Source organism: Abramis brama, assembly GCF_963993115.1.
Source record: "Abramis brama genome assembly, chromosome: 17".
Classification (NCBI taxonomy): domain Eukaryota; kingdom Metazoa; phylum Chordata; class Actinopteri; order Cypriniformes; family Leuciscidae; genus Abramis; species Abramis brama.
The window spans coordinates 5,363,665-5,435,753 of record NC_139979.1 but is presented as its reverse complement, the minus strand read 5'-3'; the positions used below and the strand labels follow the sequence as shown (position 1 = coordinate 5,435,753).

The following is a 72,089-nucleotide window of genomic DNA, read 5'->3' as shown; positions in this document are numbered from 1 at the left end:
ATAACTCATCCGTTTAGTTGATTAATATTTAAATTTAAGGGTGTGGCCACTTGAGTGACAGGTGGATTCCCGCTGATGTCAATGCTAGCCGTTTGTCTGCTGTTACTAACCGTCACTTCACCTCAGCAAATGTTAGCTGCTGAACTTGCCTTCTCTGCAGTGTTTGTGCTTTTTTTCGGGATTATTTCATACAATTTAATACTTGGGTACAAAGCCCACGTCTTTGGATTCAGTCGTTGTCGTCGAGTATCGTTTGAGAGAACAACCAGCGCTGTATTTCAGTTGTTTTCCTCTGTGAACAGGCACTAATGGATGTCTGACAATTTCGTTGCTTTTTGGGGTTTTCAAATTTAAAACGTCAATAAAGGCTCGTTCGTTCTGCTCTCACGGAACAGATGGATTATATGCTTATGTACCGTCAGATGAAATCATGCAGGCGTCGGCGCTTTCTCCGTTCATGCAATAAATGCACATCCATGAATGAGCGCGGATTTTCTAGCGCATTTAACGTTACTTGCACTTCAAAGGCAATATATCTATGGTTTAACGGTTTAACCCATTTGAGAGGCGGCCGAAATCAGAATTTAAAATGGACTGAATAAGCTCTCTACGAACTTGAGCGATGCCGCGCTGACGGACCATGAAAGAGTGACTGACATGTATGCACATAAATCACTGTCACACACAAACACTCTCGAAGTAATACACAGTCTCACTTGTAGCCATGTATTTTAACTATTATAATATTTCGAAGGGCAAAAACAGGAACTTTTAATTGGCTTTACATCATCAGCTAACTCGATCACGTCGAGCTAGGTGATTTCAGATAGCCAGGCTCATATCTATGGCCAGGGCCAGGCTCCTCAGCTCCACTCACGCACTGTTTGCCTATTTTCTGTTATCCGGGAGTGACGCAAGGCCAAGATGGCGACGGACGGCTCCGCCCACTTTAGGCTTCAAAAATGCTCTCCAGAAACCTACGGGTGACGTCACGGACACTACGTCCATATTTTTTTACAGTCTATGACCACAACTAATGTGCGAGTTGATGAATGTGAATAAAAATCTTTAAAAAAGATGCTTTAAAATCTTGTCTACATAGGTAGCTCAGATCAGCTCAGTTTTGTACATCTCAGTTTATTTAAAATGAATTTGTGTACAGTTCCTCATGGTGAAAAATAATCTCAGTTTTTCACTTCTACTCAGCTAAAGGGTATGTGGGATCTCAGAGGGACTTTTGGCTCACTGGTTTATTTCTGTGCAGTCTTGCGTCATTATGCAGGCTTAGTAAGGGTGACTTGCTTGTTTTCAGGCTTTATTGGAGTTCCAAACAGTCATAGTGTTTGGCTCCATTGGCAAGGACACAGGGCCTCAATATGACCTCTAGCAACAGAACGGCAGCAGGCAACAATATAAAAAGTTATGTTTAGGTTTTTTTTGTTTGTTTTTTAATCAAGCAAGTCGTAATATGGAGTAATTTTTTAATGAAAATTGACCCATTAGCAAAGTTCTTTCCTCTAGAAATGTGCCCAACCAATCACAAAGAAAGTGTCTGACTGCAGTCTGCTCAACCTCTGGAGGATCATGAACTTAGTCTCCTAGTAAATAGCTTAAGAGATTCTTTTAATCAGAACAAAATGACTTTTCCATGAATATGATTTGGCCACAGTGCCTCACATTGAGTCCGGCCCCATCAGGTGACCTCAGGAACGCAGAAAAACATCACGTGCGTCAGGACGGATTCGCGTGAGATGCAAAAATACATTGTGCAGCCATTTATCGTCTCAATGTTACCTTAGTTCTTCCTTAATGCGGTCTCCATTGAAATAATTTCATTTTGGACCAATTTCACCCTGAAAAAGATCCAATAAATGTTTATTAGTGAAGTGGCTCCAATAGCACACAAGCTCACCCAACAGGATTGGATGCAGATGTGGAAAATCCTCAAGATGCTGAGATTCTTCCTTGTCTAATAAACTGAATATAGAAAGGATAAATGTCTATAGAGAATAAACTAGTGAGGAGCCAATGGCTCTTGTTCAGAGATGTTCAGTGATATAGCATGTGCTTGAAAATAAGCAATCAGATTTGGCATTTCATTGAAAAATGTCAATAGTGACTTATTAATTTTACACTGGAATATCAATTGAATAATATTGTTCAATAAGTCAGTAGACCCACAGTAAAAAACACAGTTCACCCAAAATGAAAATGCTGGCATTATTTACACATTCTCATGTTGTTCCAAACAGAAAATGTATTAGGTGTGTCATGCATCAAAAATACAGAGACAAATAAAAAGGCGCTGAGCACCAAAACACCCATTTAGAAGAAATCATGAACCTCATTGTGCAATTTAAAAAGTGCAACATGTAAAATCAAATTTATATTTATACTATCTGAAAGTCCTCGTACCTTTGAAACTCACTGTACACACACTATTCTGTGTCTATCATTGCTGTCTTTCCAAGTACTGATGTTTGGCACCAACGACAGAAGCTGATTCTGATTAACCGAAAGGAAGCTGGCCTATAAAATAAGCAAAGAAAAACAAATAGTTTCTTGATTCAAGCGTTCAACAGCTTAAAATCCATCTGGACTATAAATAACAAGATCACAGCGCACACAGACAGTGTAAATCATCACATCATTACTAAAATGTAGAAGTACCAGACAGCTGTAAATGAACTGTTCATGGAAACCATGTCACAGCAAGGAAAAGTGCATTTGTATGCACATGAAATCACTATATTCTAAGACGGTTTCAGCTGTTTTGAATTAGTGAATCTTCTGCAAGGAACAAAAGTGTGAGCCAGTGATTCAGCACCACTGTAATCCACAGACATACCTGTGGAAGGAGATCTAAAAACAGATGCCTTGATTCCTTTGTTTGTTCCTGGTCAAGACAGCTGTCATCCCAGTGACGTAAACTAATGTAAGCGAGAGGAAGCACATGTAACTGATTACTACAACAGGGCTAATTATATGCCTCTTATTTCATTTCAGTCTTCTCACAAAAATAATTTCAACTTCAAGTTCAATATTCTTTTCTTTTTCATCTTTATTTAGTGACAGACAATTATTATAGCAAAAGAAATGTGTACACAAAAAAAAATAGTGCAATATATAATAAAGTGTGCATGATAAGTAGGTGCTGAAATTATAAGACAAGAACTGATTTGCTTACAAGAATTGATTTGCTTTTAGCATATTAATCTTGTCAATGACAAAATAACAAGTAAAAGTGGTAGTAAATGTAGTAAAATGTAAGCCCAGCCTTTAAGGAATGCTTACATTTACACACCATAAAATAGATCCTTTATGTTTATAGCTTTTCAATTTTGATATTTAGGGTTTCGAGCTCTTATGGGGGAAGTGTTCATGGTGAAAGTTCTTCCCACTTTTGATAACATTTAGCTTGAGGTTCTTTACATTAGCCTTGGCACAGCTACGTACCCTCTCTTAACGGAAATGATTTGCACAACACTTGAGCATATTGACACCACCTGCTGGCGGAATAAGCAAATAGCCAAAGATATACTGATAAATCAGGTCAAGTCATTGCTGTTCTGAATGTTTTGTATCTTTGCACAACTAAAAGGGTCTAGATTTCAAGATCCTCAAGAAAAAGAAAAAAAAGAGAATTGATGGAAACTTGTAATTATTTTAAACTTAAAAGGAACAAATATATATATAAAAAGCGGTGATGCCAAAGTTCTCAAGTCATTTATTTCAAAAAGCATACCTTATTTTCTAGAAGAAATAAGGAAAACAGTATAAGAATAAACATGCATCAATGTATAATCTGCTTAAAGTCATCCGAGTACTATATTGAGAGGCGGTGCATATGCTGTATATATTTGTGGCTTTGTATGTTCTCTCTCTCTAACTTGCAGGAGCGACAGCGGCGTCTTCCAGGAGCGGCTTGTAAAGTTCTGGATCCTCCACCGACTACAAAACCACAAACAAACATGAACACACACATCAGCTCTCAGAATCGCTCATGATCACAGTGGATTTGACTGATTGTGGTGATGATGATACAGTACCTTTGCATCTTCATCCTTCTTGCACAAAGCTTTCCCAGTCAAAACACAGAAACTGATGGTCACACAGAGCTGAAGAACCGACAACACTATCATCATGATATCTAGTCCTCCGACGATCATCTAGAGGTGGAGAAAGATCAGTGTCACTTGAGGAAAGAAATACAGTAGAAACACAAGCTTTAATCTAATTTGAAATATAATTCAACAACCCTCACCCTAAATTGTAAATATAATCCCAGTTGTATATTTTCAAATATATTACCTCTTTACCCACTTGAAGTATAGATAATTACTTTGTCAAAAGATTAATTCAACGACTTTACCTATCAACCTTTTTGATTTTACACCATTTAATAAATAAAACAAATATAATAATTACCTGAACTTGATATTTGTAGTGCATGCACATCTCCGTTCTCTTAATCTTTTCAGGGGAAGGCGTTGCAGGGGTACCGTGAGAAGAATAATAATCATCGGTATCGCAGTATAGACCATTTCCCTTAGCCAGGTTCACTGAATACAGCACAACAGCTGTGATAGCCAGTGCACCACTGACAATGTTCAGAATCATTGCAATAACCAGCTGTAAAACACAAACAATACACACGCTCAAAATAATTTTTCTAAACCAGAACAGTCCTAAAACATGGATAAAATTTATGATATGGCTTTGATAGACACTTACCAGACAAGGACTGGGAAACTTAGCTCCAAGAATAGTCACGATTCCAGCTACAAGGACCTTAAAAGCAAACAAATAAAAAGTGCAGTTTCAGGTTTAGTGACCCACTGGATATTCATGTTATCCTAAACAAAATCATTAAAATGCATCAGAATTAGGGACAATACAACACAAGCAATTAAACTACACAACTATTTTACTACACATGGAAAGATTTAGAAACATAACAATGAGTAAAATAATTCTTACCACACCACCGATCCAAAAAGCAGCTTGACTGTCTGTAATGATGTTCCATATCCAAACGCTTTGAAGCAAAATCCCAAACACAATATTGATGACTCCAACTATTATCTGCATAGTCTACGGAATAAAAAATAAACAATTTTGTTTGCACGTCTCGAATTTAAAAAACAACAACTTTACATGCAAAAGTCTTCAAATGAAAAATATGTAAAAGATGTTTAATTGTTTAATTCACCCCAAGAGCTGTGTGGACGTTTGTCAGCTTTCCTTTCATCTTCTGAGATACGAAACACACTGGACTGCAGCACAGAGAAGCCAGAATCTGACACAGTACGGGCCATTTGCTCTTTGGGTTTGAGGAGACGGTGATGACCGTCAAACCTTCACCCTTAGACACTGTCAGAGACATGGTGCAGACGGAGGTGATGGACTTCGAACTTCCCACAGGTGATAAAGGCCAAACTTCCTGTGTAAAGACACATAATAAGCAAATAATCATACTAGTATCTACTTTTGTGTTCAACAGAAAGAAATTCATACAGGTTTGGAACTTGAGGGTGAGTAGGCCTAAATTATGAAATTTTAATTTTTTGGGTGAACTGTCCCTTTAAAATTTAAACTGGAAAACAATTATGATAAACAAAATTCCCCAAATGGAACGGATAAGCACAACTTGTCCAACATAATTTTCAACTAATACACTGTATTCAGTTATAAAACAGAGAGAACCTGCAAGAGAAGAGTTAGTGTAACTGACTTTTGAATCCAAATGTGTCAACTTGGCCTAATCCTAATAGAATTCATAGTTAAGGACATTTTTTTCCCCACTTTGGTTCTCCTTCCCAGACAAATTCTAAAATACATTGGATTATTGGCACAGCTGTAGTCTGTGAGTCTGTTGTGTTTATCGACCAGAAATGGAACTGCGTACGAACATCTACCTCCAGCGTGACGCAGAATTGACACTTTTCCTATTTCATTTCAGAGAGCTCTTAAGAAACAACTCAGACTTACCCTGTGACTAACAGTCCAAAGTGCAGGAACTAGATTTTAGGGAAATGTCGACACTTTGGGAAAATTTCAGCATAAATGAACTCTACAGAACTGGCCCAAAAACATAACAGCGATGTCGGTGAATCGTTCATTTGATTCGGATATTTTAAATGAATCTTCTGAACCGGTTCAGCCAAAGATTCATTCACGAATCAGACTGAACCGTCGACACTCTTCCAAATAAGTAAAGAGTCGTTTATTGCATTTTATTTTAACACAAGAAAAAATGATTTTCATCCAAGAGATGTACATTAATTTTAGCATTGTTTAATGTGAATAAAAATTATATTTAGGTTGTATGTGGGACGTCATAGATCACGTGCTGACGTAGAATGAATCACTGAATCAATTTTGTGAGCCGGTTTTTTTTAAATGAACTGTTCGAAAGGAACAACTTCCCATCATTACCTTCCAGCCTAGTTTTTCCCGATATGGGCGGAGCTGTTTTCCTGACAGTGTTCTTGCTTATATAGAACTTAGGATGGCATACGCATCAATGTAATAACAAACACTATGCCTAACTGCTGCAGGAAAAATAAATAATAATAATAATAATAATAAAAAATATAGCTACATAAAGGTCGTGACTCGTAAATGATTTGAAAAGGACGTTTAGAGACTTTGAACATTTTAGCTCAAGGTTCTGTGAGGCAGTCTAGGCCCTACCATTATTTATCAAGCATTTATCAGGCTCTGTTCTGCCTTCACACTTTCTACAGCGACTGACTTGTTTGTGATACAAGTCACCGGGTGGTGAAATCATGCAAACCTCTTCAGAGAGATGTTGTTTTTTTGTTGTTTTTAGTCTCTAACTTTTTTTATTGGCCCCTATTTTAATATAATTTAAAGATTTAAAGACGTTTCTTCATTTCCATGTCCTTGACAACAATTGAAACACTGGAAGGCTTTCTAGTTTATTCAAAGTCTAGAAGACTATGGCCTAAAAAATGATGCTAGTCATTTATTTAAAAAAAAAAAAACAGCCAAAGTTAACATTTAGAAAACATCTTTAAATACAATTTGTTTTAAAGGAAAGAATAAAGATGTTAAGACTGAATAAGGTAAGATTGAATAAGGTAAGAATAAAGATGTATTTTGATGGTATTACAGTAGGCTATTAAGATGGTAGATTTCACCATTAAAACGAGACACATAATGCCATTCGATTTCAAGAAAAAAAAGAATAGCTATGTATAGGCTATATGTTGTGTTTCGCTGTCATTTATTTTAAGTATGAACTTACTTTTGCATTACATTAGCTGATTTAGCAAATAAAATTTTTAAATTGAGCAGAATGAGAAAGTCTTACAACACCACCGAGCCAAAAAGCAGCACTGAAAATGAGGATCAAGTCAAAAGAACACAATGCAATGTTTATGACACCAATAATCATCTGTACAATCTATAAAATAAAATAACAATATTTAACAGTTAGATTGAGTTTTATTGTCAGGAATCTCAAATGTAACATCCAAAATTAAAAACACTGCTGAAAAAAACTATGAACTGACATCAAAGAAAACATAAGTCAAGTCAAATAATTTTTATTTATATAGCGCTTTATACAATACAGATTGTTTCAAAGCAGCTTTACAGAGATAACACGAAATTAATGCAAAAAAGTTTGTTTCCAGAAGAAAATAGCGTCACAGTCCAGCTTAAGCAAGTTCAGTGATGTCTCATTTTTGTTTTAAAAAAGTTATTAATTTAGTTCATTTATATATGTGTGTCTGATTCAGTCCAAGTGCTGTGTGAACATCCACCACCCTCCCTTTCATATCCTGAGATACAGTGCAGAACACACTGGACTGCAGCACAGAGGGCCCAGAATCTGACACAGCACGGGCCACTTGCTCTTTGGGTCTGAGGAGACGGTGATGACGTCAAACCCTCACCCTGAGACACTGTCAGAGACATGTGTCAGCTCTGATCTACAATATGAAACTGAAGACTGCAACATATGCATGTGGAGGAGTTCAACCTTCTTACAGATAATGGCCAAACCTCCTGTGTGTTTATTGCATGAAAATATGGCAAATGTTTAAAAAATTATCTGCAACAATACACATGATTCCAGCTACAAGCCCCTAAAACATGAAGAAAATAATTTAAGTAAATAATAAAAGTAAAAAATATATATGCAAACCACGCATGGGTTTCTGTGTTTTTTTGGGGACTTTCCATAGACATCATTTCATATTGTACAAACTGTATTCTACCCATCACATTTTCAAAAAACATCATTAATATGATGTCAAAAACGTCTGGTATTACTGTAGAAAATTAAAAGGAATTTTAGGCTGACTTGGCTGCAGAGGTGGACAGTAACAAAGTACATTTACTTGAGTACTGTACTTAAGTACACTTTTTGAGTATCTGTACTTTACTTGAGTATTATCTTTTCTGGAAACTTTTTACTTTAACTTCACTACAATTGAAAGACAAATATCATACTTTTTACTCCACTACATTTCTGTCAAGGTCCTTGAGTAGAAAGTAGTAACGTCAGTCAGGGGATGATTTTGGTTTGGAAATGAAAGTCGGGTTGACGTCAAAACCCGACATCAGATTTACGTCAAAACCCAACGTCAGATTTACGCCAGAAAATCTTTTTTGGTTGGAAATGAAAGTCGGGTTGACGTCAAAGCCAAAAAACTAAGCCAAGGGCACTATTTGAGGGAACAGCCATTTGTGTGTCCGAAACCATTGTAGACGTTATTGAGTGACTTATTCAATCTCATATTCAATCCCACTACTGGAACTGTGTTCTAGAAATAAATGTGATATTGATATGAGGGTAGGCAGGCATAGATTCAGAAGCATACGGTACTGTAAGTATTACATTCAACAATGCAACAATAATAAAACAATGCATTGACATTTACTTTTGATACTTAAGTACTTTTAAAAACGAGTACTTCTGTACTTTTACTTAAGTAAGAATCGGTCTTTACAACTTTTACTTGTAATGGAGTAATATTTGACCAGTAGTATCTGTACTTTCACTCAAGTAAGGAAGTTGTGTACTTTGTCCACCTCTGCTTGGCTGTAGTGGTGTGGTGGGTATATTAAAACTCATTCAGTCATCTGTCTCTTTTCTCAGTTTAACATGTAGGAGTTCACATTTCCCATTGATGACAAGTGCTTTTAATTGTTGTTTTCTAATTAAACCATAAACAAATAGAAACAATTCATGTAAACACATTAGCACAGTGTGAACTGAAGAAAACTGAATATTTCCATATTTCATATTGTCAATTTTTAATCAGATAAGTTGCTCTCGTTATTTCTTTGCCATGATGTTGGCTTGATGTTTTAATGTTAAAGTACAATTGAGATTTGATATCTATGGCAGAGGGGATGTTTTTCAGTGAATAATTATTTGGGCTGCTAGTCACACAAAGCTATCAAATGGGTTTAGAAGAGTGCACATACTGTATGGACTATTTGATGGTAAATTATGGCCATTTACATATTTGGGTGAGCAATATAATAATACAATATATACAGTATATCCTGATTCCTACAATCTGCAAAGAACGATGCCATTGTAATTGTTAGGTTTAATGAGAAACAATATTCCAACTGTAAATAAATGTAAATTGTAAATGTTCTATGAAGAGCAGGAAGGTTTGATCTAAATATATATATATATATATATATATATATATATATATATATATATATATAAAAAGGGATGTGTGATCTACAAAAGAAAGAAAAAAGTAATTGATGTAATTATGCTCAAATGTCACAGAAAGTAATTTATTTCAAAAAGCAGCCCTTTTCTTTCTAAAAGTACCAAATATATTTGTGAAAAAAATATGTAACTTCACGTCTATGGTGCAGATGGCAACATGAATCATTTCACTTTCAATTACAAAAACAAAGAAAATGTGTTCAAATAAAAATATGTGTTTGTGTTCATGTTGTCATGCAGGAGCGACAGCGGCGTCTTCCGAGAGCGGCTTGTGAAGTTCTGGATCCTCCACCGACTACAAAACCACAAACAAACATGAACACACACAGCAGCTCTCAGAATCGCTCATGATCACAGTGGATTTGACTGATTGTGGTGATGATGATACAGTACCTTTGCATCTTCATCCTTCTTGCACAAAGCTTTCCCAGTCAAAACACAGAAACTGATGGTCACAAAGAGCTGAAGGACTGACAACACTATCATCATGATATGTAGTCCTCCGACGATCATCTAGAAATGGACATCAGTGTATTATTAAAAAATAAAATAAAAATACACACAAATATTTTTTACAACAATTTTTACACTATCTGAAAAAGATAAATAAGTCAAATCATTACCTTATTGAGATCCCTGTAGTACAAACAGGTCTCAAAGCTACGCTCTTCTTTGCCACGCTGAATAGAATATAAAGACCAATGATAATAATAAGGTTTAACACAGTCTGAACTGTTTTCCATTGACAGGTCCATTGAATACAGCACAACAGCTGTGATAGCCAATGCAGCGCTGATGATGTTCAGAATCACTAGAAATACAAGCTGTAAAACACAAACAATAGAAATTACTGATGCTCGGTAAAAAACAAAAACAAAAAACTCTTGATCCACACTTACCAGCCTTGGACTAGGAAACTTGACTGCAAGAATACACATGATTCCAACAACAAGGAACTAAAAGGCAAAGAAATACAAATAAAACATTGGTCCATCCAAACATACTTGATTTGACATTATTCTAGGGAATTATCAAAATGTGAATTACAACTTCCTTCTAGCATCATATGAAAATAAATGCAAAAATAAAGAAATAAATGTAGGGCATTATGAAAGCCACATGTCCTTAACCAAGATCAATGTCATATATAATTGACTTTTTGAATGAGCTCACTCATTGTACTACATGAACTCATTTAGAAACATAAAAAATGATCAGAATGAGAAATAAGTCTCACCACACCACCGATCCAAAAAGAAGAAACAAAGCCAAAACAGCCCATTGTGATATTCATGACACCGACTATTATCTGTGGAATCTATGGAATAAGAGAACAATGTTTGTCCCAGACAAAACACCTAGTATGAACTGTTTTGTAAATCTGATAATATCAGCAAAAAAATATCGAAGTGTCTAACTCACTCCAAGTGCTGTGTGGGTGTTTGCCAGCTTCTCTTTAATATCCTGAAATACAGAATTCATTGGACTGTAGCATAAGGTAGAAAAAATCTGACACAGTATGGGCCATTTGCTCTTTGGGTTTAAGGTAATGGCGTCAGCCGCTCACCTGAGACACTGTAAGAGTCATGTTACAGCTGTGAACAAATGGATATGGGCATATTCCACTTCTGGTTTCTGAAGTTTTGTTCTCCACCAACTGTAAAACCATAAACAAACATGAACACACAAGCAGCTCTCTGAAACTGTCATGATCACAGTGGAGAAATGATCGCTATAAGGATATAACGATAACCATACAGAGTCCACACCAACAGACTATAACGTTCTGTTTATTATAAGCGTGTGCTGTTGTGTGTCTTCTGCTGCTTTAAATTCTCAAGCTCTTTAAAGATTACATTTTTATCTTTATGTAGTGTGTAATGTTGCTGTTTGAGCATGAAAAAACTCTGCAAAGCACAAAGTCCCTCTAAGTGGAGTTATACTCTACATTAGTGTCACTGTTTGTGAACTCCCTGAAACGCCTCGATTGGCCACCTAAGGCATGCGCAAAAAAGGGAAGACGTTAGTATAGTGTTGTCGCCATGTCCAAGGCTGCATTTAAGTCTCGTTCACTCAGATGTATGTCCTTGCTTACGTTGCATGAGTGCTCACTACTAGTGGAACCCTTGTAATGGGTTTAAATCGAACGCCCTAAGCACTTGATCACTTGAATTAAGTGCGAGCACTGCAAGTTGCTGTTGTGACATCACAATCGTGTTGCATTGTGGTCTGTGGATCTACCTGATGAGTAAACTAGCTCCCTCGGTCAAAAATGGGTTAGGGTTAGTGTTAGGCCACTTGGTGAAGTTGAATGCCATTCAAAGTGTGTCTAAAAGTGGAGTTAAACACAGAGCAAGAGACGCTGTTTTTATCCAGATCTAATGCAGTTATGGTTAGGGGAATCACATTTCCGAAACACGCTCAAAGCGGTTGACCAATCACAACACACTGGTCCAGCCGACCAATCAGAGCACATTGCGCTTTTCGGAAGGAGGGGCTTCATAGAGACAGGAACTAAACAGAGCCTTACTGACAGACTGGGAAGAGAGGACCTGCAACAATAACAAATATGTGAAAAATAATGTGTTTTTAGAGCCTATTCTAGTAGAGTTCAAAAATCAATTGTAAAAGGGCATAATATGGCCTCTTTAAAGTCGGGTTGATTCCGATTGGCAGTCAATGTTTTTATCATTCATCAGCTGGAAAAAAAATTGTTCTGAAAGTGATTCCAACAATATTGTTCCTCTGTGTTGCTATTGTTACAGCTGTGGTTTTAGACTTTCCCATTCTCATAGATTTAGAATGATCAATACATAGTTATCGTCATAGTTATTGTGCTTGGTGTGAACAAGCCTTAATTGTGGTGATGATACGGTACCTTTGCACTCCCACCCCTCTTGCACAAAGATTTTAAAGTCAAAACCAAGAAACTGACAGCCACGCAGAGCTGAAGAACCGCCAACACCATCACTGTCATATTTAGTCCTCCGTAGGACTCCTAGAGAAAAAGATCAGTGTGTAAAGTCATTAAAAGAAAACCAATTAAAATACAGTATGAACACTAGCTCTAATCAAGGGCAAAAATGTGAATTTAAACAATAACATAGTCATTACAAACACCTGTGACTATTTCTTTCAGTGTGGATTACGAAGAATTTTAATTTTTTACAATTAAGGAAAGTAAAGGAGATGGGTGCTGTCAAAATCCGAAATTTAGAAGAAGAAAAAAGTACCATAAAATACAACTAACAGACCAAAAATTAGGTTGTTATTCAGTAATGAATAATGACATTACAACTAGTGGTTCAACAGATGACAAAACTCACGGTTCGGATCATATTACGGTTTTTGAGTCATGGATCATTTTTCAGATCAGCAAATAAACTAATTATAAGCATTGATAAATACAATATAACAAAGTTACAAATAAAGTAAGGTAGCTCGCACATCACGTCCAGATCGTACGCACACAGAAACATTCAGTAGAGCAGAAACTTACTGTCAACACTGTTCAGTGATTTATCAATAAAATAGCTTAGAAACTGAAAAGTTCTTGCATCACTTTCTTAGTAACTAAAACCCACAGCTTCATTAGTAGAGAGACGCTGCCAAGTAGAATTAATTTACACGCATTTGCTCTCACACTAATGCATTCATATTAATGTAATCTTTACTATGCTACTTTATCTGTATATGATTTAGAACAAGCTGAAATCTGTGAGAAATATAAAAACCCAAAGACAAAAGCACTTATGTAGGAGTAATAGCCTTGTGGCAGCGCTGAATCATATGCCATAACTGTGTACAAGACACTTCAGAGTCTCAGCTCGAGGTTCAGGTTTATTTGTTCATTAATGACGTCATCAGCGACTAGTTGTCGACGACTCGACTTTTATCACATAAATGTCGACTTAAAAATATCCGAAGTTGTTCAACCCCTAGTGTGCGGCTGTGCGCAGAGAAAACAGTGCACGAACACTGAATTTAGTTATTTTTCCTTCTTTCTTGCGCTGGAATCGTTTACATGTGTAAATTGCCGAGACAAAACACATGCAAATTATAAATGTTCACTTTATGTTGATTAAACTTTGCAATTAATCAGTGAATCAACCGCAAGCTGCAATTTAAATTGTATATTGTATCCCCTAACCCTAAACCTACACATCACAGAAAACTTTATGCTTTTTTTACATTTTCAAAAACAAAAAACATAATTTAGTATGATTTATAAGCTGTTTTCCTCATGGGGACCAAAAAATGTCTCCACAAGGACAAGGATTTCTGATATTCCCATCTTTGTGGGGATATTTTGTCCCCATAATGTAGGGTATACCTGAACCACACACACACACGCACCGCACATCCATTCATTCATTTTACAGCATGAACTGATTTAGAAAGAAACATAAAAATCTTACCATCCTGCTGGCCCACGCAGATGTCATAAAAAAGAAGATGAGGCCAAAACAGCCCAACACAAAATTCATGACTGCAACTACTATCTGTACAATCTATGAAACAAGAGAACAATATTTGTGCCAGTTGACGGACCTCCAGCTTTTAAACATATGCCAAATCAAGAGTACATACATAACATACTTAAGCAACTTAAATCTTTTTTATGAAATAAAGATTTCAGTCAGTGCTAGTTTCTCACTCACCCCAAAAGTTTTCTGGGTGTCTGTCAGCTTTTCTTTCATATCCTCAGATACAAAATACAGTGGACTGCAGAACAGAGAAACCAGAATCTGACACAGTCCGGGACATTTGCTCTTTGGGTTTGAGGTGATAGTGATGACCGTCATTCCCTCAACCTGAGACACTGTCAGAGGCATGCTGCAGACGGAAGTGATTCTTCTACCTGCCCACAACAAGGTAAAGACAAGAGAAACAAGTAGGCTCATGCACCAGAAATTCACAATCACCCAAATGAAAATTTTCTTATGATAGTTATGTGAATTCATAACATTTAATTTCACCTTCTCAAACAAGTTCTGGAATAATCATAATTATTCAAAAGCACTGTTGACTGTCGGTTTCTCGTCGACTGCATCAACGTGTTTTTTTTGTTTTGTTTTTTTTAACAAGGAAGTGAACATCCACCTGCGAATGTTGGCTATAAAAGCAAGCTGTTCAGATTCAAGTCACTGTTAACTTTTTTTTACATTTCACATTGTAGCCTACTTTTTTTAATTAGCACGTGAATTTCACAGATTTTAAGAAACGCAAAAAAAACTCACCTTATGAATAACCTTTGTAACTTCCAGACTGAGAGTTGACTTTCCTGATCTGATAAAGGTTGGGCTGTTTTGTCTGTCAGTGTTTCTCATGAGTTTTACATTTCCTTGTTCCACTTGAAATTTAAATAATAGTCATGGCGTCAAAGACAACTAAAAGAAACACTGTTGACATTAACGAATATTAAGACACGTGCTGCCCTTTAAAGTAGTTATGAAACGTAGCCTATAACTCAGAGGCTCCACTGCATGTAGGCAACATAGGTAGGCAATGCATTGAGGCTGGCTTGTGCTGTTTTCAGAAATCACATGATCGATGCATCTTTCTGTTCAATCACTAGCGGTTTCTCTGTGGGTGTCGGAATTTCCATCACATTGGAACAGTGTGGTTGGTTAAATTGTGAAGAGTAGCCTATACTTGCACTTTTTTTTTTATTTGCACAACGTTTTTTAAGAAATATATTATAATCTATCTACTTTGTGGGTCATTTTTGGACTGTTGATTGGGATTGTACAGAGCCCCTTAAGGGGATATTATGACGGGGGAAAAATATAGGGTACTGTACGGTAAGATGGGTGGAAAAATCATTGAAAAATGATGATTCGTTCGCAAAGTCTATCGGGGTAATGTAATAGTTTTTGCGTGAGAAAGCACTCAAATATATATTTCCTTTCATCTGCCAGAAAAGAATTTGCTCCGTTTAGAAACATTTTAGGTAATTATCTGCATTAACTTTCTATAGGCTCCCTGGCGATTGTAAATTTTAAAGTCCCCCGTGTATCTTTGATCATCAAAATCAACGTTTCTTCTTGTGAAAAAAAAAAATTCTTCCTGACTTAAATTAGCCTGAAAACTACACCCTTGTGTAACCCGCACAAGGTTACTGGAGCGCAACCCTCTATTCCGCCAGAGGGTGGCGCGTACACACCCAACGAATCTTTTAATAAAAAACAATACACCTTTCCTCCGGTGAAGACACTGCTAGAAAGCAACAAGGACTGGTATGAAAAATATCATCTGAAGGAAACAAATTCAGAGAAAAAAATCCAAATATTACCAAATATTTAAATAGTGTGTGTCCATTAGGTTGAAAGTTATGAGAGAGAATTAAGCCGCATGTCTTTGCGAGCTCCTCGAGAAATCTCCGGTAAGGATGATAATACTAATTTGAGTTGCCGCGTGCTAATCGCGTGCAATTCAAATGTGAATGTGTTTTGATTTTAGCTCTGCTGCTAGCTCAGCTAGACTAGTCACCACTGTAGCAGATCTTTGATGGTATTCACACCACTAAAGGTGACTTTATACTCTGTTTTGTTGACTTACAAGTCATTTAATTGAGGAGTATTTATCCTCTTGTTTGTCATATGTCATATAAGGGCGATTTAGTTCATTTAATTGCCAATATACATGTTTGATATGTATATGAGGAGCAGAAGTTCATCTTAACTTTTAAAAAGAATAAATATATTAAAATCTGATGTTTAAAATGTTATTAAGATGCATAAATAGATTTAAAAGGTTAAAAAACCTAAATATCCGGTTTCAGAAATCTCATGATTTTATTTCTATACTGTGAGATGGAAGTACATGATTGATTGTTGTTCATTGGAACTGACTTATGTTATGTGGTGTGATGTGTACCTATTCATTTACATAATGATTAGAGTATTTATATCCTTTACAATTGGTTATATTCGATTTGACACTTGAATGGATAAGAGTTGATTAGATTTGAACTGAAATGAGGAAATAGTAACTAATGCATTCTGTACTGTATGTATAGATTTGTTTTAAAAAAGGGATAGACCATCTGAATTTGAACTATGACAAATTAGCCCAGCCCAGCCCAGCAATCACAAGAGCTTAAAAGAATACCTGATCAACTCGCTCAACTTTTGTAGTAACGCTGAATGAAGGCAAGTGGGAATACTGGCGTAATTCAGCCATTATGTTTGAACCAGAAACTGATTCAGAAGAACAGAGGTGGACGAAGTACACAACTTCCTTACTTGAGTGAAAGTATAGATACTACTGGTCAAATATTACTCCCTTACAACTAAAAGTTGTCAAGACCTATTTTTACTTAAGTAAAAGTACAGAAGTACTCGTTTTTAAATGTACTTAAGTATCAAAAGTAAAAAGTAAATGTCAATGCATTGTTTTATTATTGTTGCATTGTTGTATGTAATACTTAAATTACCGTATGCCTCTGAATCTATGCCTGCCCTCATGTCAATATCAAATTTATTTCTAGAACACAGTTCCAGTAGTGGGATTGAATGTGAGATTGAATAAGTGCACTCAATAACGTCCACAATTGTTTCCGACACCCAAATGGCTGTTCCCTCAAATAGTGCCCTATTTAAAGTTTTTTTGGCTTTTAGTATGAATATGTTAGCCTTACTGTTATCTATAAGCTAGTGTGCTCCAAAAAAGTGACAAAATTTGCATTTAGAAAACCAAACCCAGCGTTGAAAATGAAAATCAGGTGTATGTCAGAATCCAATGTCAAATTGACGTTGATCTCCAACGTTGGACAGATGTTGTATTGTGGTTGAAAATGAAAATTGGGTTGACGTCAGAAACCAACATCAGTCGAGTTCTGACATTAACCCGTCTTTTATTTTCAAACAATATCCAACGTCAATCTGACGTCGGGTTCTGATGTCAATCAGATGCAGGGTTCTGACGTCAACCCGACTTTCATTTCCAACCAAAATGCAACCTCTGCAACCAAAATCATCCACTGACTGATGTTACTTTCCACTCAAGGACCTTGACAGAAATGTAGTGGAGTAAAACGTAAGATATTTGTCTTTCAAATGTAGTGAAGTTAAAGTAAAAAGTTTCCAGAAAAAATAATACTCAAGTAAAGTACAGATACTCAAAAAGTGTACTCAAGTACAGTACTCAAGTAAATGTACTTTGTTACTGTCCACCTCTGCAGAAGAAGAAGTGGAAGAGTGAATTATACAGGCTTGTCTACAAGTCAATGTATCCATAGACTGTAAAAAATCTCTTTTTGTTAAATTTCACTTTTATCAATATTAGCCATTACAAAAGTATAAGTAAAAGGTACAAGAAGCTATACAAATAAAGCAAACAATTCAGTCAAACATACAAAGTCAGCGCTCTAGTCTAACCATACAACTGTAAAGTTAGCTTATAAAGTTATGAAACTTCCCCTCAGCCAAAACGATTGCCCAGGGAACAAATTATAGTTTCACGAGACCAAAAATCGCCCATTAGATATAGACAAGACGAATTATATCTCATGTTTAACCACTACAGAGACGCCAGAGTCCGCGGCAAACGTCAGAACGAACGTACATGAACGCCGAGCGCCCGGTCATCGCTGGATCTCAAACTGGATAAAACTGCATAAATCTTTAAATAAACCACAGATTTGAGCTTTAAACAACTACATTCTCGCCTGAAAAACTAACTATTTCATGATACAGCAACAGTAGTATTATATTTCAACTGTGTTAAAAAATGGCGCTTCTTATGTTGTCATTCTCCTTGGCGCAGTCTAAGCTGTCAATTAAGCTGTCAATCAAAGTTAACCATGCCCTTATTTGTCATACATTTTATATCTAAACACGATCTAAACTAACGAGTCAGAAAAAAATTCACCCCCCTCACAGTTGTCAGGCACTCGGAAGCTATCGAAAAATACAATAAAAGTCCATGGGACCAACCTGTAAAAACATGAATTTATGCTGTGAAAACGGACATTTTAACATGGGGTCTATGGACATTTGCTCCCTTTTGGGACCTCCCTCTAGCGGATTTTCGATGTATTGCAGTTTTTCGCACTTCCGGGTATAGGCTTCATTTTTCAGATTAGAATGTTGCCGCTTGAATGTATCAGAATGGTAATGTGTTTCATGTATCACTCTCTACAATGTAACTTGGGACACATAATGGTAATTAATATGATTAGCATTTTGCTTTACTATGTTATCAAACCGCTAATGTTTTGCTAATGTTACACAAACCATGTTCCCATTCACCATCTCAGAGTCAGACAGCTACCAATCAGCAACTTAGAAACGCTTTAAACAACTCAGAATGTTAGTGGAGAAAGGCATATAGTTCATCATAGCATCGTATACGTCAAATACTATAATTCACTCACTATATTGCTAAATGTAGACTACATGATTAGCAAATGTAGGTTAATGATATGCTAAAGCCCGGCCCCCTCGTGACGTGATTGGTTACAAGGTAGTTTGTGACGTAAGAAACACTGGCGATTTCAAACTGTGATTTCAAAGTCTTATTTTCAAGGACAACATACTCAGCAATGGTGTTGACTTATGAAATTAGCACAAGGTTTGTCTTAAAGCATATAAACACCACATAGACATATAAACGTTAAAAACTTGACTTTCACCACAAATGGCACTGTTGTCGATGTTCAGGTCAGGATAAGATATTTAGAAGAATGTTTTTATCCATACACTGTTAGTGGAGTCCAAAACAACATTCTACTGTATAAAGGGTTGACTTTCATTGTATGGGCAAAAAAAAAAAATATATTAAAATAACGTTTTGAACTACATGAGGGTAGATAAATAATGACAGACTTTTTTGGGTGAACTATCCTTTTAATTTTGCGCTCAAGGGTTGTACTTGGTTGATTTGGTTTGATTAAAGGAGGTACAACAGACTTTAGATATCCTTGCAAGGGACTTTGGTGGTACTTGGTCTGAAAATTTGCAAAACTACTGCAAAAGCATATGTGAAATAAATACATATAGGTTTTTTAATAGTTCTACAAAGTGAAAGATATAGGGAAGTTATAAAAAGATTGATGCCAAAGTGTTCCAATCATTTATTTAAAAAAGCCCCAAAGATCACAACAAAACTGAAAATGGCAATAAAAGGTGAGTAATCCATTAATCTATAGAGAGATCAACTTTTTGAAAGGGAAAAAATAAGTCTAATTAAACATGTCAGTTAATGAGTAGCGTTGTAGATGGAGGGCATCTGCTTTAAATCATTTTACTACAATATTGAGACATGAAATGCCAATCCATTCCATTACAAAAAGAAAAAAGAATAACTGTTTATTATGTGTGTGTTATTGTCTCTCTAACATGCAGGAGCGACAGCGACGTCTTCCAGGAGCGGCTTGTGAAGTTCTGGATCCTCCACCGACTACAAAACCACAAACAAACATGAACACACACATCAGCTCTCAGAATCGCTCATGATCACAGTGGATTTGACTGATTGTGTTGATGATGATGATACAGTACCTTTGCATCTTCATCCTTCTTGCACAAAGCTTTCCCAGTCAAAACACAGAAACTGATGTTCACACAGAGCTGAAGGACCGACAACACTATCATCATGATATCTACTCCTCTGAAGGCCATCTAGAGGTGGGTAAATATAATGAGGTTAGGGTAGGTTAGATATACAAAGACAGTGCACTCATATCATTTATGAATGGAAGAAAGTGCAACATGCAACGAGTCAATTGCCAACTGTCCCAAATGACACACTATACACTATGCACTTATACACTATGTACTCAGCCGTGTAATGTATGAATTTTATAAGGTTATTATTTACCTCCGCCACATAATTAAAGCCAACATTCCACACTTTGTTTTTTCAGTTAATTAAGAGCATCATCCGGGTATTTAAAGTGGACTTTTGGAATTTTCAGTGAACACACTTGCACTATTTATACAACAAAACAGCATACTGTATAATAGTGCACAAGTATGTGAATTGGGATGCACCTAGTGTTCTGAGACGAGCGCTTAAGACTGCACGTGTGCATTGGCTGGTCTAGCTTGAAAAAATAAGCTTTTTTAACACTATTTGAGCACAAGAAACAACATTTGTGGGACAGTTAATGTTGGATTTTGTTGCTAATTTGAAATACATTTTTTAAATGTGAGTGTTGCGAGTAGTTTTTAGAGATTTCAGTAGATTTATGTAAAGAGGACTTGGTCTTGGATTCAGAAAGTAAAAAAAAAAAAAAAAAAAGTATGAATAAAAATGATGTTAATTCAGCCAGCGCTCATACCTGTATTTACATCCTGTTTTCGGTCGAAGGCCATAGTAATCGATTGTCGAGTTCACGCGCGTGATCATTCGTAACTAAACCTATGCGCGTGAACTCGACAATCGATTACTATGGCCTTCGACCGAAAACAGGATGTAAATACAGGTATGAGCGCTGGCTGAATTAACATCATTTTTATTCATATCTTTCACATCTACTGCAGTCAGATTCACCGTGTTCACTCTGAAGGAATCACTCACATGGCTGTGCACTTGTAATGACACATCAAGGATGTTAAGAGGCTAAAAGCAGGTTTAAAACTTGCCCTATTGAAGTCAACAGGGTGCAAATTTTAAAAAGAGGATAACATGATGTAGGCAACACCGATTTTTGTCGTTGTTCTCTGTATTGACAGCACTCCAAATTTACAAAAAAATTAGCTCAATGTTAAAATTGACCGGAGTTCTCCTTTAAAGTTACGCCTAGTGTGAGCTACAAGGTTGTTAATCGATGGTATTTGCTTCTGTTGGAGCCGTCAGCCCACATTATTGCAACTTATTTTGAAAGTAATCATTTTTGATGAATCCGTGGTGAAAAACTACATTACCTTTGATGACTAATCAGAGAGCTGAAACGGACAAAACCCTCCAAAACAGCTCTTTAGCTCCGCCCACTCCCATGAAGCTCTGCGAATGACTAAACCGAGTCGGGTCTCCCAACGCTCTAAAAATACTTTTAAATTTGTATATATCAGCATATTTTGCAATAAACTTAAAATATATTATTTTTATTTTATATAATCTTAAATGAGTAGTTTAATTTGATTATACTGTTCACAATGCTTCAAAGAATTGTAGTTCTTTCCCTCATTAAAGATGTTAAGAACACAGTCTCGTACCTTTGTCTGCTTTTCAAATACTTTTTTGCTTCAAATCAAAGTTTGTGTTATGTTATGATTCACCTCATAGCTGTCTGACTTGGTTCATGGCTTTATAGCTCTTTAACAAAGACTTCAACCTTGGACAGGCTTTGTTGTTGCACTCTATAGTTGCCCGGAGACATTGGAAAAATGGCCGGCTGAGTAAACAGACTTTCCTTAAAAGGGACTTAGAACTTGGTTCATATATGAACCACTATTATGGTGCTTTTTTTTTTTCATTTTGGAGCTTGGCATTACATGGAAAGAAGTGACCAAGAAATTCCTTTTTGCATTTTTGGAAAAGTACTAAACCTTAAACTGAGTATGTTTGGAAGAAGATTTGATGAACAGTAGCTTGTCTTACCACCATCTAAAGAATCATTACCTCAATGAGATTCTTGTAGTAGAGACAGGCCTCTGTTATACGTCTCTCTTCAGGGGTAGGCGTATGGTAACGATCATAACTATTATAGTCTGAATAGCCTGAATAAGAATTGTAGCGTTCGGGACAAGAATTGTAGTAGTATCCAGCATGACCAGACGCAAGGTCCAATGAATACAGCACAACACCCGTGATAGCCAGTGCAGCACAGACTACATTCAGAATCATTCCGATGACCAGCTGTAAAACACAAACAATATATATATATTTATTTAAACTTGCAAAAATGGAACTGTCAAAAGCACAGATTCCTTTGATAAAAACTTACCAGACAAGAAGAGGGAAACTTAGCTGCAAGAATACACACGATTCCAGCTACAAAGAACTAATAGACAAAAGCAAACAAACAAAAACATCTGTGCATTTTTTATTTCTTTCAAATTTGCTTTAGATTTTGGAAAAATCAAAAGAATGATACAAAATGAGGCCCAAGTCTTACCATACTGCCGAGCCAAAAGGGTCCCATGGCCATTATATACATGCTCCAGTATAAGCCAAGGCATATAAACATGATCCCCACCACAATATTAAGGACACCAACTATCATCTGCACAATCTATGGAACAAGAGAACAATATTTTTTATGCCACCAGCTATCAAGAATCTTAAAATAAGAATATACCTAGTTGGCACAATGACATTGTAAGCCACCCAATAAAATTTTTGCCTTCGCTATGGACAGGCGAAATACTTCACGACTTTTCCAAAATGTCGTAGGCTATATTGTTTGAATAAATTGAATTAGCTTGCATAAATATATTTGCAGCTAAAATTTAACTTTTCTAAAAGTTGTAGCTTGGCACTAATATAATTTTGACTACTCCAAAAACTGCATGTCATATTTTTGTTTGATTTAGGTGTTTTAAAAATGTTTCTAATACATTGTACTGACAAAACCAATAGCAACCAATTCGTGGAATGCTGTAAAACATTTTTAAGCATCTTAAATCTTAGGTATCTTTCCTACCCCCGGTTTCACAGGCAAGGCTTAAATCTAGTCCCAGACTAAAAGGCATGTTTGAGGCTGAGCTGTCTTAACTGAAAGCAAATTGCACTGACAAATCTTAAAATATACAGTATTAGTGCCATTGTTTTGTCTCAAGGTGCACACCAGTAATGTTTTTTTTTCTAAGGCATGTTTTTAAAAGCTACTTAAATGCCCTAATTGAACTAAGGCTTAATCCTAGCTTAATCTAAACCCTGTCTGTGAAACCGAGCCATAGTGTTTAAATTAAATCTATCCAAAGTAGCCTAAAATGACAAGGCCTGAAAATCAAAAAGGGTGTTTTGCAATTACTGTAAGTGTTTGACTCACCCCAAGAGCTGTGTGGATGTTTGTCAGCTTTCCTTTCATATTCTGAGATACGAAACACACTGGACTGCAGCACAGAAGTCTCAGAATCTGACACAGAACGGGCCATTTGCTCTTTGGGTTTGAGGAGACGGTGATGACCATCAAACCCTCACCCTGAGACACTGTCATAGACATGCTTTCCACAGGTAACAATGGCTGATCCTCTTGTTTGTTTACTGCATGAAACAATAAGGACAACAAATGATTACTGGTCATCATTTTTGTATATACATAAATTCATTATATCAGGTTTGGAGGATACAAAGCGACATTTAACACTTTAAATAGACTTTTAATTATAATGATGATAGTATGTAAATACAAAAGATTAATATGTTTATTTATCGAAACAAATTTAGACCTGAATCAAAGTTAGAAGGAGGAAACGGCAAAAATCCAACAACTTGTGTTATCTATAAGGAAGTTGTGGTGCAGCAGGCTGTTTAACCATTCACAGTTTGTTCATTAATATTACAATTATTGTCTTTTTGTTTTTTTAAGTTTATTATATTATTGTTCATTATCTTAAGAAACACAGTGTTATCTCAAACTCACCTTGTATGGCACGTCTAAGAATAGTCTCAGTCCACAATAAAGATGCCACGACTCTCTGCTGGGGTTTTTTTTAAGGCGGAGTTTTGTTTTTTCCAGTAAGTGACTTCCTCATAGCGTTCAAACAAGTATAACAGGAATGTTGTTGTTCTTGTTCATGATGACTTGAATTACTGTTTAATATGGGAGATGTAAGCAATATTGTTATTTTTAATAATAACCAATGTTACCATCAATGTTTAATCATATAAAAGAAAGATTTAATGGTTTTAGGGCGAATTTGAAATGCACTGTAAATAATTGATTATTGTATACATTCAAACAGCGCCATCTATCTGCTGTTTATTGCTATTACGGTAGGTAGTAGAGCGAGACTGGGGGTCCACGCACTTGCGAACTTCCCTAAGCACTTTCATAGACAGTAAAAGTGACGTTTCCAAGTGGTTAAAATCACTCTAAAAAATGCTGGGGTTTTTTTTAAACCCAAATGCTGGGTTGAGCATTTTGAATATGTTGGTGGGTTATTTTCTCCGTAATCAGCTGACAATGACCCAGCATTTGGGTTTGTTTTGGAAATTTTGACCCAGCGCTTAGCGCTTACCTCCTCGCGAGTCGCGCGCTTTTGTCCACACTGTTCTAATCACTACGTCAGGAGGACGAGAGGTTCAAGCATTAGCGAGCGTAAAGGTGAGCAACCCTGTTTTATTACACTTTCCTAATGTTAAGTAACGTTAGTCAAAGAAGTCAGAAAGTCAACAAGAAGTTATGTTGAAATGAACTATGAATTATTGACGACGTCGACGTCTGTCGAACTATCCCAGATAGCAAAAATCATCTGGACCAGATCTGGCCCACACACTTCGTAAGTTCTGGGCCAGATCCGCACAACGGACTCGGGCCGGTGTCTTTTGGCACAACGGGCCAATACCGGCACGGATCCGTTTTTTCCTCATCTGGATCAGAACTGGGCCAGCTCCGTATTCCTTTATGGCGATTTGGCCCAAGTGTGGGCCAGATCTGGTCCAGCTCTGTTCTGGATCTGGTCCAGAATCATGCCGGATCAGGGCCAGCTCATTTTGTTGACAGTACACAAACACACTCGCTTGCTCTATCCAAGTAGTATACTTATCTAGAATTTCATGAATCTTCTCATTTACATGATCTAATATCTTATGCCACTGATATTTTTTTCTGTTTTTAACACAAAATGCTTAGGCAATAAAAAGGTTAAATTACTGTACTTTTTTACACTAAAATACCACCTGATAATCTAGTGTCAGCACTAACTCACAGCCACTACTTCACAGTAAACATGCATTCAAAGAAAAATTATTTGGACAGTAAATTTGACATATTCAAGGGCTTTATCTTTTGATCCATTTTTTATTTATTAAGCATATTAAAACAAATTCACAAAACAATGCAAAACAGTGCCACTGTGCATCTTTTCTTTTTATTTTGATAATTTTTGCACAAGTACTCAAAGTTTACATAAAACACTTAAGTCTCTACTTGCCATTAACGGGATAGTTCACACAAAAATGTAAATTCTGTCATTAATTACTCACTTTCATGTCGTTCCAAACCCGTAAGACTTTCATTCATCTTCTGAACACAAATTGAGATCTTTTTAATGAAATCTGAGATTTCTTACCCTCCATTGACAGCTACGCAACTACAAGTTGAACAGTAAAGAAGATTTTTAGCTGAAAATGTGGTCCTTGATGATTCGTATAATGCAAGTCAATAGCTACAGTCAGTTTGAGAGTTAAAAAAACATTACAGACAAAACAAAATTAATACCTGTGGCTCCTGACGATTCATTGAGGTCGTATAAAGCAAAACAATTGGTCTGTCAAAGAAACTGAACATTATTTACAACATTATTACCTGTAATCCACAGCCTCTGCAAACAGTCCTGTGTCACGGCAGTCTTGTTTTGCATGTAATATGTTTTTTTTTTTTACTCTCATAGTGACAGCAGCCATTGAGTTGCATTATATGAATCACCAAAGACCACAGTTTCAGCTAAAAATCTTCTTTACTGTTTAACTGAAAAACAGTCACCTATATCTTGGATGGCTTGAGGGTGAATAAATTAAGAGCAAATTTTCATTTTTCAGTGAACTTTCCCTTTAAAACAGTGACACAATCTCAGAACTTTTCTCAATGTATATTTGAAAGAATGTTTTTGAATGGGTATTCATGTTGTGTAGTGACATAAGCCTCATGAATGTATTATTTATCCCAAAAAATGTGGCATTGATCAAAGAGGCAGTGAAAAGCTGCAAAGAAAAAACATACAAAAAATAATGGCAACACTTTACAATAAGTTTCATTAGTTAATGTATTAACTAACATGAACTAACAATGAGCCAAACATTTGTTACAGTATTTATTCATGTTTGTTAATGTTAGTTAATAAAAATCCAGCTGTTCATTGTTTTGTTCATGTTAGTTCACAGCGCATTAACTAATGCTAACAAATCACCTTTGATTTTAATGTATTCGTAAATGTTGAAATTAATATTAACTAAGATTAATAAATGCTGAAGAAGTGCAGTTCATTCTTAGTTCATGTTAACTAAGGTAGTTAACTAATGTTAACCAATGAACCTTATTGTAAAGTGTTACCAAAATAATTTTATAGAATGTAAACACATCAAAAAACAATCAGGACAGGTCAGACAAACCACTTCATATGTGCCGTTTAATTCCCATGAGGCATCTGAAAAAGAAAAAAAAAAAGACCAAGAAGAAAGATTTTAGATATTCATGTAATTGTCACACTAAATAAAGAATCTGACGGCTGTTCTGTACTGTGCTGTGCTTCTTATATCTGAAATTTACCTCAGTTTAAGGCCTCTTTGGCTCTTGAACGTTCCTTCCAGCGTCAAAGGTTAAAGGTTAGGATCGTTAGATTAATCGATTATCAAAATAATCGTTTGTTGCAGCCCTATTTGGAACAACGTGAGGGTGAGTAAATGAGGCGAGTAAATTTGACATGAGGGTGAGTAAATTTGCATGTTAAGGTGAACTATACCTTTAATAACACTAAATGTTTTCAGATTACCAGAGTACATATTTAACTGTTATATATTTAAGCTAATTTCACTCATTCTAAGTTGACCTTAGTTAGAAATGCACTTTGTTTAATTTAAAAGCTGATGAACGAACAAGTTCTAATTTGCCATTTTTCTATTCTTAGATTCCAAAGGCATACTAGCACTTACAATCCTGCCTGTCATTCTTCCCCCGCCTGTGTACAAGATTGGCCACAAAACCTTTCGGCCAACTATTCAAGAGGCAAGAACCTCATTCATTGATGTACAACCGGTAAGTAAAACAACAGGGGACAAAAAGAGCAGGCTCATTTCTTTACACCTGTTTGTAGGGCTGCACGATAAATCGTTTTATTGCTGCTTGAATCTGACACGCATTTCATTTTCTCACAACTCTTTAAAGGATTAGTTCACCCCAAAATGAAAATTTCCTAATAATTTACTCACCCCAATGTCTTCCAAGATATCCATGTCTTTCTTTCTTCAGTGGAAGAGAAATTAAGTTTTTTGAGGAAAACATTTCAGGATTGTTCTACACAGAATGGACTTTAATGACAACCAACTATCCCAACGTTCAAAGAAGGTTCAAATGTCCGTCTCAATGCAGCTTCAGAGTCTCTACACAATCCCAGTCGAGAAATAAGGGTGTTATCTAGCGAAACCATCAGCCATTTGTGGTTTAATAGTATATAAATATTTTTTTTTGTTTTTTGTTTTTAAATGACCGATCGTTTCGCTAGATAAGTCCCTTATTTATCGACTGGGATTGTGTAGAGACTCTGAAGCTGCATTGAGACGGACATTTGAACCTTCTTTGAACATTGGGATAGTTGGTTGCCATTTAAGTCTATTTTGTGTAGAAACATACTGAAATGTTTTCCTCAAAAAAACTTAATTTCTTTTCCACTGAAGAAAGAAAGACATGGATATCTTGGATGGCACTGGGGTGAGTAAATGATTAGGAAATTTATATTTTGGGGTGAACTAATTCTTTAAGTTAATTTAAGATGGTATTTAACTAATTTAAGACTGCTCTTATGAAAACCTAAGACACACTTTTAAATAATTATCTGTGTCTGATACTGTCTTTCCCTCATTTAGTCTGGAACCAACATGGTGCTTTACCTGGAAAGGCAGAGAGAAGCAAAACCCTTCCCCTTTGTCTTGGAGCTTGGAATGGCTGGACAGTTTTTTGGTGAATGGGGAAACTCTGGAAAAGTTGACTTTTTTTTTTTTATCATTTTGTGAAGATAATTTTTAGCTAGGCTATTTTACAGTTTATAGGTATAGAGTTTCATGTTTTTATTTTGCTACACAGGACTAAATGATTGCTTATTTAAAATGAATTGCAATGTATGTACTTACTGTTTATACGCAGAGATGTGCCTCCCATTTTTGCTGCACAGGACTAAATGATTGCTTATTTAAGTGAATTACAATGTATGTACTTACAGTATGTGTTTTTTATTGTATTCTTTGTGAATAGAATCTTAAGCTGTAGGCTATTTTACAGTTTATAAGTGTAGAGTTTTGAATTTTGAGAATCTTACCATTTTATAATATTTTAACATACCAACATTTTAGCACAAATGATTTTTGTGGGCCTCCGTTTATGTTGCAGATGTCTAACTGTTTTTTTTAAACATGAATGTATTTATGATTATATTAATTTCCTGGAATAAACACTTTAATTGAATCAATAAACAGTAGTGTTATTATTGTTATTAATATTTTTGTATTTTTTTTATTCGTTTTTTTATTATTATTATTATCTAAAATGAATAACCTGTAGCATGGGGGTTGTTTGACCCAGCACTGATTAAAAACAACCCAGCAGATGGGTTAATGTATAAAAACCCAACCTGCTGGGTCAAAATTACCCTTGTTGAGCACAGCACGGTTCTGACACTCCTATAGTTCTGCATAAAGGACTTATAAGAACTTTAAAATTTTATGCAAACATTTGGGACATACAATTGGCTGTTTTCTTGATATGTTTGACATTTGCATATTTTATATTGCTTAATAATCCATGCGTTCAATCCATTCTAGCTTAACAAAGTCAACATTTAAACTTTTTAGGCTATATTATAGCAACAGTTAAACAGGAGAAAATGGCATATAATTAAATTAATGCAACGTTCTGTTCTCATTTTATACAAGCCAGCCAACTAAATATCAGTAAATATATATGAGGGGTGAGACACATTTGGATGGATTTAATTTTTCACTGACTCTCATGTAACTTAACATTAGCATGAAAGTCACCTCTCCGCCATGTGAGGAGGCTTTCAATGTGCAGATAAATAAATGTATATATTGTAACATGCAGTTCAGTTTTGGTATTGTACAGAATGTTTTATGATGTTCTTTTATCAGGGTTGGTTACCTCAATTCTTGAACTGAATTTAAATTGTCTCCACCATATCAATGAATAAGGCCTGGTAAATGGAAACAGTGCAGTATAGAAACCATGAGCAAATACTATCACTAAAGGTGCTAGCCTATATCGTTCTTGAAGCTGCTTTCCTTTAATTTAAGACTGTGTGTCCTTGTGTAAAACTGCCATTTTCAAAACTGGTTAAAACAACATTTTGAAGGCCCAGACTACACAGCTAAATTTTTAAGCAGAAGCTGTAACACACATAATTGTTGTTACTCTGAAATGAAACAAGTAATACAATGCATACATTTAGAATAATTATTTTTGATGAATCATGACTGAAAATATGTGAACATGCATGGTTACTGAATATGTTTTCTGCTTCTGAATTACAACCAACATTTTGTTTTCATCATGAAAACTGCAACCATCTTGTGAAAAGAAAACCACAAACCATGAAATAGCTATCACTGAGATGACCCCTCATGATTTTATCAAGGTCAAACCTCACATAATTTGAATCTTTCTTGCAGGAGTTACTTCATGTTGAGTTAAAATGGAAATTATTATTATTATTATTATTAGTAGTAGTAGTAGTATTAAAAATACATATTACTTAGGGTATATTTGAAAAGTACATTTGAAACTTGTTTATTTTTTTTTAAATTAAAACATTAAAAAACGATATTTATCTTTGCTTTTACATTTTATTACAGTAACTAAATCAAAACATTTGTTGAAAATAATATGCATGACATCAAACACATGAAACCAACAAAAAAACACAAATTACAAAAAAATTGCCATACTCATGCTAATGTTGTTCCAAACCCATAAGACAACAAAGAATTGTTATTATTGAAATAACATAACACACATGAAATATTTGTTTTTATATCATTTACCAGTTTAAAAATTCTCAATTATCTGATGAAAGCAATGAGAACATTCATTTCTTGATGAACCCATGCATGGAAAAAAAAAGTAAAGACTGAAAAATCTTAGGCAGGCCTATTGAATTTGATGACCTTTTGAATCAAGTCAAAACCTGGAAAGTCCATGGCTATGATCCCAAAACAAGGCTTGGGATTCTTTTCAAATTCCTTTGCCAGGTGACCATACAACCAGGGATTGATTTTCTTTGCCGATGTTTTTGGCAATAAAAAAATAGACATATATGTACCTAAGCTGGTGCCACTCGAGTAACTCAGACTCAGAGCAGAACCAGTTCTACATTGATTAAGATGCTGTTCAATCTTTCTCTCTTTGTTGTTAACTTGAGTTACTTCATAGTCTCCTTTTTTGTCTGTTTCAAACAAAATAATACCCAGCTTAAAGCTGTTTTTCTGAACAAAAACGATCTTTCCTCTTACTTCACCAATCTTTGGAATCGACGGCTTAACCCAGACATCTGTATCATTTCTAATCATGTTTTCAACTAAACTCTGAACTTTTCCCTTCATAGGAGAAACGGGCTTAACTCTGAGAAGCACTACCTCATTTCTGAACTGAGTTAAAAATGTCCTGACTGTGCTGAGAACTTTTGACAATGATGTAAATTGGTAAATCGGTCCATGCATAATTATTAATCCAATGCCAGACACTCTGAGGTCGAAGTAGCGTATCCCGGCCTTTAGCTGGTCCTCTAGTGACCATGCCTGACATTCTGCTGTTGCTCCTCCATAAAGAGCCAAGGCATCATGGGTACCAGGAATAGTGAGGGTAGAAATTAACATTTCAGAATCTAGAGTTTCCATCCAGCCAATTTTATAATTTGCAGGGAGATTGAGTGTTTTCCCATCATTAAACACTTCTTGTTGACTACTCTTGTGCAGTCTGTGGGGGAAAAATCAGAATACCAGGTCAGCAATGTACTTGTCACATGTTCGTCATCACCAATAAAATGTATAGCTTGAATCTGCTGTAATTTGCTTTGGATAAGTGTCTGCCAAGGGCCAAATGAATAAATGCAATGGGAAATAACAGACTTCATCTTAGAGTCAAAAACTAGAGGAATCCAAACAGAAGTTTGTTAGGAAGGCTCTTCGGGCTACTTTTGAATAGAATTCAGAGGAGAATGCGGGTAGAAATTCTGACATCAGTGGTGCACAATAAAATTTGATGTGAAATCCTGTTCCTTTTTTACAACATCTGAATGAACCTCACAGGGGCAGGTAAGGACATCATTACATCATCAACCTGCCCATAATAATGTAATGAAAGCATGGACACGACCTGTAAAAATAGCTTTATATTAAATTCCTTACTGAGCACTTGTGGTGATCAGTATTTAATATAAATATAAAATAACATTCCTTTTTGTATTAACCAAACCCTAACAACCTATACCCAATTTTAGAATATTAAAAATACATGAATTCAACTTTTTAAACTCACAGCAGCATCAGGATACACAGGATTTCCCCATGAACTCCCATCTTCTAATTTGTCTGAGGTTAGCACAGAATAAAACAATACATTAGTACAAAACTGCATTTACAAAGTAATGCGGTACAGAGGTGATATCAGTGTATTTACACAGAAATTATAGTTGGAGGAAACAATGGTCATTTTTTATTATTATTACTTTACTGAAAAACTACTTTAGTTGAAATTTAATGACTAATTTAGCTGACTTTTTAAAACAATTGTTACTATTACAACAACAACAAAAAGATAAAATGATCTTAATGGACATCCAGAAAATAGTGTCGATTGCTGCAGTGTTTTAGTTCTGGTACAAGTAGAGGGCGCAATAAGAACTCACTGATATCATGTGATTGGGCATTGGCCTGATGTAAATTTGCATATAATTGCGCTAAATAGTTGTATAAAGCCACACTTAAAGGTTATGAATGTCCTTGCATTTATAAACAAAATTATTAAACGAAGTATAATTTCCCTTACAAAAATATAAGTATCCATCAAGATAATTTTATTAAGATTTAAAGTAAATTCCTACCAGTGTGGACTAACCTACACAAAAACTCAGATAATCAGAATTAGAAACAGAATAGATCTGTTTTCTATATAAATCATTTTATTTTTTCAAACAATGTAAGTTTATAAGACAGTATGTAAAATTATGTTAAAAAAAAGAGTATTTAATAGGCTGCTCAATCAAGAGTATGTAAGTATATCTCGATCAAAAGATATAGGCCAAATATAGGCCTTACAAATTTCTGTCAAGTATAGTTTCTACTTAAGTGTAATTTTAAGTATATATTTTTAAGTCGGCTATATTTCTGAGAAGTACATGAAGTAGGATATTTCTAAGACATACATAAAAAGTAGACTGAAAGTGTAGGCTATTTTCTTATTTTAAGTTTAAAAGAAGCACAATAATAGCACACTTGAATACACTTATTTTTTCTAAGGGTATACTGTAGTCTTGTATGCTCAGTGTGTAATATGGGGTTATTAAAGAGGCTAGGCATTGAGTTATGAAAGCCAGATTACATGATTTATTGTTTAGGCTAATAATACTACGTAATAACAGTAAACGTTACGCACAAGCGCGGCATATCAAGAAATGTACAAATCAGAATGTATATCGTGTACTCTCACAGTCTCTCTCTCTCTTTCTCTCACACACACACACACACACACACATACACGCACGTCGCACACACACAAGCGCGGCACAGGCACACACCGGTAGTTAATGTCCACTCCAACACCTGCAGAATTTCCTTTCCAAGTTTATTCTCGTAGAGTTTCGACTTTAATCTCGTAATTATATATATATATATATATATATATATATATATATATATATATATATATATATATATATATAGGGATTTTTTATTTTTTTTTACGTTGCGGTTCCGGGCTTCCATACTTTTCTCAGATCACAATTTGAAATTCTCAAAAATTCTTGTTCAACCTCCTTACCATCTAGTCACATGAAAACCAATTTCTCATTCTTTTGAACAATTTACCAAATACTTTAGTACATTCATGAAATTATGTACACTGCTGTTTCCTACATTATCAATTGCTTATGTCAAGTTGATCAAAATATATTATTCTGGTTTTATGTTCAATAGTCTTCTGGGGTCGGGAATTCAACATCATTAATTTTCCTGTGAATTCCATGGACCAGAAAATACAATTACAGATGAAGCTTACCCTTTCCTTCCTCTGTGTGTCTGTAAGAATGTCAGGTGTCTGGTGTTTCAGCACTGGTTTCTTTTTCCTACGGCTCGTCGAGATGCTCGTGTGTGTTCTTCTCTCACATTAAAGGAAGCACCTCTTCTTATAGTCAGTGTAAGTGAGGGGCTGACACACACTTGCACTTGAGGCCAGATCTAGGCATGGGCAGGGGTGGGCTGAGCCTTGCCCACCTTATCGGAATTTAGGTAGCCTATAGATAGTGTTAATCTGTTTTTATATATGATTTGTGCATTGATTAAAAACAATCCGAGGTGGGCTGTGTCCTGTGTGTTGAGAAGTTTGATGAAAGGCTGTAGAATGCCCAACTAGTCAAAAAATAAATATAAAGCGTATAAAATATCCTTGCATGCTATCAAGATGCGAATTACAGAGTGTTTTAAATTACTTGTAAGTATTAATATGCATTTCTATAGCTCTTATTGATTTTAAAGTGTCATTTGGCCACCACTAAAATGGGCCATTGCCCATTGTTTAAGCTTGTGCTTTTCAGTTGTTTTTCTAGTCGTTGTTGAATCGTGTTTGTGTTTTGGATCAGGAGTTCCTAGATGTTCCTGTCTTTTCATGTGGACTTTTTTTTCCAGTTTTCTGGTTTGGATTATTGATGTTTTGCCTTTTGCTATGAAAGTCATATATGCATGTGGATTCTCTCTCTGCCTCGTCTCTCAGCACCTGTCACAGTCTGGCACCAACAACCATGCCACTTTCAAAGTCACTTAAATCACCTTTCTTCCCCATTCTGATTCTCAGTTTGATCTTCAGCGGATCATCTTGACCGTGTCTACATGCCTAAATACATTGAGTTGCAGCCATGTGATTGGCTGATTAGATATTTGCGTTAACAGAAACGGTGTACCTAATAAAGTGGTTGGTGAGTGTATAGACATGTAAAAAACATGTAAGATTATGTAAACAAAATGGTTAATTGTAATAAACTGTATGGAATTATTACTGATGGTCATTGCAGACCCTGTAGATCTGCAAAATGTAAATTTTCTAGCATGCAATCTTTTTTTCTTATCTGGTATGTCTGAGTTTTGGGGGCTACCATTTTAGTGAAATGTAGACCCTGTGGTTAGGTTGAGCCTAATCTGATCAAAACTGTTTGTTGCTGTTATCTGTTATCTATAAACAATGGCTTTGCATAAAATATATCGCTTGCAAACTTAAAGAACAAGTAAGAAATTAAATATCACTGACGTTTTCACAGTTATTGCTTATAAGAGAAAGATTCATCATAGTTTGCACTTGAGTATAGCCTATAACTACAAACACTATCAGCACAATGCTAACCACAAACGGAACATTAAACACTATATTAAAAACATGAAATAGCACCTAATTTCAACATTTAGGGTGAATTCCAAAGGTGTTTTATGTAAACTAAAATATAACGTTTTAACTAACATTTTGAGGATGTTGTTGAGATAACAGATTATACAATGTTCTCAAAAAAACATTAACACAATGTTCCATAATAACAGAGGAGGAACATTATCAAATCAACGTTCGTAAAATGTTTCGAGGATATCACTGAGACCTGAGATGATAGAGTGTTTTTTATAAAACGTTCTTGTAATGTGACGTGTTAACAAAACTAGAACATTTTAACTGTAACATTTTGAGGATGTATTTAGGATGTTGTTGAGATAACAGATTATACAATGTTCTCAAAAACAAAACAAAAAAACATTGGCACAGTGTTTCATAATAACAGAGGAGGAACATTATCAAATCAGTGTTCGTAAAATGTGTTGAGGATATTATTAAGTCCTGAGATAAATGTTTTCATTCCTGTCAATTAACTTTTTAACAAAAGTAGAACATTTTGCATGAAACATTTTGAGGATTTCTTTAGGGATGTTGTTGAGTAGCAGGCTGTAAAAATATATATTTTTTAATGTTTTAAATAAATGTATGAAGCCACTGTAAACTTTAGCATTACATATTATATTGTTATATTATAATGCTATCATATTTTTTGCAGGCATTAGCTTACTGAAACACAAGAATGTTGGGAATAAAACATTGGAACCCATTGTATGGAAAAAAACAAAACAATGAAGGCATTTCTCAAGATATCTTAATTAAGGTTATACAAAAGAAATTCATACAGTTTTGGAACAACATGAGGGTGAGTAAACAATGAGAGAACTCTATTTTTTGGATGAGCTGTTCTTTTTAGGTTCCCAGGGTCCTTTGCTAAATGAACCATGCTTTTTATTATAGTAAAAGTGCAGAAACCATGTTTTTATGGTGGGTTGATTACAATAATTTATTACCATTTGGTTAGTGTAGCAAAACCATGGTTAATGTTAGTAAGGGTTCTCCAGATTTATATAACCCTTAAGGAACACATTAAAACATTGTCCTATGTCACCCAGTTCAATAGTCTGTTAACACACATTAACACTTTTTTTTATTTTTTAGATCAAGCCTCAAGCATTGGAACAATGTTTACGGAGCAGAACAGGCACCAACAGAGAAACAAGTCCATCACTAGTAAGTATCCACTGACTGCAGTATATAAAACCATAGTCAATTTTAAAGGCACAATGCACTCCAAAATAAAAATGATCTCTCTTTTTCTCCCTCGTGCCAACCCAGATGTATATCTGACTTTCTTTCCACAGTTATCATATGAGCTTTACAATGCTCTTGGATTATTGTCAGGATGTGTGTTTAGACTTTTTCGACCTTCAGCATTTTGGTGTCTATTCACTTGCATTATTCGACCATACCTTTCGGACGGCATAAGGGAGAGTAAATGAGGGGAGAATCCCATTTGTAGGGGTGTTCCAACTAAAAGCAAACAACTGAATCCCTTCACAAAGGGCCCTTCCAGAAATGCGTTAGCATAGGCTACATGCAATGGTAAAGTAACTGAAGTCATTTTATCTTATAGTAATTTTATTTTATATTTATGGTAATTTGACCTAGGATGGCAAGTCCCCGTGATTCATTTTAAAACAAGATATGATGGAAGAGTTAAATTTAACATAGAATAATTAAAAAATTTGAAGCTTCTGAAGCAAAGCGATGCATTTGTGTAATATATACATATTTAAAACTTTATCGACTAAAATAACGAGCTTCCGACACACGGCCGTACACATCGATTTACAGCGAAAGAGTAAGTGAGAAAATGACCTGACGCACAACATATTGACGAACGCGGAAGCGCAGAAGATGGAGAAAAACAAAACACCAGTCAAAACGAGATTTTTTAAAGAGAAATGTGGGAGGAGCTTGAAATTATTGCCTAGCCCTGTTTGTTTGAACCGCAAGAGCCGTCAAAGCTTACGCTACTCCTACGTCGTACATCGACAACAGTTACTCTTTGGGCGTAATTCGACTTGCATATGCTGTCTGCCGGAAGCTAGTTATTTTAGTCGATAAAGTTATAAATATGGATATTTTTCTTACACGAACGCATCACTTCGCTTCAGAAGGCCTTTATTAACCCCCCAGAGCCGTGTGGAGCACTTTTATGATGGATAGATGCACTTTTTATGGACTTATCAAAAAAAAATCCCACAGGGAGCTACAGAATAAGAAATCTTTGAAGTCCACTTTATACTGTCTGTTTCCATAAGTAAAATTATATAGTTTTTCTTTTTTTTCCCCAGAATTGTGAGCTGACTTTTTTACTCCCCTCAGAATTCACCCTTTGAGGGGTTTGATTGACAGGTATTTATTTTTTACATTTCTTTTAAAAATTACACATTTTAAACGTTGAGACTTTGTTTCATATCAAAAGTAACCTGTTCTGTTCTGTCTCTGCGCATTGTCTGTTTTTTCTTTGATCTGCAATGTATTTTTCATTGCTTGACAACATGATGTGTGGCGTGAGAGCTCCATGGCTTGTTGGACATAGCAACAGTAACTAAAGGGGGCGGGTCTTTGCAAATGGTCAATTTGACTTGGATATCTCACAATTCTGAGAAAAGTCTGCAAAAAAAATAAATAAGCCAGAATTGCTTCTTTTTTTTCGCAGATTTGCTCATTTATCCTGTGACTCTGACTTTCTAACAGCCAATTGCGAGTTTATATCTCGCACTTCTGAGGAGAAAAAAGCTACACCGGTATGATTAAATCACACTAGAAATTGTTCTATCGCCAATGCATTCAAATGCAGTGCTACTTTATCTGTATCTGATTTAAAACAAGCAGAAATCTGTAAGAAATGTAACGATCCATAGACAATATAACTGATGAAAATGAGCTGTTACGTCAGAGCAAAGGCCTCGTGGGCAGTGCTGTGACATGCTGCAGCTGTGCTCAAGGTGACCTGAGTTCGAGTCTTGGTTCGAGGTTCACACTTCTCAAGCCAACATCAAAGTTTGTTCACATAATTTAGCCTCTAGTTGTGTTATTAACATGTGGATTAAGTAGCCTATATGTTTTAAATTACAGAGACAGATAGATACTCATAAGGTATCATATTTATACTTTCAATAAATTAATCTTTTCATAATTTCTGATTAATAATTAGGCTGGCTAATTTTTTAATAAAGTTTTCAAAGTCAATATTGCTTGTGATATGTGTAATATGTATTTGTATTCTTTCTGTTTACACTGTTGCATGATCTTCTTTTATAGGCTATGAGGAAAAACTCTACCATGCACACAGAGAATAGAGCTCAATTCTGCTAACTGGGAGAGCAGCTGGAAAACTAGAAGAGAAGAACAGTAGAACACCTATTAATGCAGACGACTATTATTTTTCTGCAAGTACCAAGAAAGGCAAAGACTGATGATGAGCGCTCTGAGCAAACAGCAGTCAAGACGTGTGATTGCACAATAGACTTTAATGAGTTCTTCATGTAGTTTTGGGCATCTACTGTAGTTTTTGTTAGATTTTGATGTTTTATTTTTGAGATTAATAAAACTATATGTTTTAACAATGTTATAGATTTTTATGTTTAAGAGAACATTTTGGGAACAAAAATAAAACTTCCCACTAAAAACTTTATAAGGATGTTTAGTATTTTTAAGAGTATTTTTAGAGAATGTTATCCTAACTTTTAGAAGAACATTCTAAGAATAAAAATAAAACTTCCCGCTAAATTTTTTATTAAGGGATAATGTTCTAAAAATGTTATGATTAAACCTTTATAGAAGTTCATCACAAAACATTTTTAGAGTGTTCTTAGAGAATGTTATCCTATCTTTTAAGAGAACATTCTGTGAACAAAAATAAAACTACCTGCTGAAAACATTATTAGAACACTGCATGGTAATGTTCTCAGAACATTTTTAGAACAAAACATTTCTAGCTGGGTTGTAGGGACATTCCAAACAAAAATAAACAATTGAATCTCATCACAAAGGCCTCTTCCACAAGTCTAATGCTTTACTTATAAAGTTAAGAGCAGATCGGGAACACAAACACTCATAAAGCATATTTTAAAAACTTTTGAAACTTTTTGTTTCTTTACTGTCTATGGGCTGTACAAATATATATATATATATATTTTTTTTAAAAACTGAATTTAAGTTAAATATAAATGATCACTTGAGTGACAACTGCGTGATCTGACTGCTGTGATTAGTTTGTATATTAAACTTAATTCAGGTTTTTTAAATGTATTTATTTATTTTTATGTATGTACATCATGGCATGATATAATATATATTAAGATATTCAACCTTGTACTAGGTTCTTTTTTCCTGTGTAAAAAATCTCATATTATGTATGCAAACCCATGATTGAGATATATATATATATATATATATATATATATATATATATACCTCATAACATCAGTAACTCAACAGCCCTACCTAGAACGGTTTTCCTCAGCGTTTGTCATGTCTGCACAAAGGGCAGCTGTGCGAAGATTTGCCTTTGGAGAAAACTGTTGATTTTATACTAAAAAAATGTAAGTATCATTAATATTTAAAATTAATATTACCCCAGAATGAATTGCATTGCTATCCCACCCCAAAACATAAAATAATAACAACAACGATAAATGCTGACCAATACTTAATTATATTACTTTTTACTGAAAATATTCAATTCAATAAAACAAACAAAATGTGATGTATGTCATATGACATAGCTATGCAGGATTGAATACACTCTACATGTGTATATAGTGAACATATCTACATTTGCATTCAAACAATTAAAGCATTAATTAAATTATATTGTATTTACTGACAACGAGAAATATTAATAAATTAGTAAAAGAATGAATTAAAGTCACCATCACACAATAAACAAATGCATATACAAGTCAACACATGAAACAAAGCTTTATTCAAACTACAATCATGTATGTAGGCTGAAGGCGCTGAGGTTGTTGCGTGATGTGTTGTGCTTCACAATCTGAGGCAATAAGGGCAGGTGGAGTGATGGAGGGTCTCGTAAGGGCAGGTGGAGTGATGGAGGGACTCGTAAGGGCAGGTGGAGTGATGGAGGGACTCATCCATGGCACCATCTCCAGGATTCATCTCTGGGCTCTTTGTCCTCAGCGCTCACACCAGCCTGCTGACATTTCAGATCCTACAAAATGCACAAACATAACACAAAAGCAGTCATTTTAACCGCACAATGTCATTTGATTTCAGTATTATTTAGAAGACAAAACCGCTTTTTTTTCCACAAACGCCGCCATCATCTTCCCTTGCAGGTCCTGCTCCACCACAAAAGCTGTGCAGCAAATGCACAGAAATCAAGAATCAGAAAAGTGCTGTAATAGCTCTGTTTGAAATTACAATAATTAAAATAACTACAACTTAAGATTTAAATAGTTGTAGTTATTCATTTCTGTAATATACTCACTCAAAGCCTTTGATGGCAGCATTCAGCTTCATGAGCCACTCTCCACTGGATAAACACACATCTGTTCATCTGTCCCTGTAACATCCAGACAAGATTCACATTACCTCTGATTTATGAGCTTGTTTTAACTTTTTATCCAACATTAATGTTCCTCAATTTATCAACAGTACTAATGGACAAATAAAATAGATAACTTATGTTTAGTTACTTTATAGATTTGTTCTACATAATAGCACACATTCATCACTCAGATATTTCGTGTTGTGATGTGCTCTTCTGCAATACTTACTGAAGATTTTCCTGTCAGATGTAAATGTACATTTAAAATAAGCGTCTTTAGGATGTATATGGTTTATGTAAATCCACTTTAGAGACGTAACTTACGTGTCCTTACTGGAGCTCCCCTGTTAGCTAACGTTATAACGTTAGCTAACAGGGGAGCTCCAGTAAGGACACGGCATAATAAAACGTGTTTTTACAGCAAAATCACAACTATACTATACTGTGTAACGTCTTTACACCTTCAACAATTCAACAGTTTACTCTACAGTAGTTCAACACATGCAATTTTAACACAAGGACCCGTGTTTACTCACATTTGAAAGCACCCGCGTCGCCGATCTCTGCGATGTTTGATAATGACGTATCCTCTCGCGTGGCCTCCTGGGATAGAAGAGTATCCATCGGTCAGAGAATGTCTAATATGGCGAGAAGTTTCACTCTCACTACACTTCCGGCTTCTGAACTGGTTGCAGTTCCACTCTGATTCCATATGAGGGCGCTCACAGGACGAGTGCAGAATGAATGGAGGTCAATGGAGCTATACCAATAAAAATCCACTTTTCTCAGGATATAATTTTTTGTTTAGTAATTTGAATGTTGTATTCGAAAGGAGATGCAAAGAAATTACACATTGCTGGGTGTTAGATTTTTTAGAGTCACTTATTTGCTTTAAAAAGTCTTTCAAAATGTCAATGACGTCAGAATGCTGACGTCATTAGCAGAATGCTAGCGTGTTATGGGCAACAACAACTCAACCTGTAAGAAATCAAAACGACATAAGTACTCGTTCATTCAACTTTCGACCTAAAACCCATGTTGAACTTGCAAAATCTACAATCAGATCTGAGATTTCTCAACGGCAATCGGGTGAAAGAGACAAATTTAGCCGTCTAGCCCCATTGACTCCCATTCATTTTGCACTCATGGCGAGCGCCCCCAGTGGATCTCTGGTGGTACTACAACCAAAATTCGGTACAATAGGGCTTAATAGGGAGTGGGCAGGCTCTCCGTAGACGGGCTCTGCATCGGTCGAGCACTCGAAAATCTGGCCGGAAGCAGTAAACCATCCGGGAACTTCTCGCCTACTCTTTTATGAATACTGATGTTTCGAACGTACTGCTTCCTTCACGTACTGTTTTCGCCTACTATATAGTAGGAAAGTAGGCATATTCGGACGCACTTAAGTCCGAATCTCGCGATAATTAGTACGTCACCCAGGTAATTCTCGCCTACTCTTTTGGATTCGTACATACTTTTTCGCTCGCCTACTATTTTTCCCATACTAAATAGTAGGGAAGTATGCGGTTTCGGACGCAGCCGATGTCTATGGTGCTACAGGCTGCAGCGAGACACGTGACGTAGTGTATCTTGTCTCTGATCTATTACCCACAGTAGATGGCGGTAATGCTCTTTTTAAGAATGCGAACCGCCAAATAAGCACAAAGAAGAAGAAGAAGAAGAGACACGTGACTTCCTTTAGCGTTTCCGTTTCCTCCAGAACTTTCTACGGCTTCTGAAGGAAAGTACTGAGAGCGGACGTTTCTTTGACAATTTCGTAGATGAGGATCCAGAGAGAGCGCTTGAGAAGCAATTGATGATGCCAAGAAAGCCCAGCAGCTGCAGCCAGGTCTTGCACTTGCCTTCTTAAGAACAGGAATTGAGTATCATCTAACGTTACATAACTTCATTACTGCTCTTCAGGCCCTCACAGCTGGAAAAGAGTTTGATTGCTCTATTGAAGGATTTCAAACATGGATTCAGCACTGTGAGAACAAAATGGCGACACACGTTCCAAACAAAACTTCAGATTTGCAGCAATCTTCAACCCTTTCTGTCAAATATGACTGGTACCAGACAGAGTCTCATGTTGCCGTTACCATCATGGTAAAAGACGCCAAGAAGGAGGATGTAACTGTCAGCTTTGGTGAGAGAGAGCTGACAGCTGTGGTAAAGCTTCCATCAGGAGACGATTACTGCCTAAATGTCTATCTTCTGCATCCGATTGTCACACAACAGAGCACATACAGGATCCTTTCAACCAAGATAGAGATTAAGATGAAGAAGACTGCAGCCACACGGTGGGAGAAACTGCAAGGAGAAGGCACAGTTTCTAACGTGAAGCACTTTACTCCCAACCAGTACCCATCATCCTCCCACTACACACGCAACTGGGACAAGTTGGTAGGTGAAATAAAAGAGGAGGAAAAGAGCGAGAAGGTGGAGGGGGATGCTGCTCTCAACAAGCTGTTCCAGCAGATCTACTCAGACGGCTCGGATGAGGTCAAGCGGGCAATGAACAAGTCCTTCATGGAATCAGGAGGCACAGTCCTCAGCACCAATTGGATGGATGTTGGTAAAAAGAAAGTAGAGATGAACCCACCTGAGGATGTAGAGTGGAAGAAGTATTAAAAACAGTGGATGACATCTTGCATCACCAGTTATCCTAATGTCCTTATGCTCTTTCTTTTTTTCTTTTTCTTTTTTTTTGCCTTCACACTTCATGCTTTCTCCTTTGTCGGACCCAGAAGAGTCCTGGACTGTTTCCAAAAAGCATTGCCACCAATGGTCTCATGATCAACTCAGCTCACGATGCGCTTGAGAAACGCAGCTCTGGACTAAAACGTAGTTTAAAATGAGACTTCTTTAAAATAAAACTTCTCAGTCTAAAATTAGCTTTAGTCTGGAACCAAACTATCCCATTACATTTTTTAATAGCATCAGACAATTTTTAAAAATCACACATTTAAAGAAACTGTTGAGTAGCTTTAATAAAAAGCTATATATAGCCACTCTGAATATCTGTGAAACACGTGTGCCTCAATTAATGTTGATCTCTGGTTTAATGTACTTCATGGTTTCCTAAATATGATTTCAGCATGCTGTAAATTAAATTTTCTTGTTCTCTTAATAATAAAAATAATAATAAAAAAAACTTCTTGGGCTCGTTCACCAACCGGACCAAAGCAGATTTTTTTTTTTTTTAACCTCAGTTTCATCTCAGTTGCAGAGCGCCAGATATAGGTAAGTTTTCACCACAATCTTTGAATTAAAAAAAGTAACTGTCAAATTGAATTGATATGGGTGATATAAATAGCAAGTAATACGTATGTGATTTAAATGTCACCGTTTTCATTATTATTATTCAGTGTTTGGATTTTGCCGGCCTCGCGCCATTTCGTTGCGCTTTTGTTTATGTTTTAAGAAATCTTGATAATAGGCTGAATTACTCACGATGCTGTCACGAATTTAAGATTATTGAGTTTATTTCTGCACATAGAAGATTCGCTCATTGTAGGCTACTTCCTGTTTTTACCTCAGTCACTTAAATTCAACTCGGTTGCAGAGCGCCAGATATAGGTACGTTTTGACCACAATCTTTGAATCAATAAATTAAATGTCAAATTGAATCGATTTGGGTGATATAACGTTACAATTAATACGTCTGTGGTTTGGATCTTGCGCCATGTCGTCGCGCTTATGTTCATGTTTTAAGAAATCTTGATAATAGGGTGAATTACTCACGATGTTGTCACGAATTTAAGATTATTGAGTGTATTTCGAATCAGAGTGTTTTGCACATAGAAGATTCGCTCATTGTATTTCCTCGTGTTGACTCACAGGTTCCGTCAAGTTGACTAAAAGCTTGTTCACCAACCGGATTTTTTTTACCTCATTCACTACATCTCAGTTGTTGCAGAGGTCAGATACAGGTGAGTTTTCGCTGCAATCTTTGGGAATTCTTAAAATTAACTATCAATTTGAATTGATGTGGGTAAAATAAGTAACTTATTATATCTGTACTTTTAAATGTGACTGTTTTTATTAATATTGGAAATGGTTGTGATTGACACGCTGCATGTTTCAGTGACGTGTTTGAGTCACTTGTAACAGAGAACACAGTTCAACCATCTTCCGAAATTCTTTTTCTTCTTCGTTGTTGTTTAACGGCGGTTGGCATCCAACATTAATGGTGCATTTCCGCCACCTACTGTACTGGAGTGTGGGCCGGAGATAAATAACTAAACCAGTGGTTCTCAACCTTTTTATGGGCCAGCGCCCCCTATCCAATATCCAGGTCCCTGAACGCCCCCCACCACCAAACTAATGAGCGACCAATAAGAGGTAACAGATGAAATAAGTGCAAAATTGACTTTTATTAATACAATTGAACTATACTCCACAGTGATTCGTCCAAAAAAAAGCTATAAACTGCATTGGCATAACAATACCAGTTTTTCTCACATGATTTTTGGTAAATCTGTGGTGGGTGGCCTAAGAAAATTTTGTGCATTTTAATGTTAAATTCATCAATCTGGTGCACTTTGAGAGTTCAAAATTAAAAGCGCCAACCCATATTCAGTGTGCAAATTAAACAAAGAAAAAATTCAAACCTCTTTTAGTTGTGTCTGTCTACATTACACTACTACATAATAATAGTTATAATATTAATTGCATGACAGTAATAGCCATATATTGTAAAACAAATGCACTGAAAAATAAAGGACGGTCATTAAAGCGGTAATGTTTGCACTTAGGTTTTATTACGCATTTAGGAGAGTATTGCAAGAAGCTGCTTACATTAACCTTACTTTCGAAAAATAAATAAATACAATCATGATTTTTCATTAAAAATTATGTTAGAATTGTAGGCCTAAAATACCTTGGTATCAGCTTGTTTTCATCAATGGTATAATTAATACAATTACAATTAATTTGGTTTGAGTCATGTTCATAATCAGTAAAAAAAAAAAAAATCTTCAAACAAGATTAAACGCATATGAACAATTAAATTATTATTGTATTATTAATTATTTTTATATCTTGAAACTACCCAAGCAGCGTTTCGCGCTCAGATGTTATGGCGGAATGAATACATTACCAAAATGTGATTGCAGAATATATTTAAATTATCCATCAAATTGTCATTTTCTCCTTACTTGCGAGTTAACAATAATGCCTGACCAGTAAATTACTTGGTGAACAAAGAAAACATTTTGGTATTAGGGATTGGAATTAGTTAATGCCTAAAAATGTAAAAGTTTTAGGCCTACCTTATGAATAGAATTTAGTTTAATTCATTTTAAAATTCGTCACCAGAGTGAATGGGAACCTGATTTATTGAAAATATTTGAAAAAAATTAAGTGTTTCTTAAGTCAATACTTTTTAATGGCTTGTCAACTTTCCATTCCTCCGCTGCATGATTCTACCCAGTAAAAAATTACCGTCTTTCAACGTTGAAATATGGTTGAAAATAAGTCGGTCCGCCTTGGACTGGTTTATGACGTGATTTCAACTAAGTAGTTTCGGCCGGACTGTTTGACTACGTGTTTTCAACTGGTCATCTAAGACAGGATAAGTCAGTTATACATGCTAAAATAACGGAAAAAAACAAACTACCAAACCATGTTCATTATTATCTCAAATAAATTTAAAGAGTTTAACATATTCCATCAAGACGTTGAAGATCGACCCGTTTTCAACGTTGAAAAGTCGTAATTAGACGTTGAAGATTTACGTCTATTCAACGTCTAATAGACGACTTTTTGCTAGCTGGGTAGGCACCACCGGATTGTTGTCAGCGCAAAACACATTTCTGAGCGTGTGAATGCTGATTCTTCTCAGCACTGGATTGTAGTCAGTGCTTGAGCGCTGGTCTATGACTGGAAAAATAATAGAGTCGTTGCAAAAGTAACGATAGGCTACATGTCGCATTAAACTGGAAGATTTTAGAATGTTAGGCATTCTAAACTTTTGAATAAGAAATAATATCAAGTCGTCAAAACTCCGCGAATCACAACAAGCGTATCGGTGAGAACACTCACAGCATAGACACACATCCGAACTTGACTACACATCATATTTTTGACATTATTGATACTGCTTTCAATATCATAATGCAATAGAAATGAACACAAAAAAAAAAAAAAACCTGCGTAGTGCCTACCTACAACACTGACGGTGGACTTGCGGTCAGGAGTAGAGCGGGTGCGGACGAATGTTTGTTTGTTTTTTGAGCACTGCTGTTTCACGCGCACCCACAATATGATATCATACTCTGCGCATATGTTTTACAACATAATTTAACAAAAACATAGTCCTAACACTTTTTAAATAGCCCACTTAAAGTGTTTATTACAACTAAATTACTAAATGCTTTAAATGAATAAAAGTAAATGAACAAAAATTTGCGTTATATATTTAAACTTGTGAACGCCCCCCATTAACACCTGAACGCCCCCCTTTCAAAAATGTTGCTTCCAACGCCCCTGTTGTTCTCTGAACGCCCCCTGGGGGGCGGTACCGCCCCCGTTGAGAACCACTAAACTAAACCATCAAAAAAATAAAATAAAATTAATAATAATAATAATAATTATATCCTTTCTGCCAATCTTGTTTCCTTTAAAAATCGAAATAACAGTGTACCCATATAATTTAATGGTTTCCCCAGCAATTCTTTAAGTGTCCCTACCTTTCTTGTCCCCCTAACCTTCTTATGCCCTCTCTCATCTTTGTTCTTTCCTTCTCATATTTCTGACACTCAAAAATCACATGTTCCACAGATTCAATATTATCACAAAATTCACACCTACCTGGTATGAGCTTACCCATAATATGTAAATACTTATTTAACCCACAGTGTCCTATTCTTAATCTAGTGAAGATAATTTCTTCCATTCAATTCCTTCCTGTGACCCTCTCTGTCCCAACCTTTTGTTGAATGTTATATAAATGTCTCCCTTTCTCCTCTCCATCCCAATATACCTGCCATTTTTTATTAATTTCTGACCAGATTTGTTCTTTGGCTTCTGCTTTACTTATTGTAATTGCTATATCCACAGCTTACCGTCTACTGGCTTGTTTTGCCAACCTATCTACTGTTTCATTTCCCTTCACCCCCACATGTGCTGGAACCCATGTACATTTTACCCTTACCCCCATCTGACAAATCCGTGAATGAAGTTCTAGTATTTCATATTTTATGTCCTGTCTTGCTTGTGGCTTAAATGACTGCAAACTCTTCAGAACTGCACTAGAGTCTGAGCATATGACAACTTTTGCTGGTTTAACTTCTTCTATCCACTGCAATGCCAACCAAACAGCCACCAACTCAACGGTGATCTTCCTAAATTCATCATGTGAATCGTTTATAAACCTGTTGTCTGAAGTTTTAGGCATTTGAAAGCAAAAATATTGAAGGGTTAGTTCACCCAAAAATTTAAATTCTGTAATGCATTAATCATTTCTTGTAAAATAATTCTGTATTCACCCTCATGTGGTTCCAACCCTGTAAGACTTTCGTTCATCTTCGGAACACAAATTAAGATATTTTTGATTAAATCTGAGAGCTGTCTCACTCCTCCATAGGCTTCTAGGCAATTTCATTCTGCCGGTCCAGAAAAGTTAGTACAAACATTGTTAAAATAGTCCAAGTGACTACAGTGGCTCAACCTTAAGTTTATCAAGCGACGAGAATACTTTTTGTGCGCAAAATACAAACAAAAATAACGACTTTATTCAACTATTCATTTTCTTCCGTGTGGGCCTCTGATGCGAGTTCACGAGAGCGCAACGACGCATGCACGAGAACTGAGAAGATGACGCAGATGGGTCTCAATGTAGTGTTTAAAATGGTTCTAAAGTGTGCATTTCCTGGATGTCTGAATCGTGAGAAACCAACGAGAAAACGTAAAAGTGCCTTACCAGTGCCGCAAAATGAATGGCTTACCTTTAACACTTTCCCATCAAATGAACGCGAGCATCATCTTCTCAGTTCTCGCACATGCGTCGTGGCGCTCTCATGAACTCATTCAGAGGCCCACACAGCAGAAAATGAATAGTTGAAAAAAGTCTGGGTTTTTTTGCACAAAAAGTATTCTCGTCGCTTGATAAACTTCAGGTTGACCCACTGTAGTCCCTTGGACTATTGTAACGATGTTTTTACTAACTTTTATGGGCTGGCAGATATCGATTACTTAGCAGCCTATGAAGAAGTGAGCCAGCTCTCAGATTTCATCAAAAATATCTTAATTTGTGTTCCGAAGATGAACGAAAGTCTTACGGGGTTGGAACAACACCTTTAATGCTTTTTAGAGTTTCTTTTTGAAAGGAATGTTGTGAACAGGATGTTTCATTTGTTGGTATGTTGTGGGAGTGGCATTTTAGAGTGTTTAGTTTAATTGATGAATTTGTTGAAGCTTGAGAGCATAAATAATTGGTAACTTAGTTGATATTAAAATGGCATTTAAGCCAATTCGTGTTTAACAATTTTTTAACGGTTTATTTTGGAACAAAGGATGTTTCTATATTGAATGCTGTGGGTTGATCTTGTTTAATGTTATGTAACAGATTAACCCACAAGACATGCCAGGGAACTACACTAACCTTTTCCACTGGTGGCACTTGCGCTACTAACTTTTTCAGTTACTGGCGCAAAACATGATTTGGTCGCACAAATTATTTATAGTAAGGATAATAATGAACAATAATTAAACTGTATTGCATACAGATGTGCTTTTTATTTTACTTGCCATCTTTTAAACCACATGCCTTCTTGTTTTCTTTAACATTGGTTGGGATAGATAGAAAATACAGTACACAACTGTCTCTACACTTCGCGTGCTTCATACTAGAGCCCTGCATGACTGCACATGACGTAGGCCTATGTGTTACACTCCCGCCCGCTCCCGCAATATGTATGTCCACTCCCTCCCGCACCCGCAAAACTCTGAGAATTTATTCCCGCACAATAATAGAGATGCATTGATTTTGTGTCTTCTCCCGTCCCGCAGGAAAAAACATGTATTTGTATTGCTATTATTGAATAGATTCATGGGGTTGTTTGTTTCGTTTCCCTGGCCGGCATGTATTCTGGACACATACACACAGGACAATGGAAGAAATCGAGTGTATGCTGTTTTTGGATGGTTTTGTTTTTGTTTTTGCTGTTTTTATTCAGGATACTCCGTCTGGCGCGTGCAATGATGACGCAGTGAATAGTGATGATTCTCTCTGATCAGCAGTCTGCCATGTTTTCACGTCACATTTTAGTATCGCCTCAGCTCGTTTAGAACCTCGCCGGAGGTGGTACGAAAAAAAAGTACCTGGAAGCAGATACAGTTACAACTTTTACACAGTGGAAAACCAAACAAAGGCGGGGCGAGTCGATCCGAGCCGAGCTGGTACTGTGTAGTGGAAAAGTGCCATTATTGACATCTCCATCATGTCGCTAGGCTACCCCCCGATCCCGCAGTGTTTTTTTTTAGCCGCCCATTCCCGCCCGCAGCAAAGTTCAAACCGCCCGCTCCCGCGAGATTTGCGTTGGGTCCCGCAGGACCCGGCGGGACTCAATCCCAATGCAGCCCTCTACTTCATACTGTCATTGTGAAGCTTCAATGATTCGTGTTTGAATTGTTTTGACGCAGTTACAAATTTGGACAGTCCTGCAATTGAAGGCCCACAGAATTTACAGTACACACAGTCCATTGCTCCATCTTGGTTCCTTAACTACTGGTATTCTTCGAGCCATTGGTGTCGAAATTCGGGTCCGTATAGGGGTGTAACGGTTCACAAAATTCATGGTTCGTTTCGATACGATACACTTGTGTCATGGTTCGGTACGTTTTCGATACAGCAAAAAGAAAGAAATGCCAGAGAAATTGAATTGTATTCATAATGTCAAAATAAAACCGACGTAATGTTACTTGAAGGCATTATAGCCTACTATTCCTCCTAAACTTCCATGGTTGCAGTTAGTGTTACTACAGTAAATCCATGGTGAATGTTGCTGATCTGTGGACACGGGATAGTTCATTCATGGCACAATGTTTCTTCCTGGTTTCCACGTCAGCGCTGTTTGATCCGTTAATAACGGAGAAATGTGAATGTTTCTCACTAGATCTCACAGCGATGTTATTACTTCTGTGGCGAATTCAAATGATCTCTTTACTGGATCTGGATTAGCGCTGTGTAGTAAAAGTGTCGCATGATCACGATCGGCTCGCGCTGCACTGGTCCAAACTGATAAACGGTCCTTCAACCACACTATAACGAGCAGTTTCGTTCCGCTTGCATTGCGTTTGCCATTTGATGTTGGGCAATGTTGTGGTCGCGCCGGCGTCTCTTACATTATGAGCGCGCTTACATTTGAAATAACGAAATTTTGGTCAGCAGGAAAAATGGTCCAACGAACCGTTCGGTTTGAAAATGCGTACCGAAAACCGAACCCAACTTGATGTGTTGAATGCTCAGAGCACGTTCTAAAACGTATTCTTAAAATACACATTTCTGTTTAAATAAATTCTCATAGTAAATCATAGCATATTGCCTAAAACATAAGGTAGGTACAAAAATAATCAGTGATACATTTGCGACCCATTAAAAATTAGGGTCTCAATGGCATTTCAAAAGGTCGCATATGCGACCATTTTTTGGTCGCAGTGTAGTTCCCTGCATGCATTGAGACAGGTGTAAAACACCTTTCCATGAGGTTGTTTTCTGCAATTTCATTGCAGTTCATTGCAAAAAAATTAGTATTGTGTATATAACACCTGATGTACTCGTTACATCATAAGAAAAATGGCATCTGCGCTAATGTTAGTCTTTCTGTTTATTCCAAGGTTTACTGAAGTCAGCCGGATCCGGGCCGTATCCAGATCAGGTGGTGGACCTGTGCCTGGACCCATCCACAATGCATCCCTGAAGTGCCAGCCTCATCAGCCCTGTGAAGGCCTCATCGACACGACAGCCATCAGCACTGATCCTCAACAAACTCATCTACATACCAGCGTGACTCCGACTTCCAATCAGATGGAACTAGATAAATATTCTGAATGTTCTGATCCAATCTGACTTCTGATCTGTAATGCTGCCTGAGTCATAATCATACACTGTTCGTTCATTGGCCAGAGGAGAACTGAGCGACTGAGTCTGGGTTCTCCCAAGGTTTTTTTCTCCATTCTGTCACCTGATGGAGTTTTGGTTCCTTGCCACTGTTGCCTTGGCTTTTGGCTTGCTTAGTTGGGGACATTTAATATTCAACAATATTATTGATCTGCCTTACTTAAGGTGGAAGATGACGCAATTTTCTTCTAGAAACAAACTTTGTTGTGTTATTTTCATGCTACCACTGTGAATCTGCTTTGATCCAATCCGTATTGTAAAAAGGTGACTTGACTATTGTAAATTGTATCAGTGATCGTTAATTTTCCATAATTATTATTATTTTTTTTTAAATCAAATGTATTTTACAAATTAATGTTCTATAGTAGTAATTACCTGTGATTACCTGTGTCCATAATAAAAATGCCATGACATGACTCTGCTGGTTTTTTTTTTTTTTTTTTTTAATTTGAAATGCACTGTAAATAATTGATTATTGTATACATTCAAACAGCGCCATCTATCTGCTGTTTGTTGCTATTACGGTAGTAGAGCGAGACTGGGGGTTCACAACACACTTAAATTTAATTAGCACAACTTTGCAAATGATCTATGGACATGTTAAGAAGCTATTTTCATGTAGGGCTATTTTTGAGTTGAATACATCCTGTTTTTAATTTTGCCTATTACTACTATATTATTGCTTTGTTCACACAATGCATTTAGAGTGAATTATTTGTGTTTTGTGTAAGGCTCATTAATATATGCGACAAACAACACCAAGTATTCCATATCGTGCAGCTTTCGTTCATGTTTTAATAGATAAAGTGATGGAAGCTAATACCAAGAGTATGCATAAAAAAAAAAAAAAATTAAAAAAAAAAAAAAAATATATATATATATATATATATATATATATATATATAATGGTTTCATGTTGACTTTGTCGTTTTCAACAAAAATCTAATGAGCCATTGATTGCAATGCTTTATTTAGTTCAACAATGATCATACACCACATCAGACAGTTAAGAATGTTAAAAAGACACACCAATCAGTAATTGACATTGTATGCCATTGTTTTCCAACAAATGTGTGTTAATACGTTTTTTGACGCAGTACTCCTGAAAAGAAGTAGCCTATAATATGTTAGGAAAGAATGCTGATGTGATGGCTTCCGTCGCTGTATTTACTAACAAAATATGCATATTACAGTTCAGCACATTATATTATCAACACATGTATAACTTATTTGCATAATGACTGGCTAAACACGAACAACTTCAAACATTTTCCACATGCAGTATTTACAACTGACAGAGTGACACTCAAATCTCGTATTCTTAGAATAAGATTTCCAGAATGTACACATAAGCACTGAAACATAATAATTTGAAGAAGAAATTGTACAAACATAAACATAACTTTTACTCAAAATATCACATTGACAGCCTAGCTCGTTGCTTTTTTGTTGTTGTTTTGCTTTGTTTTTGTGAAGAAAAAAAGAATCAAATTTAACATCATTCGTTAAAAAAATATTAAAACATTTATTGCCAATATCAAGATACATTGCTGAAAATAAAAATGAATTAGCAATTAATCAAAATGGAAACTTCTAGCTGTTGAGCCATATAGATGTTTTTGCCCATGCCTATTTTTTAAATTATTATTTCTTCATAATTTACTCATGCTAATGTTGTTCCAAAACCCATAGGACAACAAATAATTGTTATTATTGAAATAAGATAACACACTTGAAATATTTGTTTTATATCATTGCCAGTTTAAAAATTCTCAATTATCTGATGAAAGCAATTAATGAGAACATTAATTGCTTGATGAAGCCATTGGAAAAAGTAAATCTTAGGTAGGCCTATTGAATTTGATGACCTTTTGAATCAAGTCAAAAACTGGAAAGTCCATGGCTATGATCCCAAAACAAGGCCTGGGATTCTTTTTAAATTCCTTTGCAAGATGACGATACAACCAGGGATTGATTTCCTTTGCCAATGTTTTTGGCAATAAAGAAAACCACTTGTGTACCTTACGTGTACCTAAGCTTGTGCCACTCGAGTAGCTCAGACTCAGAGCAGAACCAGTTCTACATTGATTCAGACAAAATAATCCCCAGCTTAAAGCTGTTTTTCTGAACAAAAACAATCTTTCCTCTTACTTCACCAATCTTTGGAATTGACGGCTTAACCCAGACGTCTCAACCTGGTCTCACAGGATTCCGTGAAATGTCCACGGGCCCTTAACTCAAAATCCGTGGAGCCATCACGGAATCGCCCCAAATTCCGTGATGCGGCCACGGATATAACTCCAACGCAAGTCAATGACACTGACCTTCCGTGGTCCACACACGGATACCCGTTTCATTGACGGAATACAGAACTCACTCAACGGACGTGCTTTCTCATTTGGAAACGCAACATTTGAAGTATTTGTTTCTTTTCCAACATCAAATGCCATAATGACGTTAACCTGCCTGTTATTGTAGCTATTGCATTGTCCTGTCATCATAAAATTTCAGTTAGCCTAACCAAAGTCCCGTGATGGCACCACGGACCGCAACAACCTGACCTCACTCATGGACGTTGTAAAGTTTCTGGCTTGTTTAGGGACTTATAAGCTTTAGGTCAACTGTGTTGCAATGGCATGTAATTAACTTGACATTTTGTCTCGTCCTGTCATCATAAAATCCAGTTTGATGGCATTTTACACCTATTGCTCGCTTGGCTATAGTTAGAACTAAAATCTGTGATAGGAGCACGGAGTGAGTCTGTGGTGAGACCACGGATAACTCCAACGCAAGTCAATGACACTCATCTTCCGTGGTCCACACACGGATATCCGTTTCAATGACAGAGAACAGATCTCACTCAATGGACGTGCTTTCTCATTTGGAAACACAACATTTTAAGTATTTATTTATTTTCCAACACCAAATACCATAAAGACATTAACCTCTCTGTTATTGTAGCTATTGCATTGTCCTACCATCATAAAAATTCAGTTTGTTTCAGTTAGCCTAACTGAAGTCCCGTGATGGCACCACGGACCTCAACAACCTGACCTCACTCACTGGATGTTGTAATGTTGCTCACTTGTTTAGACACTTAAAAGCTTTATGTCGACTGTGTTGCAATGGCATGTAATTAAGTTGACATTTTGTCTTGTCCTGTCATCATAAAATCCAGTTTGATGGCGTTTTACACCTATTGCTTGCTTGGCTATAGTCAGATCTAAAGTCTACTGGATTTTATGATGACAGGACGAGACAAAATGTCAAGTTAATTGGGTCAATGACGTGGCGTGTCAATTCTGGTGTCCAAAGCATATTCATAATATTAAAAATGTATACATTTGACTCAACTTCCCCCTCTTTAATTACTCATGTTAGAATTTATTATAAATAATTAATCTTTAAGGAACTATTGAGCTCAAAAGTCCTAAAATGTCATTCCGGGTAACTGTCCCGGCTTAAAATCTGAATACAAAAATACAACAAAAATGTATAAAATATAAATAAAAGTATTTAAAATCTACTTGGGCATAATTGTATTGATGTATTCAACAATACCTACAAATATAGTGGTAATACTAAGCTTATTTAAATTTTTATGACAGAAAGACTTTTGTCTCCAAATTGTGATTTCGCTAATGTCAGTCCTGGATAACAGACATCAATGACCATTTTATACCATAATGCATTTTGGTATGTCATGTGACATAATATTGTATCAAAAAGAAGACCCTGAAGAAGCACCAGAACATGTGCAAAGGTCAGGAAGCGTCTCTTAAAATGTTGATATTTTGACCTTTTCAGTCACTGGTGCACTTTGTAGCAATATCATGTGTCCTTTTGGATAACACTAATAAAACATTCATAATGTTTTTAAATTAAAAAACTATCTATTTGATCTAAAAGATTACCTTAAGCGATGATAGCTAAATTGTAGTTTTCCATAGGTGGTTAAGTTAGTGCCTGATTATAAAGAAAAATATTTGTTTTGTCATTCCTGGATAACAACATATCATTCTTGGATAACAAAAAAACTCTGTTAGCCAGGACATGTCATCCGTTATCCAGAATGACATATGCATAAAAATCTAGTTTTTAATTAACATTTGTAAACTTTTAGGCAAGGTTATTATAGTTATATTATTAAAATTAACATTATTTACATAATTGTATGTTTTTTGCCATATTTTTGCTGTCATTCAACTTGATTTCATATGATTCAATGAGTCACCATGGGTCTTTATCATTAAATTGAATTTTGTAATGTTAATGGTCAAATCATGAATAATGTAATCAAATTTATTAATTATCAACATTTTCTTAAAGCTTTAGTATAGCTTCTGGTGTTTTAAGGTCAATTCTGTCCTGCCAGATGCCTCTGTCTAATAAAGAGAGGCAGAGACGGTTCAGAGCCAGGATAAACGCAGATGCAGAAGCTAGGGCTGAGTATCTTGGACAAAAGAGAGCAAGGTATTATAGTGATGACTCAGTGGAGTGATAATGTATCAGTAACAAGCAAACTTGAAATATTAATTGAAATAGGTTCACACTCCTATAAACATTCCTATAATCTAAACGCGTAGCATGTGCACGCCATCAGCGTTCTCACAGGTTTGCGTTTTTAAAGTTTGCGCAGAAAGAACTTAACGGTTTTCTGTTAGAATGGTGTCGTGTTAGCGGCCCTTAAGTTAATAACTAATGATCGTTGCGACGGAAGTGAATCAATCAAAACTAACTTTAGCTGGACAATAACTTTATTCTAGAGCTGCTGTAAAGCCAAAACAATCTCTGTTACTTTAATTTCCTATTATCACTGTAAAGCTGCTTTGGAACAATCTACATTGTTAATGCGCTGTATAAATGAAGATGACTTGACTTGACTCATTTGCAATAAGCCTAAGGGCTGTATCTTGCACCTAGCGCAATTGACTTTGTACAGCGACGCATGCATCATTCCTATTTCTCACCCGCGCACAGCGGACTTTTCCCTCCACAGACGCACATCGGTAAATTAGGGAATGAACTTGCGCTCCCGGGGGCGGTTCAGCGAAAAGAGGAGGCGTGTTCCGGTGCAAACGTTCCCTGGTGCTATTTTGCAGTTTCAGAAAACAATTCCGCCACAGACCAGGAAAAACCGGGTCTAAATTCAGTGGCGCGTTATTCAGATGCTATTTTAAGGGCGCATGCTTGACCATAATGTAGCGTGAGCACAACGCACACACACTTTGATTCTCTCATCTACACACAGACGCTAGCAGTTCACATTTTTGCAAACCATACATTATTACAAGCAAAAATATTCCATACGAGACTGAGAGAAATCATTGTTGTGTTCATAGATGTGAAAAAATAGGCATAGCGTCGGTCTCCTCGGCTGTGAACCGCTCCTGGCGTGCATCTGGCAAATCCGCCGTTATAATAGCAATTCGCCATGGAACAAGCGCGCCTGCTCTTAAAGTGAATGTAAGATGACGCTCTGATTGGTTTATTTCACGTTACGCCCAAACCACACCTATGAATAATGAAGCTACTTCAGACCAACACATTTTAGATTTGCGTCGGGATCCGCAAGATCCGCCCACAAAGTTACTACGCGTTTAAAATAGGGCCCTAAATGTTTTAGCTGTATAATGTGTTGGACTATAGCCTTGGCCATTGTTTATTTAGCATTATAATTTTACAGATTTACTATAATTTTACAGATTTTTAAATCATTAAAAATTTGTCAGTGTCTCTTACTTTGTTTCAAGTTTGAGTGTTGGAAAGAAAAATGATACTGAGGATGGTTTTTATGGTAATCCTGAAAAATATTGCAGAATGTCCTTCCGGCTAACAGTATGTCATTCTGGCTAACAATGACACGGGCAATTATTTTAACCCATATTTGTGTGTTAGATTACACAACTCAGTTTTTTGTTGAGTTAATGATAAAACAAGTTTTATTTACTTTATTGGAAAACATTTTTAAACATTTTCCAGGTTTTTTTATTTATTTGGTTCTGAATTTTGAGTTATCAGCAGCCAAATATGAGCCCGTGTCTATATGAAATTCCAAATTGATTATATTAATTGTGATTAAAATGTAGTTTTGCAAGCACTAATTGTTTGTTGAGCTCCAAATATGGAGATCAGTACATTTGTATATGCCAACAATGGTAGAAATATAGTTAATTTAAAAATTCATTACGTTACCCAGGAATGACATTTTCATGGGGAAAAATATCTGATTCACCAAAAAAATTATTAATTACATTCTTGAAAAGTGTAAATATCATTGCATTACATACACAACACTCTAATAAGTATAGAAAGTCCTACAATTTTTTTTTTTTTGCCAATTTTTTTTTCTTCACATTTTAAATCCTTATCCGTCATTCACCCAATTACATGCCATTGCAACACGGTTGACCTAAAGCTTATAAGTCCCTAAACAAGCCAGAAACTTTACAACGTCCATGAGTGAGGTCAGGTTGTTGCGGTCCGTGGTGCCATCACGCGACTTTGGTTAGACTAACTGAAATTTTATGATGACAGGACAATGCAATAGCTACAATAACAGACAGGTTAATGTCATTATGGCATTTGATGTTGGAAAAGAAACAAATACTTCAAATGTTGCGTTTCCAAATGAGAAAGCACGTCCGTTGAGTGAGTTCTGTATTCCGTCAATGAAACGGGTATCCGTGTGTGGACCACGGAAGGTCAGTGTCATTGACTTGCGTTGGAGTTATATCCGTGGCCGCATCACGGAATTTGGGGCGATTCCGTGATGGCTCCACGGATTTTGAGTTAAGGGCCCGTGGACATTTCATGGAATCCTGTGAGACCAGGTTGAATTATCAAGATGGTTATGCTACACTTTACATTCTAAGCAGCAGCCAAGCATGGTAGTCTAAGAAGGGTCTAATTTATGCTTTCTGCAAGATACAAGACATTATGTGAACCACACCTATAATCAGCAGGTAGATTTCCAGTTCACTTGAAAGGAGGTTTACCTCAAATGTGCAACTTGGCTGGCATTTTTTGCATGTATTTTTTTCTACTGAGGGATCAAGCAAACAAACAAATTTAAAGGCTGTTGTGCATGATGGGTTCCAGAAAGTGTTCCTGTGTGTTTTTTATTTATTTATATATTCTGATTTGTAACCAGTAAGAGAATAAAGTTGCCCTTAACAAATCATTGAAAGCATTATTTAAATAAATCCATGTGTGTCAAGCTTATGCTTATATTTTATTATTCTGTGCTGAAAGCAAAAAAAGCTATTTAAGTGCCCCTCGTAAATATTAATGCAGTAAGACAAAATGGATCAGTGAAACTGCATTAACCGATGCAAAATCTCTAAATAAAGGTATAACGGTACTGTTTTTGTTTTCACATGTTATGTACTGGTAAGGGGAATAAATGCAACAATGGTTTTAATGCTTGTCAAATTGTATGCTGATCAACTATGAACAATGAGCCATCAATGTATGTATTTGATATAATCATATATATATATATATATATATATATATATATATATATATATATATATATATATTTCCATGTTTACACTGGATGTGTGTGACGCAATGGGACGCCACAAAACGAATTCACATATAGGCCTATCTATAAAAAAATAAAAATAAAAACATGTATTATATCTGTGAATTAAAGCGACAACAGCTTAATGTACAGTAGGCTACCTGCTGCTGTCTATTCTGTTAATGAGAATAAAAGCAGAAAATCACTCTTGCCTGAATAACTTTAGTAGCTTTGAAAAAAATAACCAATTTCTTAGCCGAATATGCACTAGCGAGGAGATAAACATGGCGGACTATGTACATGTTTCAGTGACGTCACAATACAGCGCGCTCAGGAGAGGAGCTAATGGTTTCTGTCGTCAGAGGCGAAATGTTTCAGTGACGTCACAGTAGAAAACATGAGAATGTCTCGATCTTCACTTTCGAAGTGGTCTCTTGCAGTGGTCTGAAGTAACGAATTACAAACTCACAGTTAAGTCGTTTTTTTTCAGAAATTGTACTTTTTTGAGTAGTTTAAAAATTGTTTAATTTTACTTTACTTGAGTACATTTTAAGTGATGTATTGGTAGCTTACTTTTACTCCTATTTCATTCTGTTTGTGGTCGTTAATCGTTACATGCTTTGTTTTAAATTTTTATTTTTATCCATCGCGATTGGATGAAGTATCAGTCTCCTGACTGTCGTCAAATCAAATTCTGCACAGAAAACTTGAACCGCCTGCTGTTACTCGTGGCTGCTGTGAAAGTGCATTCTTCAAGGATAAGGATCAGTTCAATCGAGATATCAGCGTCTTCCTCTAAGGTACATTTCACATGTCTGCTTACAATGATATTTATATAGGCTGGCCTATCTATAGGGCCTGACATTTGGTGTGAGGTTGGGGGTATTGCGTACAGTGTTAACTCCCAAGTGCCGCGTTCATAATAATGCGGTGAATTCGCGTTCCCATTTATATCGAGAGACGCGCGTAGCGATCTGTGCATTGCTTGTCTGTCCCTCGCGCTCGACATGCAGTGTATGGAAGCAAAATAATGCCAAATGTTTTTGAAACAAAAAAACCTGTTGAATTGCACTACTTGAAAAAAATAGGCATTGCTAACCATGCTTTGTTCACCATTGTTACTTTCCCTGTGCAGCCTACTACATGTCATCAGCTTTCTCTACCATGAACAGGATTATAATCGGTTTCCCTCAATACCTCATACTCAAGGATTCCTCTTCTGTCGGGACAAAACGCTTAATGTAGCTTAATGGACTAATACAGTGATATAAAAGACCAAACTCGCACCTTATTGAGAATGTAGGCTGTAGGCTACTATATAGGCCACAGGCAAGCAGATGGACTAAGAATATGAACTTAACGCGCAAGTTTCATGCTGAGCGTTTCGTGATACTGGCACAAAATCAACACTTGATCAATTAATACTAACACTTTCTTTTCTCTTCTGTTCTCTCTCTCTTTCTCTTTTTCTTTCTTTATATATATATAGTATAGTAGGCTATGCCTACGTGTACTGCATTAGCTTAAACTGGGAAGAGTCATAGCACTTGCATATTGTTGTCCTCCTATTGTTAGTTTAACTGTAAATCGCATTGGATAAAAGCGTCTGCTAAATGTAGCCTAATAAATGTAAAATTGGCTTGACATTGGATATTCGCACATTTAGGGACCGTCTCCAAAGTTGCATACAACATTGCAGGGGCGATTCTAGGATTTTCATTTTAGGGGGGCTCAGCCCCCAATGAGGGAAAAAAAAGTTAGTTTTATGGTCTAATGCTCATTATTAACTAGTTTCATTCATTCATCCAGTAACATGCATATGGCAGGGTTTTAGAATCACTGAGGTCCCAAACGTGAGGTATTTAGGGGGGTTCGAGGGCATGCTCCCCCGAGAAAATTTTGATTTCTCTGATCTACATATGTGCATTTTAAGATGTTTTGAAGGCCAAAAAAATTGGATAACAATAGCTTTAAAACCATGTGCGGGCAGCTGTTTATTTTTCACACCTCATCAGCATCACACTCTTTTTCTCTTTGTTTTTATCTTGCTCTGTCTTTTCCCCTCCTAAAGCTGAGCTTTGACTGATATAGGCTTTTCATTTTTGTCTGTCAGTGAAGAAAGTAAACATAGGGTCAACTGATAGGTTGATTTATGAATCATTTTCTCAGACAAAGCTACCAGGAAAGCTAGGTAACTAAGTTTATTAAATTCATTCACAATATGTACACATTCATTATTGATCTAGGCCTAATACATGGCCGTAGACAGGGCTTTATAATCAAAGAGGTCATAAATTTGAGGTTGTTATGGGGTTAAACATTTTTATTTCTCTGATATGTGCATTTCAAGACGTTTGAAGGCCAAAAAAGGATAAGAAATAGATTTAAAACCCGCTCTCTCCTCATCTCCATCACTCTGTCTTTTTCTCTCAGTCTCCTGATCTTGCCCTGTCTCTTCCCCTCCTAAAGCTGAACTTTTTTAATTTACTGAAGGCTACAAATTGTATTATATTAATTCTCAACATGTACACATGCATTATTAATCTTGTGCCTATGAAAACGGCTTTGTTAATGTTTCTTGTCCCCCCACAATGACATAATTACACGTTATATAGGCCTATTTTCAGCTCAAAATGGCGAAAATAGACAAAAGTTTATTAGTTTTCTAATTATTTTTGTCATTCGTTTAACATTTATGACCTAAAAAACTGTCAAATATAAAATGTTTAGTTTAGCTACTTACATCTTAACTCGCACTATAAACTGAAGCGTCAGTCGTGCTGCTAAAATTCCATGTAAAATTCGCGTTCAGCAGCTTCTGTGAACATAAAGTCCGCCTACTTTGATTTGATTGGTCATCTCAAATATTCTGACATTGACGAGAAGTGAAAGACCAATGAGGCTCAGATGAACAAACACACACACACGCCTCTGTTTCTGACCTGCGCTCTGCTTGGCGCTGCTGCGGATTGAAGATGAAGAACATTATTTAACCTTGTCAAAGACAAACAAAAATTTTAGAATAACAACATTTCTTACTCCAAGTTTTAGGGGTGCTGAGCTCCTTTTTAGGGGTGCTGAAGCACCCCTAAAAAGGGGCTAGCCTCGCCCATGCAACATTGGCATACACGTTTCTAACTTCAATAGCAAACTTTAATTTATTTGAATAAATATCAAAAATCCAAAGGGTGCGCAGTATGCCTGACACTAAGTTAACACTTTATAGTTGGTTTTATGACTGTAAGTCGTTCTATTCAAATGCTATTGAAGTTAGAAATGTGTATACCAATGTCGTATAGCCTACACCAGTGGTTCTCAATTCCAGTCCTCGGGACCCCTTGCTCTGCACATTTTTTATGTCTCCCTTATTTAACACACCTGAACCAGATCATCAGCTCATTAGGAGAGAGTTACCACTGGCCTACACTTTAGAGATAATAATAAAAATAATTGAACAACGGTCCCTAAATGTGCGAATGTCCAACGTCAAGCCAACTTTATGCCAGTCTATCACTGGGAAATGTTCAGCATTAAGCTTTGCACGTTAAAGGGATAGTTCACTTTGAAATTAAATTTTGGTATGTTTTAGCTTACCTCAAGGGCATCCAAGATGTAGGTGTCTTTGTTTCCGCAGTAGTTTCAATTTTGATATTTTTAGGTCAAACCGTTCTTGTCTGTTAGTCATATAATGCAAGTCTATGGTCACCACCTCAAAGAGCATGCACAGAGAAGTCCAAATTAAACAATACTGCGGAAACAAAGACACCTACATCTTGGATGCCCTTGAGGTAAGCTAAAACATACCAAAATTTAATTTCAAAGTGAACTATCCCTTTAAGTTCATATTCTGAGTCCATCTGCTTGCCTGCGAGTTTGGTCTTTTATATATCACTGTAATTAGTCCATTAAGCTACATTAAATGGATAGTTCGCCCAAAAATGAAAATTCTGTCATCATTTACTCACCCTGAAGTTGTTTCAAACCTGTATGACTTTCTTTTTTCTGCTGAACACAAAAGAAGATATTTTGAAAAATGTCGGTAACCAAACAGTTGATGGACCCCATTGACTTCCATAGTATTTTTTTTTCCTACTATGGAAGTCAATGGGGTCCATCAACTGTTTGGTTACCGACATTTTTCAAAATATCTTCTTTTGTGTTCAGCAGAAAAAAGAAATTTATACAGGTTTGAAACAACTTCAGGGTGAGTAAATGATGACAGAATTTTCATTTTTGGGCGAACTATCCCTTTAAGCGTTTTATATGTCCAGCAGGGGAATCCTTAAGTATTGAGGGAAACCCTAATTGCCTGCATGCAGCACATTGCCACAATATAAAGTTAACCAGTAGCAGTTTTAACATTAAGTGACATGGCATCTGACGCACAGAAGCCAATGGCACATGTCACTATGCGTATTGGCACATCCGGTGGCACATCCGGTCTTCATTGGCATGTGCCAGTGGTGGATAGTGGCATGTGTCACTGCACTGACATCGCGACACACTGACACTGACATGTCACCTGACTGACACCGAGTTGCGGAACATGTCACCGTGTTGCGACACCTCCAGTAGTGACTGACAAACACCTATAATATAACACCGAATAATCGAACACCTATAGCCTACTGACGTAATTGTGGCACAAAATCTTAAATAAATAGCCTAATTTTGTGATTTTTAAAATATCAACTTGAACTTTGGCATTTGGGTGGCTGTAACAGGGTCATTTAGAAAAGGGGCGTGGCAAAATACACTCAAAAGCCTATAGATCCCAAAGGAAAACTCAGAACTTCACAAAAATTGATGAGCATATGTGTCAGAACATGGTGAGGAAGCATGCAGAGTTTCATGGAGATCGGACCATAGGTGGCGCTATAACTGGCAAAAAGCCTTCATTCTTATTAGGGGTTCAAGCATGAAATGCTGAAACCCTATTGTAATTGTAAGGATTCGTAAAACGCACCGTTTGTCCCAGGATCAAGTGTCTTATATCGTTGGAATCCTTGGCTCAAGGCGGACAAAATGGCTATCTCCGATTTGTTCGCCCTTCAGGCACCAATTTCGAATAAATTGCATTTTTTTGAAAAACCTATTTTTGCAAACTTCTCCTAGGTTTTTGGCCCGATCGGAACCAAACCACTGCAAGAATATTCTCTGGAGTCTGACAATCAATAATCATCCAAAAAAATCTAAATTTCAATTAACGGTCGATAAGGGGAACCAAAATATTTGATGGCACCAGGGCCACTTTTACTAAAACGGTTATAAATTGTGAACGGAAAGAGATTTTTTTGCTAAACTTGGGATACATCTTCCTGAGCTCAACCTGAGATCACTTGAAAACAATCGCAACAATTGGCCACTTGGTGGCACTATAAAACGGTTATAACTTGTGAACAGAAAGAGATATTTTCGCAAAACTTGGGACACATGTTCATGAGCTCATTCTGAGGTCACGTGAAAAAAAAATCATGACAATTGGCCACTTGGTGGCACTATAAAATGGTTATAACTTGTGAGCGGAAAGAGATATTTTCGCTAAACTTGGCACACGTTCATAAGCTCAATCTGAGTTGACATGAAAAAAATCGTGACAACTGGCCACTTGGTGGCGCTATAACAGTGAAAAAAATCATGAAAATAGCTATAAGCGCACCCAACTGTTAGTCTACTGAAAATTGGCACGCAGTGTCTTTGTCCAGGGTGCCATGATAGTTTATGAGAACATTGGTGTATCTCAAAAAAACTCAGTATACGTCATTGGCACAATGCCTTGAAGGAGCCTTAGAAGTTTTAAGCCAGTGTTTTTTCACAGGAGTGACCTCCTAAGACTCCTGAATCCTTGCAGAGTCCAACAATACCAAACATGCCAGGTTTCACCTTATGGTTTTTGTAAGTGTCATTTAGAGCTTTAAAAAATTGTGTTTATCTTCAAAGCCGTTAGTCCGATCGAGACAACAACAAAAAAACACAGGAAATTTGAAAACATAGGTAAATAGCTAAACAATAACGCCAAAATGTTAAAATTATGATAGGAACTGACAAAAAAATGAATTAAATCCAATCAATTTCACCCATGGATCATTTTGATGCTCTCACATGTTTGAAACAAACAATGATGGATTGTCATGAAATTTGTTTTGAATTGGGACTGGCGAATCCCCGTCCATACTGTCAATGACCATTCGCAAAGACCCGCCCACTTTAGTTACTGTTGCTATGTCTGACAAGCGACGCCACTCTCACACCACACCAAGTTCTCACGCAGTGAAAAATACATTGCGGATCAGAGAGGAGACTGCGCGCTGACAGACAAGTACTTTTGATATGAAACAAATGGCGCTTTTCCACTACAGCCAGCTCGGCTCGGCTCGGCTCGGCTCGACTTGACTCGGCTTTGTTTGGTTTTCCACTGTGTAAAAGTTGTACCTGTACCTGCTTCCAGGTACTTTTTTTTAGTACCACCTCCGGCGAGGTTCTAAGTGAGCTGGGGCAAGCTGAGGCGATACTAAAATGTGACGTGAAAACACGGCAGACTGCTGATTGGTCAGAGAGAATCGTCACTATTCACTGTGTCATCATTGCATGTGCCAGACGGAGTATCCTGAATAAAACAAAAACATCCAAAAACAGCATACACTCGATTTCCTCCATTGTCCATTGTGTGTGGCAGCGGATGTATCTCGCGTAGAAGATTAAGTCACGGCAGTTTCCTAAGTTTCCTGCGGCGTCGCTATGACGACCAGGTACTATTGTGGAGGTACTATCTGCAATGGAAAACGGAGCAAAAAGCGAGCCGAGTCGAGTCGAGTCGAGTTGAGTTGAGCTGGTACTGGTAATGGAAAAGCGCCAAAAGTCTCACCTTTCAAATGTAGTCATTTTTTAGAGACATTTAAACAATAAATACCGCTTTGTGACTCTTTAATGTGTCTGACAGATCACTGTAGACTCAAGGCTCAGTTAAAGCTGCTCGTGAACCGATCATCTCTTCCTTCTAGTTAATTTATAGCATTAAAATAAACATGAATGAACATAAAAGGAGTGTTGTTATAAAGTGCTAAGACGTCAGTACACTTTGTTTTTCAAATTTAAATCCTCCAAAGTTAATCTACTAACTCTCCTGACTGCTTTGTGGGACAAAATGGCGGATTATGATTAGTCAGATCACCTGTCAATCAAACTCCCTGCGAAGGGTCAATTGAGAATGCCCGTGCGCACAATCCTGATCTAATCGACAACTTTGCAGTTGCACATAGGAAAGCCCGGAAAATCCCGCTATAATGTAAGAGAGCATCTTTTTTATGTATTTGGACCTAGGCCTAACAATGTGTTATGGTGCGCTGTCACCAGTGTTTTTTTTTTGTTTTTTTTTGGTGAGCGTAGGCTCCTCCTGATTTTGTTAGTCATCTCATCTCTTATATGCTGTGTATGATCATATCCTGCCCTATTCATGGTAGCCTACTCGCGGACATTGCGTCATCAATGTCATCAATTGCGTCATCAAGGGGCCCGCCTTGATAATCCTACTTAAGTGCCCGGTGTTGGCTCGTTACGCCACTGAATATAATTGTCTAAACTCCTTATCAAAATTACATATTTACAACAAATTTGACACATATATATATAGGCACACTTTGAGTACTACTAATAAAAGTGGTGGAGATCAGGCAAGACTGTAAGAAGACTCAGGCAAAAAGGTGCTATAACTGTAAAAACGCTTTAAAACCATATATTTCCTATGGCAAACTGCATGTATTGGCTGTAAATTGACTTTTTCATCTATGATGGCAGTTGTTAAATGCTTGCTAAATAAAACGTAATGTCTTTTGATGCTTGTGTGCTTAAAGGCCTTAACTGCTTGAACCCCGATAAATGCTGCTTGCAGCTTTAATTTCGTTTTGTATTTTTATTTATTAGAAAGGTATATTCTGTTCTAATTTAATTTAGTAAATTAATTGTTTATTTTTTCGGTTTATCGATGTTGTGGTGTATAGAGCCTGCTCGCACAGGTAATTTAGCCGATTTAATTTGATTTGTATGTGAAATGCAAATCCTGTCTGTGGCCTTTCTGGAGTTATTTATGTTATTTCTTAGTTTTATTGATCCAAAATGTTTTTATACATTTTCTTATATCTTTGTGTGATTTTCTGTACATTGCGGCTTTGAAATGTTAAAGCCCCACCCCCATACACATGATTCGACTATTAGTCGACTATAAGCAAGACATGACGATTCTGATTCGACTATGAAAATCCATAGTCGGGGACACCCCTACTGTAAATATAATCTTAATTTGCACCATCGGTTTATTTCTTAATCAGCGTTGAGTTTCATAAACTCTGCGTTGCGTTTGAAATACGAATTTTATTATTCTCCATTTTTTCAATCAATAATAACCTGCTGAATAAGCAGTTTTTTTGACAAGAGACATCGTTATCGTTATCATAGTCATCGTTAAGCTCCTCTGTCTGCGCTTCAGAGAGCATCTGAAGCCACTAAACTTATGGAAAGTTTTCAGTCAGGGAAACTGTTTCTCAAAGATGCCCAACAATTTATAGATTTATTTGGAACTATTTTCGTTAGCGATATAACGCATAGAGTAAAATGTAAGTCATGTAATATTTACGACTTAATATAAAATCAACGTCCTGCTGATGTTCAACTTGTGTGGTCGACTGTTACGTCATAATGATCAAGTATAAACAGTGCAGCGGATTCATTCTTTTTGTAGCAAGTTGGTGATTGGGTGAGTATGCTTTTTACATAGGGTTTGGGGATCTGAATTTTAATTTTTTCATAATTTGCAGAAGAATCTGCTTAAACTGTGGAATGTTATTGTCTCGATTTGCTATAGCTACATTTAGATAACTAAATAGGCATGGTAGGCTACACTGTGGTGGTTTGTGTGGAAATGAGAGGATGATATGTGAATCAATAATGATCAAATATTTTATATGTATATATATATATATATATACAGTACCAGTCAAAAGTTTGGAAACAGTACTATTTTTAATGTTTTTGAAAGAAGTCTCTTATGCTCATCAAGCCTGCAGTTAAAAAAACAAAAAACTAAAAAAAACAGTAATATTATGAAATATTATTACAATTTAAAATAATGGTTCTCTTTTTTAATATACTTTAAAATGTAATTTATTTTTGTGATGCAAAGCTGAATTTCATCAGCAAGTACTCCAGTCTTTGGTGTCTTATGATCCTTCAGAAATCATTCTAATATGATGATTTGATACTCAGTTATTATCAATGATGGAAACAGTTGTGCTGTTTAATATATTTTTTTGAAATACTTTTTTCAGGATTCATTGATGAGTAAAACGTTAACAGCATTTATTCATAAAAACAGCATTTATTCAAAATAAAAACATTTCTAACAATATAAATCGTTACCATCACCTTTTATCAATTTAACGCATCCTTGTTGAATTAAAGTACTAATTTCTTTAAAAAAAAATAGTTATTGTTCCCAAACTTTTGAACGGTAGTGTATATTGTTACAAAAGATTTCTATTCTAAATAAATACAGTTCTTTTTAACTTTTTATTCATCAAATAATCCTGAAAAAAGTATCTCAGGTTATAAAAAAAATATTAAGCAGCACAACTGTTTCCAACATTGATCATAAATCAGCATATTAGAATGATTTCTGAAGGATCATAAGACACCAAAGACTGGAGTACTTGCTGATGAAAATTCAGCTTTGCATCACAAAAATAAATTGCATTTTAAAGTATATTAAAAAAGAGAACCATTATTTTAAATTGTAATAATATTTCATAATTTTACTGTTTTTTTTTTTGTTTGTTTTTTTTTAACTGCAGGCTTGATGAGCATAAGAGACTTCTTTCAAAAACATTAAAAATAGTACTGTTTCCAAACTTTTGACTGGTACTGTATATATATATATATAGATAATTGTTGATAATTTATATTTCATTGACAAAACGATAGCAGATCTGATGACACTGAAGTGATACTGAAGTTGGCCTTAAGCTTGCGTTTAATTAATCAAATTTACCTCGACAACCGGGCATGATAAAAAATTACTATATACATTTACATTATGTGCATCTGAGTTCTGTACATTAGTAGGGAAATTGATAAAAATAACAATTAACTTTTTTAGCTTCATTGTTCATTTTAAATAAGGAGGCTCTCAACTTCCCTTGCCTCTTTTGATGGATCACCACTGGGCATACACTGTTTAAATAACTATTATTATTATTTTTTAGAAAATTAAAGGCCCGGGTATACTTGATTTTTCTAACTCTATCTCGCGCACAGGCATGTCCGCACAGCTATTTGTTGGTGGACCAGTTTGACACTGCACAATTTCTTATTTATACTCTACCAGATGTCAAAGAGCAATACAGAGTCGTGTCAACATTCTTCTGTCTTAACAAACACCTAGCGTATGCGTTGTTGTGCACGCACCATTAGTGCGAACACAAAAGTTTACGTTGGGCTTAAGACAACAAGCTTTCAGATTCTTGTACTGTATGTTTACTCTAATCATCTCTTCCCTTTCTCTTTCTTTCATAGTGTTTCACAGATATAAGTTACATCATATCCAACATCAATATGAGTATGTCAACTATTCCCACCATAGATGAGAGTGCAGAGCAGTCCTCATCTACTGAATTCTCAGATGAGCTCTCTACGGCCCTTGCTGCGGGGCGGTGGTGGGCGATAATGGAAGTTTCAGACCCCATATCTGAGTATCCTGATTATGTGGACCTCATCTCAGTCCAGTGGAGGGAAACAGTGGAGGAAAGAGAAACATCATGTAATGCATCTGAGAAGGCTCATTCCCAGCACTCGGGCATCTCAGATGCAACAGTGAAGACCACACCGCAGAAGATGACGCAGGGAGCACCCTTTTCTTCCAGGTCCACACAGGGAGCACCTGTGCCTGACAGGTCCAAACAGGGAGAATGTATACTTGTCCGGTCCCAGCAGATATCTCCCAGTTCTAAAAAAGAGGACCTCACCTCAAAGGAATCACCTGTGTCTGCTGCGTCCCCAAAGGAATCACCTTTACCTGCTGCGTCCCCAAAGGGAGCACCTGTGTCTGCTGCGTCCCCAAAGGGAGCACTTGTGCGTGCTGCATCCCCAAAGGAAGTACCTGTGCCTGCTGCGTCCCCAAAGAGAGCACCTGTGCCTGCTGCGTCCCCAAAGAGAGCACCTGTGCCTGCTGCGTCCCCAAAAGGAGCACGTGTGCCTGCTGCGTCCCCAAAGGGAGCACCTGTGCCTGCTGCATCCTCAAAGGAAGAACCTGTGCCTGCTGCGTCTCCAAAGAGAGCACCTGTGCCTGCTGCGTCCCCAAAGGGAGCACCTGTGCGTGCTGCGTCCCCAAAGGGAGCAACTGTGCCTGCTGCGTCCCCAAAGGAATCACCTTTACCTGCTGCGTCCCCAAAGGGAGCACCTGTGTCTGCTGCGTCCCCAAAGGGAGCACCTGTGCGTGCTGCATCCCCAAAGGGAGCACCTGTGCCTGCTGCGTCCCCAAAAGGAGCACGTGTGCCTGCTGCATCCCCAAAGGAAGCACCTGTGCCTGCTGCGTCCTCAAAGGAAGAACCTGTGCCTGCTGCATCCCCAAAGGAAGCACCTGTGCCTGCTGCGTCCCCAAAGGAAGCACCTGTGCCTGCTGTGTCCTCAAAGGGAGCACCTGTGCCGGCTGCGTCCCCAAAGGGAGCACCTGTGCCGGCTGCGTCCCAAAAGGAAGCACCTGTGTCTGCTGCGTCCCCAAAGGAAGAACCTGTGCCTGCTGCGTCCTCAAAGGAGGCACCTGTGCCTGCTGCATCCCCAAAGGGAGCATCTGTGCCTGCTGCGTCCCCAAAGTTAGCACCTGTGCCTGCTGCATGCCCAAAGGGAGCACCTGTGCCTGCTGCGTCCCCAAAGGAAGCACCTGTGCCTGCTGTGTCCCCAAAGGAAGCACCTGTGCCTGCTGTGTCCTCAAAGGGAGCACCTGTGCCTGCTGCGTCCCCAAAGGGAGCATCTCTGCCTGCTGCGTCCCCAAAGTTAGCACCTGTGCCTGCTGCATGCCCAAAGGGAGCACCTGTGCCTGCTGCGTCCCCAAATGAAGAACCTGTGCCTTCTGCGTCCCCAAAGGAAGCACCTGTGCCTGCTGCGTCCCCAAAAGGAGCACGTGTGCCTGCTGCGTCCCCAAAGGAAGCACCTGTGCCTGCTGCGTCCTCAAAGGAAGAACCTGTGCCTGCTGCATCCCCAAAGGAAGCACCTGTGCCTGCTGCGTCCCCAAAGGAAGCACCTGTGCCTGCTGTGTCCTCAAAGGGAGCACCTGTGCCGGCTGCGTCCCCAAAGGGAGCACCTGTGCTGGCTGCGTCCCAAAAGGAAGCACCTGTGTCTGCTGCGTCCCCAAAGGAAGAACCTGTGCCTGCTGCGTCCTCAAAGGAGGCACCTGTGCCTGCTGCATCCCCAAAGGGAGCATCTGTGCCTGCTGCGTCCCCAAAGTTAGCACCTGTGCCTGCTGCATGCCCAAAGGGAGCACCTGTGCCTGCTGCGTCCCCAAAGGAAGCACCTGTGCCTGCTGTGTCCCCAAAGGAAGCACCTGTGCCTGCTGTGTCCTCAAAGGGAGCACCTGTGCCTGCTGCGTCCCCAAAAGGAGCACCTCTGCCTGCTGCGTCCCCAAAGTTAGCACCTGTGCCTGCTGCATGCCCAAAGGGA

General features: G+C 36.8%; 5 protein-coding genes and 1 long non-coding RNA gene across 7 annotated transcripts; 1 reads left to right on the top strand and 5 right to left on the bottom strand.

Moving 5' to 3' along the window:
- Positions 1–3,036: 3,036 nt before the first annotated feature.
- LOC311067644 (transmembrane protein 176A-like) lies at positions 3,037–6,156 on the bottom strand. Its single transcript, XM_084089650.1, has 7 exons — positions 5,992–6,156; positions 5,213–5,443; positions 4,981–5,094; positions 4,735–4,791; positions 4,429–4,632; positions 4,050–4,169; positions 3,037–3,951 (listed from the first exon to the last, which is right to left on the bottom strand). The coding sequence occupies exons 2-7, from the start codon at positions 5,384–5,386 to the stop codon at positions 3,886–3,888; spliced, it is 735 nt and encodes a 244-aa protein (XP_083945776.1). The 5' UTR covers positions 5,387–5,443; positions 5,992–6,156; the 3' UTR covers positions 3,037–3,885.
- Positions 6,157–9,761: 3,605 nt separating this feature from the next.
- Positions 9,762–15,274, bottom strand: tmem176l.3a (transmembrane protein 176l.3a). The gene is made up of 11 exons (XM_084089649.1): positions 14,971–15,274; positions 14,392–14,591; positions 14,149–14,241; positions 12,609–12,728; positions 11,298–11,387; positions 11,153–11,194; positions 10,968–11,048; positions 10,630–10,686; positions 10,354–10,554; positions 10,124–10,243; positions 9,762–10,025 (listed from the first exon to the last, which is right to left on the bottom strand). The coding sequence occupies exons 2-11, from the start codon at positions 14,563–14,565 to the stop codon at positions 9,963–9,965; spliced, it is 1,041 nt and encodes a 346-aa protein (XP_083945775.1). The 5' UTR covers positions 14,566–14,591; positions 14,971–15,274; the 3' UTR covers positions 9,762–9,962.
- Positions 15,275–19,793: 4,519 nt separating this feature from the next.
- Positions 19,794–24,363, bottom strand: LOC311067135 (uncharacterized protein). The gene is made up of 7 exons (XM_084088756.1): positions 24,267–24,363; positions 23,673–23,887; positions 22,797–22,913; positions 22,626–22,682; positions 22,301–22,537; positions 20,236–20,355; positions 19,794–20,134 (listed from the first exon to the last, which is right to left on the bottom strand). Exons 2-7 carry the CDS (start codon positions 23,844–23,846, stop codon positions 20,069–20,071), a joined length of 771 nt encoding a protein of 256 aa, XP_083944882.1. The 5' UTR covers positions 23,847–23,887; positions 24,267–24,363; the 3' UTR covers positions 19,794–20,068.
- A 6,053-nt stretch (positions 24,364–30,416) lies between these two features.
- Positions 30,417–33,941, bottom strand: LOC311067653 (1-phosphatidylinositol phosphodiesterase-like). The gene is made up of 3 exons (XM_084089664.1): positions 33,843–33,941; positions 32,106–32,158; positions 30,417–31,544 (listed from the first exon to the last, which is right to left on the bottom strand). Exons 2-3 carry the CDS (start codon positions 32,144–32,146, stop codon positions 30,710–30,712), a joined length of 876 nt encoding a protein of 291 aa, XP_083945790.1. The 5' UTR covers positions 32,147–32,158; positions 33,843–33,941; the 3' UTR covers positions 30,417–30,709.
- Positions 33,942–40,131: 6,190 nt separating this feature from the next.
- LOC311067775 lies at positions 40,132–43,125 on the bottom strand. The gene is made up of 4 exons (XR_014603286.1): positions 41,997–43,125; positions 41,274–41,375; positions 40,678–40,752; positions 40,132–40,398 (listed from the first exon to the last, which is right to left on the bottom strand). It is a non-coding gene; the product is annotated as an uncharacterized lncRNA (long non-coding RNA).
- Positions 42,462–52,275, top strand: sugt1 (SGT1 homolog, MIS12 kinetochore complex assembly cochaperone). 2 transcript variants are annotated; one of them, XM_084089848.1, is made up of 4 exons: positions 42,462–42,586; positions 42,661–43,980; positions 44,580–44,669; positions 51,577–52,275. In XM_084089848.1, the coding sequence occupies exons 1-2, from the start codon at positions 42,554–42,556 to the stop codon at positions 43,366–43,368; spliced, it is 741 nt and encodes a 246-aa protein (XP_083945974.1). In that variant the 5' UTR covers positions 42,462–42,553; the 3' UTR covers positions 43,369–43,980; positions 44,580–44,669; positions 51,577–52,275. The 2 variants fall into 2 exon arrangements, with proteins under 2 accessions (XP_083945974.1, XP_083945973.1); XM_084089847.1 differs by lacking the exon at positions 44,580–44,669.
- The last annotated feature ends 19,814 nt before the right edge of the window (positions 52,276–72,089 follow it).

Coding starts and splice junctions, on each gene's coding strand:
- LOC311067644 (XM_084089650.1), bottom strand. CDS start 5,386: ATGTCTCTGACAGTGTCTAAGGGTGAAGGTTTGACGGTCATCACCGTC. Junction 4,170..4,428: donor ACTACAAATATCAAGTTCAG/GTAATTATTATA, acceptor CTCCACCTCTAG/ATGATCGTCGGAGGACTAGA. Junction 3,952..4,049: donor AGAAGGATGAAGATGCAAAG/GTACTGTATCAT, acceptor GTGGTTTTGTAG/TCGGTGGAGGATCCAGAACT.
- tmem176l.3a (XM_084089649.1), bottom strand. CDS start 14,565: ATGCCTCTGACAGTGTCTCAGGTTGAGGGAATGACGGTCATCACTATC. Junction 12,729..14,148: donor CTGCGTGGGCCAGCAGGATG/GTAAGATTTTTA, acceptor CTTTTTCTCTAG/GAGTCCTACGGAGGACTAAA. Junction 10,687..10,967: donor CTTTTTGGATCGGTGGTGTG/GTGAGACTTATT, acceptor TTTGCCTTTTAG/TTCCTTGTTGTTGGAATCAT.
- LOC311067135 (XM_084088756.1), bottom strand. CDS start 23,846: ATGTCTATGACAGTGTCTCAGGGTGAGGGTTTGATGGTCATCACCGTC. Junction 22,914..23,672: donor ACATCCACACAGCTCTTGGG/GTGAGTCAAACA, acceptor CTTGTTCCATAG/ATTGTGCAGATGATAGTTGG. Junction 20,356..22,300: donor ACTACAAGAATCTCATTGAG/GTAATGATTCTT, acceptor ACCCACCTCTAG/ATGGCCTTCAGAGGAGTAGA.
- LOC311067653 (XM_084089664.1), bottom strand. CDS start 32,146: ATGGGAGTTCATGGGGAAATCCTGTGTATCCTGATGCTGCT. Junction 31,545..32,105: donor CTGTGTATCCTGATGCTGCT/GTGAGTTTAAAA, acceptor TTTCCCCCACAG/ACTGCACAAGAGTAGTCAAC.
- sugt1 (XM_084089847.1), top strand. CDS start 42,554: ATGATGCCAAGAAAGCCCAGCAGCTGCAGCCAG. Junction 42,587..42,660: donor AGCCCAGCAGCTGCAGCCAG/GTCTTGCACTTG, acceptor ACTGCTCTTCAG/GCCCTCACAGCTGGAAAAGA.